Raw genomic sequence first — 72,089 nt, forward strand, 5'->3', positions numbered from 1 at the left:
TACCCACGTCAAATTATCTTGAATTAAATTATACAAATTAATTTTTATAAAAAGTTTGTCCCGTTCATCTTTTTCATTCGGGTGTGTTGGAATCTTCTTGTAAATGTTATCAACAATAAAAACAACTATAAAGATAACCTTCTTGCTTCGGATTTCATAATTTAAATATGTAGGACTCAAAGGTGCTGAAAGTGCGATGGTCACGTTGAAGTGCGATGGTTTACACCGAAGTACGATGGTCCTTTCGCTGAAGTGCGGTGGTTTTGTGCGATGTCGAATATTGTGACGTGTTCCAATATAACGTTTAAAAACATCATGATTTGCAAGCAGGAGGATAGAATTTTGTAGATGAAGATTTCATGCGCACAACGGAAATGAAGAGAGAAAGGAACGATTCAAGTCCCGAAAAGTTTTGAGCATTGCATGTGGAAGTTAGAAAATATGTTTTAATCATGTCAGGCAACAACTTAAGGAAAGCATCGAGGCTTAAATGATCAACTTTGTCAGCAATTGATGGGCGTTACAGTGTTCTGAATTATGCGGCAAACTAATTGCACGATAAATACAACTGAAGTATACCGATATAATTTAAATATTTATGTTCATTTATATCTAAGGAAGCTTCACGTGATTTATGAGGACAATTTGATAGAAAAAATAATAAAATAATAATTGAGAGTATTAGCGATGTGTTTTGTTGTTGACCAAGTTTATAAAGTTGTTCAATCCCGAGATAAATTCTGATCTGTAAGAACATCGTTTTTCTAGTTTAATGTTATTACGATTACAGTGTAAATTGTCTGCAATATTGTTACATGGTAGGTCGAAATTAACATGACTGCTCCCTACGTGTACTTCCTAACATAATAAATAGGAATAATTGTTTTGATAAATTTCTAAATTTTTTCATAACATTTGAATAACTGAAATGAACCCTGCTAAGTTTTATCGTTTTGATATACAACCTTAATATCTTCCTAAATAAAAAATCATTTCGCCTTTGAACACCCTATTTCTGACTCTATACTACTGTGTGCTAATCTGAAAATTGGCAAATTTAAATTACACTGAAAAATATATAAAATTACACTAAAAAAAATCAAAATTTAAAGTTTGACTTGAAGAGATATTACAAGATCTTCCAAACGTGAGGCTAGCAGCTACTTGTGTAAAATCTAAATAATGTGATTTCTTTTTATACAGCTCATGTACATTTTTTTACTCAATGTCACAGGTAGACCATCGCACTACAGCGTAAATACCATCGCACTTCAGCGTAGCTATTAACAAAGCTAACGTCATAATGTCACCATCGCGTGTTAACTATCGCACTTCAGCGTGGTCCACCACTCTTCAGCGTGACTATCGCGGTTCGGAGTACCATCGCGGTTCCGAGTCCTACATATTTATTCATGCTAAATTTTTACTTGGTACTTTTTAAAATGCACATTTTGAAAAGAACTGAAATATGGGTCAAGTGAAATGACAAGAAATGAGGGGTGCATTTGATTACAAATTGCTACCTTACTTGTTCCATTAAAATATTTGTGTCCATAAAAGTTATCAAAATTTGATAACAATAACTTTAAAGATTAAAAAAAGTAGTTGTGGTTGATTTTAACATTGAATCTATATCAGCAAAAACTGCGTGTTCATAGAGCTTCAATGCAATAGGACGAAATACGTTAAGTTGGTTCGGTTATGTCAAGTATTTGAAATCTCTAATAAAACTTTACCTATCATCAAGATATCACAGAGAGCGTTCTTAACTATTTGCGAATGATTTAAGATAGAAGAACTGTACATTGGTTTTCGGAAGTTTGAACTAAAGGTAATGGTAAAAAGAAATCATCAAAATGTTTCTTATTTGTATTGTTTGATATACAACTAGTCTTGTCGTTACATTTGAAACACGGATATAAATCCTTTTTTATGTAACGATATGAATTTGGTTCTTTTCTATCTATCCTTTTTTACAAGGACTTTAAAGGTTATATATGTTTTTAGTTTGACAAAATCAAAGTGGCCCTGATGAAATTATATCAAAACAATCATATTTTCAGTAATACATATAATAAGCTAAAGATTGATATGCAAATGTATGGCTGCCATGTAAAACATACCAAAGATATGAGCAAACTCAATTTTTTTCATTATTAAATATTATAAGAACTCCATGGCCGACAGAAACATCACGATTTGTACAAACTAACTTAAAAGATGTAGAAATCAACATCACGAACGATTTCAAATACATGTCTGAAAGAATATTCATAAAAAAAAAAATTATAATGTTTAGTAGCTGAACAGAAAACCTTATTTTTTTAGGGGGTATATTTTCTTATTCACAATGCGAGATATGATATACACAACTTGCAGGGCCAGTCTATAAAAAGACCAAAGTTTAACGCATAATAAAATATAACTATTCCAGAATTAAATAACCTTAATATGATAGTGGTTATACATTTATGTTGAATTGTCTTGTGAAACGATACTGGTGTCCTCTATTGTAACAAGCTTACGACGTTTTTTCATTTTGTAGAAACGTTAAAAACAGATTTTAGGATAACACTTTTTCAAGTTTCGTTCTTCAAATAAACTTATTGATATATTTTGAAGCACGATTTGCTAGTAACATACCTTGGTTATGATTTTAAAAATGTAATCGTTGAGACTTCCTACAATTGTTACACGTATGACTCTGGTACAAAATGTCATTGTTTCCGTTAATTGAAAACAAAACATTCATATTCTTATAAGACAAATGAAAAGATCGAAAAGATAGCTGATGTAGTTCATCGCACTTCGTAGTTTCAACTAACATTCTTCAAACAATAGAAACAAGAGCGTTGGAAATATAAGGAAACATTTAATATGTGTTATTTGTATCTTTATCAATGATGAACTAGTAGTCAATAAATTAAAGAATGACACATTACCTGTGGATCCTTTCAAACGGAAGTGCTTTAACTTTAGTATTTAAAATTCTTAACCGATTTTATCACACGTCATTGAAAATCATGTGTCTAACGGTAACTTATTGATATTGATTGGTGCATGAAGCACTTTAAAGGTAATTTGTCCTTGACGATCGCGTATTAGCTTTTACTGTTATGCTAAGAGATACTAAAGGTTAAAATTCTCTAAATATAGGTAATGCAATTTCACATAGGACCTCCCTTTGCGGCAAAAAGTGCTCTCATTTTCTAAGATGTTTCGTAAAGAATTAAATCCCAGAATGAAAAGTTGATATGCACAACTATTTTATTTTTAGGTCAAAATATAGGGCTGTGTGTTATATTTTTAACATTTAAATGTCCTGAACTTCTAAGGGGTAAAACATATACTTAAATTCGAAAAAAAAATCTACCTCCCCTTTAGGCCTCATAAGAATTATATTTTAGGCGCTACTATGTTTTTTTTATACTGGTAACATTCCCAAGTTATGTCTATCAGATTAAACACGGATATCATATCTGGGAACCATTACGTCAACAAATTTACATGGATGTCAGCAATCATAGGTAACTGTGTGGCCTTTAACACTGAAGTTTTAGTATAATATAGATCAAATATGAGTCAAATAAGTGAACAGATAATTGTAATGCCCATTAGCGTGTCCGTTCTGGTTAAATATATAAGTTGTTCATTTACAGTGATTACAATCCTGCTAATACTGAGGTTGTTTGTTTTTACACCATATCATTCAGATGACTATTTCTTTTATCTTAATTGACTATGAGTGTAATAAATCCTACCATATGCGTAGAAAAATATAACTTTTGTGGGTCAGAGGAGTGTGTTCGAACTTTCTTAGTGACACAATGTATAACCAAATAAAGACAAAAGTCACGAATCATTTGAGAGGAAACAAATACGGGTTTCAAACTAAAACCGAGGGAAACATATCACTTATAAGAAGAAAAAGAAAAGAACACACCGGAACAATAAAGTGCAACAAAAACAAAAGCCGACATACATAGACGCGAACTTTTTTTATTACAACCGCCAGAATCCTCATGAATACTATCAAAGTCTCCTACCATTTACCCAAAAGGTAAACAACGTCTCGTTCCAAATAATTATTATCATTTTAGTGAAAGCAGTAGTCCAGTTGATTTGTGAAATGTATATAAAATATGAGTTATGACCACTGCATGTTAAAAAGGGAAACTACGTAGGTATTGAAATCACTTCAGCTGAAAAAACTAATAAAATAGTAGACTGGCAAGATGTCCTTATCACCAAGAGAGGACACGTGAGGATTTACAATGCCAAGCAAATACAAAAAGAGCAGACATAAACATTTGAGCTGGTAATCAGTCATTTTTCGTAAGCGTACAACTGTTCCAAGTTGATCAAGGCCATATAATGGGATGATCACAAGGCAAAATGTACTAATCCTATCAAAGCAAATCTTAAGATCAAAATATATTCTGTCTGGAAAAAACAAAAAAGTCTAAGATGAATCACGGATTGAAAATACCAGCAAAATAACCAGCCAGAGTTGTGATGAATAAACAAGAACAATGATTGAAGGGATTTTTTCTGTCTTTGTGATGAGGTATCGGACTATCAACATGAATCATCGACATCAAGATCGATAATAGAGTATGTGACTGTCACTTGAACTACTAACCAGTGTTCATTTAGCAAGACTAAGTGCTGGAGATTAATATTTCAGGAGTGGATATCATGCTAAATGTTTGTTTCAACTTCACAGCAATGCATTTAGACAGACTTCGAGACACAGAAAAGAAAGTCAAGAACCTTTATACATGGAATGGGGCTTGCCAAAATGATAGAAAAAAGTGACGACTCACAGTCTGGAACAAATATTGTTTTTATATTTGAAATTGTTGATTGCGGTAAACTGTACAGTAAACGTTATTAGTAAATATGAGTTGTCATGAAAGGAATGATTAATTCAACACTTTTTTTCAAAATTGAATACTAGCTGTTATAGATGATATGCAAGCACACATGAAAGGTTGCGTCTTTCTCCGAATTCTCAACGAATATGTTTGGGAATTTCGAAACAGGCCATGTCTTTTAGTCGTGATGGTAAGGCCTCTTCATTGTCAAAGTAACTAAAATAGTTTGAAGAGTTAGGCTTGCTACTATAAAAAAAGGTTTACAGGGACATTCAATGTTGGCTTTCAAATTGAATCAGTTCCACAATCTTTGAGACATCTTCCTCTCTATCTGAAGTTGCAATTGTATTCTTTCGACGACGAGTTGCACAATTGAACTATTATCTGAAGTTGCAATTGTATTCTTTCGACGACGAGTTGCACAATTGAACTATTATAGCTGAGAAATGGTAAGTGTTGTCTGCCACTCAACGATATTATTGGACTGATTGTCTCGATGTTTGGCCATCCTGTATCATTCTTACTAAGGAAACTTATGTCTGTTGAACTGATTCGTGTTAACAGGTGTTATCTTATGTCCATGTAAAGCTATTTTTAGTATCAAGCATATTTATTTTGCCTACTATGGCTATGGTGATGCCTTCATTTTTACTCTTTTGTTACGAGGTCTGTTTCAGAGCTTCACGAATACCTTTGTTGAAAATCAAGAGAACTAATTTATCTTGCTCGATGCTTGCAGATATCAAATGGCAGCTACATTCCAATTTTGTAAGATGCGTTGTATCAGTTCTTCCTTCCATGATAATTCAAAGTTGTTCCAGGCGTTTACTGTAAAATTTAGCGTGATCTGCAAGCTTGGAGATTGGTACAATACCTCTTCCAGACCGTGTGCCGTTAATGTATTTTATTTTTTTGGAAAGCACAACTCCAAGGATAAAAGATTTCTGGCTTTCTTTCTGTGTCTTTAATTCTGCCTTTTTGCTATGTTGTCAAGTTTCATCAATCATCAAGCAGAATACTAGTGATTTTACATCTCAAGCTCTTACTTTGGCTAAGGGAATATGTCTTGTAGTGCAGGTGCACAGTCATACACTATTTTTGTTGATGTATCATAGAGATCTTTAAATACATCACCACAGAAAAAATATACTGCAGTCATGATTTTTGGTGATTCAGTACCACTTAACAGTGTCTGGTTACTTATTGTTTTCTTTCAATTTGCAACTTATCTTCAACATCAGAAGTATGTTTTCCCTTTTACTGATGAAATATTAGGTCTGAAAATTTGTTTACAGGATTTGTGCCATTTTGCCTTGTGATTCTGGAGGGCTTTTGCAGTTCCATAGCCCTTATTCAACTGTTTCAATATGAGCGAAAGGAAAACCAATTCAAGACCCAACATCTGCGTATGCTTGCATCAACAGAGTAATTTCCAGCTCAAATGTCTGTGTCAAGTATGTTTGTATCTGCTTCGCACTGCAAAACCTCACATGTCCTTTCATGCCGTTTCACACATTCCTTCCAGTCAATTTGCCCATCATGTTCTTCTGATATCTAGCTCCAGTGTTTTCTAAATCAACAATTTGGATCTATTCTAACAACAACTTTTGGTCGTATATCATATATACGTAATTTCTGTTTCAAAAAAGTTACGTAGGCAAACGTGTAAGTAACAGAAATTATGATACTTATATCTTTATTTTGTAAACATGTGCATGCCTTATCTGACCACTTCGTGAATATCCAATATAAATTAGTAAAAAAAGTAGGAACGCAAACAGTGAATTAATAAGAATAGCAAGTAATGATATGTTGGAAATTCATGTCATTCAAGATGGCTACCAAAAACTCAATATATATATATGAAGTCCTCAGATGACAGCCCTTGTTGTCTGTGATGAATATACCATATGACTATATAATAACTTCCTGCAGCAAGCGCTTAACTAATAAGTGAACACGGTTACAAAGGAAATGCAAATGTGTAAATTTAAGGCAGTCTTAAGTTGTTCTACTGTGTGTAAATGTGGAGGACAATGAGATAGAATATGATAGACAGCGTATGGTTTGACAAAACGTGTACATTTCATTTATTGTGAGATATTTTTATCGTCTATTGAGAACATTCAAGCAGCAACAATTAAAGATTTGTCAAGATGGCCGCCATTCAATATGGGTAATATTTCCAAAGATTTTGTTCAACAAGACAATTGAAATCAGCTCTGTTATTCTATTAATCAGGTTTCATGTCAATATCTTCTCTGATATTATTTTCATGATTTTTTTTTATAGAGATCCATTTTAAAATGGACGCCTCTTCCACCAATTCCCACTTTCAGAGTGGGTCCATAGCTTGAAATGATGTTCATGACATATACTAGTACTATGCCAAAGGAAGTCTGTTCTAGAAATTGACAATGAGGGTCGATTGGAAACAAAACTTTACGACAAAAGAGATGATTTCAGCTTTCAAATTGCGAACTTTCCATTTCTAAGTATCAACATTCAAGCAGAACCGGCATACGGGATATATATCTCCCAATTGATACGATATTCCCTTGCTTGCATTTCCTATCATGATTTCTTGATAGAGGGTTGTTGCTCACAAGAAAGCTATCAAATCAAGAATTCCAAATGGTGAAATTGAAATCATCTCTTCGTAATTTTTACGGACGCCATCACGAGTTGGTTTCATATCGGATATGTTCCTTACGTCGTCACTACAATCCCCTTCCATTTTATAAATGTGACCTACCGAATTAGACTACAGTCGACTCTCGTTATCTCGAAGTCAGCCGGACCAGAGAAATATTTCGAGATACACATAGTTCGACTCAAACGAAAACCGGAAGTTTGACAGAACAAGGGAAACAACTCTTGCTTACTTTGGTAAAGCTAAAATAAATCCGGGTGAATATGGGAAGGGGATCGATATTCTGGTATCAGATCGATGTATTTGTATATTATGGTCTTTCATTATTCAATTGTTTCAGTTTCATTTTTTTCCTATGGCTTTTATCACAGAGAGTAGTTTCCAATCGATAGTTTCGTTATGCAGATCGTTTATAGTTGAAAAAATTGTTTATTCTCGGATACAAGAGATTTTAGAAAATTAAGATTATTCTTCATTTTGTTTTATCTCACTCTTTCTTTTCAAAAGACGCCGATTGAGTAGTTTTTAGGTGATCATCAACGGAAGTCATAATCCTTACTTTATACACACCCAAGCTCATTAGTTTAAATCACAATTAATTGTATTGTAAACATTTTAAATACATTTTCATGAACATTAACAATTTATAAAAATTCTATAAAAGATATTCTTAGGTAAACACTCGTTTAAATAGCATGTCATTAAATCAATACAATGGTCAGTGACTGGAAATTTAATTACACGTATATTGTTAGATTAACTCGTCAATCTATTTAAATGCCGGAGGTCATGTTTTGACATATGTGTATTAGTTCGAGATAAATAATGAATTTTGAATGCTTTTGTTAACATTGAAATCGTAAATTTAGTTCGACTCAACCGAAATTTCGACTCATCCAATTTCGACTCATCAGGAGTCGAATTACATACATTTATATGGAACAAAGTTAGGGACCACGTGAAAATTTCAACACATCCGAAATTTCGAGTCAACCGAGTTCGAGACAACGAGAGTTAACTGTATTTACCGGATTTGTTATCTCATAAGCAACACGACGGGTGCCACATGTGGAGCATGATCTGCACACCCTCCCGGAGCACCCTGAGACCACCCCTAGTTGTTTGTGGGGTTCGTGTTGTTTATTCTTTAGTTTTCTATGCTGTGTCATGTGTACTATTGTTTTTTGGTTTGCCTTTTTTCATTTTTATCCATGGCGTTGTCAGTTTTTTTTTTCAATTTATGAGTTTGACTATCCCTCTGGTATCTTTCGTCCCTGTTTTAGAGACAGATAGATTCCTCCACTGCATTAGGTGTAATATTTCTCAACTCGAGACAGTTTCATTCAAAATGTACAATATGATGGTTGTAGAGATTTTCATTTTTTTGGAATTCTACTGTTGAGAGTGGAGACATATCAGAATACACAAGATATAGACACATCATCAGACATTGTCGCTTTTTTATTACGTCACAACATGAAATTCAGTCGAAATGAAAGCAAGTGAAGTCTGGTCGATATTTTTGCCGATAAAAATAATAACTATTTTTCTCACATCGATCAAGCAATGTGAACATAGCATGAAAATTAGAGAATTCAATAATTTGACGTTGATTTAACAACTTTAAAAAGACGTCGATTAAAGGGGGGTATACCATGTGTAATAAACCGTTAATTTTGAATCGTATTTCATTAAAATTTCTAAATTTTGACGTCAATTTGAGAAACGGACGTTGATTTGAGTCTTACATTTATGAGTCTTAGGGACGCATGTTTGTCGTACCCTGTTAAATATTGATAAACTATATTACCAATTTTTTTCAGACTGTCATTATAGATACCAGGATTTAATTTTTAATTTTACGCCAGACGCGCGTTTCGTCTTTAAAGGTTCCTTAGGGATAATTGTTGTAAATATAAAGGTATTGAAAACAATAATGAAAATGAAAAAAAAAACATATTATCAAAACACAGTCCCTACATTATTTGATAAACGAAACAATAATATCCCCAGTATGTCATATGTATATGAACGTTACAAAACTGATGGTATACATATCTTTTGAATAGTTTTGTGGTGTTTCATAAATTATACCATAGCTTTTGTTGAAACCTCCGGCAATAATCTCGCGAGACGAAAACGAGGTGTTTCAGCAAAAACTATGTTATAATTTACGAAACACCACAAAACTTTCCAAAAAATATGAAATATCTGTTTTAACCTATTGCATTTTTTCGCTGTTAAAAATTGTGTATTTCATATGTTTTTTTTTTTTGTTTCCTTCGAAATTATTTTAATAAGAATCGGTAAAATAAACCTTTTCGGACCTTACACTTAAAGCTCCGCCTACTTTTTAAAAACTAACACGGGCTTCAGTTTGAAAAGATTTTTCGACAGCGATGGATGCAATTTTACATTGCATTTTGGTGACGAAAAACTGTTTTAGATGTTCTGGATAAGGACACAAGAAACTACTCATACAGATTTCTGATATTTTGGAAGATTGCTGCAATCCCAGACTTACGTACAACTGAACTACAAAGGGTAGGTTTTTTATTATTATTATTTGTTATCAACATGTTCAAATTAATGTTTTAATTTTTTTATATTAATAAATGATTTTGTGGAAATTAATTTCACAAAAATCTGTCTGAAAGTTTGTATGAATTATTCCACGTTTTACTTGAAACCAGAATCCCATGGCGCACATCAATTAACGGGATTTCAAAATGTTTACGATTAAATTCATTAAATAGCTCATTTAGAGGTGGGAACAGTATATCTAATATATATATATTCCTGTTTAGAGTAAGCAAACGCTATCTAATTCTAGCGGTCCAACATAGAGTAGCCTCATTTGATTATATAACATTTGAAAAAACTATAACATAGGTTATGTGTTTACCATATTTGAAGTTCTTTTAAAGGGGCGTGCTTCCTATCTCTTCCACCCCTAACAAATTAACCCGCCTTGCCAAACGGTTAGATATGATTCATGTAATTGTAGCTGTACAGTATAGCCTATAGAAAGTTTTCACTTTAATAACCGAAAATCAACATATTTTTAAACTTTATTTGTTTGTTCTAGGAGTAAATCTTGGTTTAATTTAGAATATAGGATGTTGGTGAATGTGGGTTCGATTCCCACCCTAAGCATTCATTTATATCAGCCGGTGCAAAGCGGGCAGTTTAGCATAATGGCCCCACAAACTTATCAAATCTTCAGGCGGCAGCGGCCAAGTCTTGACATTTTTTTTCTTTTGAATACCTTAAGCTTGTACAACAGAACCATGGTACAATTGTGAAAATTATACCATGGATAGCTATAGTATAATTTTCGGTTATTGAGTTTTGTACTCGGGTTGCACTCCCATAGGTTTCATTGTACAGCTATAGGTTAAGTTGGAGGTAATGCAATGTTAAACAGCACAGTTGAGCCCAACCATCTTGACTCTTGTATTCATAAAATGAAATTTTTCAGTGTTGTTTTTTTTTTGCAGTTAATAATTTGACAAGGGTTTCGATCGGTTAACCAACGTTTTCTTTCATTCACTTTCTATTTTACAGCTGTTACACTGAAACCAATTCTTTAATGTGCAATGTCTGTAATTATATCATAAGTTGAAGAGAAATTATACCCGGTTATACTTTCAATATTAGACACACAATAGTTCATTGTGTATGGATAAAGTGAGATTTCTTCTTTCGGATTTTAACCCTATGAAATAGGACGAACTAAAAAAGAGGCGAAAAATACCAGAGACATTTTATCTAATTAGTCGAAAACAAACTGACATCGCCATGGCTGAAAAAGAAATAGACATATAAAACTACAATAGCACACAAAACACAACATAGAAAACTAAAGACCAAGCAACACAAACTCACCAAAAACTGTGATGATCTTATATCCTGTTTACATGTTACAAACGTCGTGTTACTCGTAAGTACAGTACACATGCGGTATAAAGTATAAATCGATGGGGTTAGGATTGTATAACATCATTAGTAATATACCAACTATCATGTGTTAAACGGGTGTTCCATAACGCCAACCAACCCCGTAGTGGCATTTTAAATCCACCTCCGCGTATCAGTTCAGATTAAATACAAAAGTAGGCTGAGGTAGTATGATTGCCAACGAGAAAACTCTTTAACAGATACCTCGTGATATACAAAGCACGACGGATGCAACATGTGGAGCAGAATTTGCTTATCTTACCGGAGCATTTGAGATCACCCGATCAACCGTTTGGTTCGTGTTGGTTAGTCTTTAGTTTTCTATGTTGTGTCATATGTACTATTATGTGTCTGTTTGTATTTTTCTCTTTTAGCCATGACGTTGTCAGTTTATTTTCGATCTATGAGTTTGACTGTCAGTGGCAGATCCAGAACTTTCAGACGGGGGCCCGCTGACTGAATTAAGGGAATGCCCGCTGCCGTCATTCTTAAGTGATTTCCTATACATGTATAATCAACCACAGTTTACCAACGTAGGTGGGAACGCGCCACCAGCCCCTTCATTCGTCTATGATTGTCCTTTTTCAATATTTCGTTCCTCTTTTAGTAAGTTTAACTTAAGGAGGGTGCATTTTCATATCGAATTGATATGATATCGACCTAATATGCATCTCACTTTTCATTGGACTTTAAAATTCTAACAGTTATTCACTGTCATAATCATCAAAAGCTAACTCATTCTAATTCCTAGCAATGCATAATACTCAAGTAATAGTTCTCGCTTACAAAAAGAGAAAAAAAACCTGTTATCTTGCACTGGAATTTGATGTTTGATGTTTTGGTTTTGCCAAAGTATGCAAGCCTTAAGAAATTTTGTAATACATGGTGCAACTTTATAAAAGAAAACCGTGAATTTGGTAACCTCAAACTAATGATGAATCTGTATTAGGTTTATAAATGTTATATAATAACAAAGTAATATTTGCTTTCCATATCTAGGAATTTCAAATTTTTTTCTGTCTATTCGAAATAACATAAAAAATTTGGTGCTCACTTTTTAATAACCTGCTACGCGCATTATTCAGTGTGCACCAAATTTTTTATGTTATTTCTTCATAGACAGAAAAAATATTACAGTCATCCCTTAAATAAATAGTAAATGATTATGTATAAAAAAAGTGTAAAAATAAAATGTTGTATGATTGTCAACAAGACAAATATTGCTAAATTTTAAAAGAAGTGGATTCAAGTCATTATAGGCATTTGTACGAAGTTCAACAATGAGGATACCAAAACCTGAAAAAATTCACATTTACCTGTTCTAAGTAATTGTAACCCTCATTCTTTTGAAGCACAGCTGATGACACTCTACTTGCCAGGGATTGTGAACCACCATAGTGTCTGAAATATAAAAACATGTGTCACTTACATGATATTTTTCATTTACAATTGATGCATGCAATAATACAGCCATTATACTTTTGCTATAGTTTTAGAAATTAAAAGTAAAAAATAGCATTTTTTCCCAATGTTCTATTTGAAGCCTTGTCTGCCATTTTGGTTGGCAGGCAGGGTCATTGGATATATTTAAAAAAATCTAAATACTTTAATGCTATTTGTGGCCAAGTTTTCCTTAAATTTGTCTCAGTTGTTTCAGGAGAAGACATTTGTAAAAGTTTTAAAAAAATTACATGAAATGGTTAAATTTGACCTTAGGGTCAATTGACCATTTTTGTAACAGTGACTTATGTTTAAATCTCAATTTGCTGAACATTATTGCTGTTTACAAATTATCACTATCTATAATAATAAAAAAAATAACCAACAAAAAAAATCCTTAATTTAGTTCTGGCCATAATAACTAGAGGCTCCAAAGAGCCTGTGTCGCTCACCTTGGTCTATGTGAATATTAAACAAAGGACACAGATGGATTTATGACAAAATTGTGTTTTGATGATGGGGATGTGTTTGTAGATCTATCTTACTTTTCTAAACATTCTTGCTGCTTACAATTATCTTTATCTATAATGATCTTGACCCAATAGCTTCAGTGGAAAATGTTTGTGAAAATTTATGAATTTTATGAAAATTGTTAAAATTGATTATAACGGGCAATAACTCCTTAGGGGGTCAATTGACCATTTTGGTCATGTTGACTTATTTTATGGTCTTACTTTGCTGTACATTATTGCTGTTTACAGTTTATCTCTACCTATAATAATATTCAAGATAATAACAAAAAACGCCAAAATTTCATTAAAATTACCAATTCAGGGGCAGCAACCTAACAACCGGCTATCCGATTCATCTGAAAATTTCAGGGTAGATAAATGTTGACCTGATTAACAAATTCACTTCCTGTCAGATTTGCTTTAAATGCTTTGGTTTTGGAGTTATAAGCCAAAAACTGGATTTTACTCCTATGTTCTATTTTTAGCTGTGGCGGCCATTTTTTTTGGTATGCCGGTGTCATATGGTATTTTGAACCCCATGGTAAATTGACCCCGGGGTCAAAATGGATTGTGTGTGTATCTTACCAACCCTATTGTAACACAAATAATCCAATGGGTATGCATCCTCTACTGTTGTTTACATTTGACCGGAAATGGCTTCGTTGTAATGAGCCGCTTACGTCCTCGATCCCGGGAAAAAATTTGAAAATGATCAAATTTTAGAAAAGTCCAACTGTAATGATTTCGTGCACAATAAGTAGTGGGAATGTTCCTCAGGATGATTTTTCAATGTTTTTGATGTTTTCAGAGCTATCTCAAGATGTAAACAGTCTCCGGGACAAGTTTGCAATTCCGCTGAGTGCAAAAGTTGTCACCTTAATTTTTGGAGTTAAGTCAAAACAAAGTTGATAACTTGGTTGGTATTGGTTCTCTGATATTTGTCCTAAAATTTTTTGGATCTAGCACCACTGTTGAAAAAGTTATGCCCCTTTTTTCAACAATTTCCTCAGAGGAAAAGTACTTTTCCTCAAGGGAAATCAAATTTCCCTGAAGGAAAAAGATTTTTCCTCAAGGGAAATTGTTTTTTCCTCAAGGGAAAAAGATTTCCCTTAGGGAATTTGCTGCATAATTATTTCCTTTGAGGAAATTCTATTTCCTTTGAGGAAATTATATTTCCTTAGAGGAAATTCTTTTTCCTTTGAGGAAATTTGCAGCTTCAAATTTTCCTTGGAGGAAATACTTTTTCCTGTGAGGAAATTTGTAGCTTCAAATTTTCCTTGGAGGAAATACTTTTTCCTGTGAGGAAATTTTTGACAAACACTTTTCCTTGGAGGAAAATTCAAGACAACAAATTTCCTCTAAGGAAATCATTGATCTTCAAATTTCCTCTAGGGTTATTCTGAACATCAAATTTCCCTTAAGGAAATGTTTTTCCTCTATGGAAATTTCATAACAGTACAAACAGTATTAATATATTTTCTCCTAGACTGAATTATTGATACAAAAGATAATTAAAACTTTAATACTGTAATACAAATTTTCATGGTGAGTCTTAAACATACAAAAACAAAAGGCTGACTGTTTAGCATGTTTAAGACGATACAATAATAAGCAAAATGCTATGAATATCATACCATTTGTGATGTTATTAATATTGTGCTCATATTTGCATATTACATGTATTAAATAAAATAAACACTTTTCATGTCAAATTAACTTGTCTTCTGTTTCAGCTGCTGTGTATTCGACCCCCTACATAACAGTTCAGTGCATAAATAATTCAATCCACAAGACATCTTCCTTCAATTGGTTGAATAAATTTTGGCAACGTATGTTCTTCAAACATCTTCTTTGTATATTTGATATGATGGAGCCATGTACATGAATTGATAAAGCAGGTGTTTATTTCGACAACAAACATGACAAAGATACTATTTTTTTTCTTAATTTCTCCATAATCCATCAGTTAATATGAATGTAGGTTGTTACATTTTACACAATTGTGTTCTTTGACAGTACTCCATTTTGTTTATAGCAATTTTGTAGGATTTTTTCTATTTCTTTTTCCAGAAAAACACACAGTTGAGTTCATTTCACATTAATAATCCAATAAGCACATTATGTAGAAAAGTATTAACAATTAAGTTTCCTCTTCAGTATAGACCTGCAGGACCTGTTGATGATCATAAAAACCAAGATATCTGACCTATAAATACACAAAATAAAAAAAAAATGTTATAAATGGAGAAAAAAACAGCAATATAAATAAGCTTATTTTATCATGTTTTAATGAACATTTTGAGAAACTTTCATTTGATATTCTTACTTGTCATGCTTATCAGAGTTCTCTTATTTCAGTGCTTTGTGTCCAAGATTTAATATTCGTTGTTTAGTGCCTTGCAGTGATATTTAAAGTTGAGCCACTTGCAATAGTTGTTATAGAATGTTCATATGTTGTGTTAATATTTGAACCACTGTCCTATATTATGGTCAGGTTGAGTGCTCACAGACATGAGGCCTAAATTAATATATTGTTTGTTTCCCTAATCCCTATTCTGACAAGCCAGGTGTGGGTAGGTAGGTAGGTAAATAATTTTATTTTTTCCAAAAGCCTGAATATTATCGGATGATCCGGCAAGCCCGAAAATCAGAAATGAATAAAATAATATTTGGCTTAGTTTTGACAATAAAATTTTATGAGTAGGGCCATTTTTGCAGGGTCGGTCAGGATTGGAGAAACAAAAAATATTTTATATTAGGCATGATTTTTTTTTATTAATTGTTATTGACTTTGAACATGTTGAACTAAATTGGATTGTTTAAATCTTTATATGTTGAGATCTTTAATGGATGACCTATAAAGGAAGTATTTTTTCATTATTGAAGGCAGGCCCATGATTGGCCTTTAATTTCTTGCATCCGCTTCATTGAACTCTGGTGGATAAGTCACTCATTTACCATACCACATTTTCTTATTTTTATATGAGTCATCATTCAAAGGCAATTTCTTTTATTACTGTAATTCAGAAATTATCGAAACTTTTTAGTAATGCGAATAATGTGACTGGGTGAGTATCGCAAAAATAAGAAATCATATATTGATAACAGAAACATATATATATATATATCATGTAACTATATAGATCTTTATGCAGATTTTTTTTGTAATCACAATAAGTTGTCCCTTCCCTGAAAAATCTGTATTTACAGTATATAGAAGTGGTCTTACCATTTAGGCCTTGTTGTATTCTGTTTATCTTGTTTTGCGCTCATTTCTATTGTAACTGTTTATATTTTTCATCATTTTTCTATATTTCTTGTCCTATAAAACATAAAAAGGGTAAAAACTATTATAAAACATCAGTTTGTGTTTTTCTTTATATTCAGTTATATTTAAAAAGAATGGAATATTTGTGCTATTTCATTTCACAAACTTTTTGCCAGTCATGACTTTCAAAGACTTTCACCCTGGTCAATAGTTTAAAAAACAAACATTCCCATACTTTTTCTTTGTGTTCGTACTAATTTTTCATTTGACAACAAAGACATGATTCAACTATTCTTCTAAAATTTGTTTCGCTTGACTACGTTAAACTCTGAAATATTGTTAACAGTATAATCTGTATGTGTCTCACTTGTCAAAATTTCAAATTAATATATAAATCAGATAAAAATGCTATGCATGGCTCAGCTTGATACAAACGTACAGGTTGAACCCAGAACAGTTGGGGCAAGTATGGACACAACATTCAAGCTCAATACAACTCTGAATTTTAAATTTGGATTGTGATTCAATAGTTGATGCAGCATAGGTTTCTGACACAGAATGAATGCGGTCCAAGTACTTAAAAATTTTAAATTGACAATTAACCTCTAAAATGGTCCAATATTCAAAATCTCAATACATGGTTAGATGCAGCATATCAACATGATCAAAGAACCCCAATAATTCATTTTTTGGTGAAATCAAATAAAGTTAAATTTTGGACCTTTTAGAACTCAATGTGGACCAATTTGATAATGGGTCAAAATATCAAAAATCTTAATGAATGGTTAGATTCAGCATATCAAAGAGCCCCATATAATCAATTTTTGTTGAAATCAAACAAAGTAAAATTTTGGACCCCGATTTGGATCAACTTGAATTTGGGCCCATAATAAAAAAATCTAAGTAAATATTTAGATTCAGCATATTAATCTGAACACCAAGGATTCAAATATTGTTAAAATCAAAATAAGTTTAATTTTGGACCCTTTGGACCTTAAGGTAGACCAATTTAAACAGGACCAAAAAACTAGGAATCTAAATACACAGTTAGATTTGGCATATCAAAGAACTCCAATAATTCAATTTTCTATAAAATCAAACAAAGTTTAATATTGGCCCCTATTGGCCCCTAATTCATGTAATTCCTAAACTCTGAACAAAACTCTGGTCACAAACCTTGTGTTTGAATTTCATAGATTTCTATTACTTGTACTAAAGTTATTAAGCGAAAACTAAATGTCCTGGGACAACGACGACTACATGATAAAATTGAGAATGGAAAAAGGGAATGTGTCAAAGAGACAACAACCTGACCATAGATTTGAGGGTTGGAATCCTTTTCTTTTACCGAGCAATGCATTTGAATGGGAGATATAGTTGGAACCCCTCTTTGCTCTTGGTTGGGACCCCCCTTTTAAAATGGCTGGATCCGCCCCTGAGAAGCATTATAGAAAAATCTATAAGCTTTAACTCAAAATAAGGATAATTTTATTTTTAAAGGGCAGGCACAGATCCAGAGGGGGGTTCAAGGGATTGGAACCCCCCTTTTCTTGGATAATCAATGCATTTGAATAGGGACATGTAATTGGACCCCCCCCCTTTCCCCTTTTGTCCTGGGTTAGAATCCCACCCCACCCCTTTTTAAAATGACTGGATCCGCCCCTTAAGGGTCTATAATTAAGTTTGACAACATCAGACGACATACTACTTTATCAAAAAAAAAATGCCACATTTCATCCCATTTAATTTCATCCCTTACTTGCTACATGTATTTCATCCATAATATTTAAAGAAATAAATTTGGGAGGAGTATGATTTTAATTCATTTGTAATTTGCAAGTTATTAACTATCCAAACTAGAGACCTAATAGAGTAGATATACTTGACTAATTTAAATCAAACTTGGGGTGACTGGGAACAAAGATTTAAGGGAATAGATGACAGTTTACCTACCATGACCTAGTTTCATAGCAATAGCATACATTAATAAAAACTACATGGTCATTCTTATGTTTAAACGTGGTTTAAACTTTGGGTGTTCATTTTTTAATGTTTAACATGTTTAAAGCTAACAATTTCAACTACATACATGTATCAAGATTTGATCCTACATTATTTAAATATTGAAAAAAATAGCTTTTTAAATTTGGATCTATATATAATTGTGAATGTCACATGGATGTATTTTAATGTAAAGCATCTGAAAAACCATTAGCCGTCTCATATTTATTTCAGTTCTTCAAAAGGCAAATTTATATGAGCTTATGCTGAAAATAGAGATTTCTTATTAAGGAGAAATCCCTGCCCCCCTTTTTGTGTGAAAAATTTTGTTGATTATATAGGGAATCACAGAAACATGACTGAGGCAAGGATCCCCCATCTGAACCCCCCCCCCCCCCCCCCCCATGAATATGTTTTTTTAGCTTGTGTAGGTGTAAGTCAGTAAGGAGGCAACCATTTGATTTGTAGGCCGGGTGAAAAATGTGATTAATCTTGCTTTGTAAACTTGTGCTATAAATAAAAATTACCAATCCATTAAAAAATCCGTGAGCCCAATCTCATCCAGTGAAATAGATTATAGTCTGTTTTCGAAGTTATTTGGAAGTCCAGATAATTATGACGCATTGCAAGGCATTTTTTCTAAGGAGAAGTGTAGAATGGGGGAATGGAACCAATAAATTGATCGGATCCGAAATGTTCTTCCCAGTAAAGGAGCACCTATTATTTTGTAGGTAATTATTATTAGTGTCGGTGGTCTCACAAGTAAATCAGAGTGAATATTGCATGCACATTAAAATTAGCAGAGAAGAGACAATTATCAACTTGTGTATTATTCATTTTCTCGCAGTATTTACGGTAAATCAGCTATATAGACATAGGAAGATGTGGTGTATGTATATATATATATCCGAAAACAGGTGTTCGGTTCTAGTACTATAGTGGCTATAGTATATGACTTTTAAATAACAATTATCAATTATATCTGTATTCTGTGGCGGGTCGAAGGGGATGGAATCCGGGGTTGGCCTCCCCTAGCATTTTGTGAGCAATCATTGCATAAATGATAATCTCGGGAATCCTCTCAAGTTCCTACATACAAGGTGATAGGACGTTCCGTTGGAATAGGTTACCTGTGCATCAGGAAAAGTTTTAAGGCATAGCGTGAAAAGGTAACCTATTCCAACGGAACCGAACGTCCTATCACCTTGTATATAGGAACCTTAAAAATATGTGAATAGGTCGGGAAAAACTCTCTTTTGACACTTAGGTATTGCACTGTTGCATTACACACCAATCAAAACGCAAACAATATGGGAAAAGATAACATTTTAACCTAGACAATATATGAATAAGGTATACACTTTTGAAATCTTAATTATATGAAAAGGGTGGGGTAACCGTAGAAAACCAGCGGCAACGACACCCCTTATTTAATGGAGACACGTAGTTGGAACCCCCTTTATCATGGCTGGATCCGCCCATGATTTTACATGTAAATCAAGCCCCGGGTATTTGTTGGCATAACGGTAACCACGAAAAAGGGGGGGGGGGGCTAATTAAAAGCACGAGGAATTATAAATATACAATTCAACAGGGGTAGAGTGCATCGAGGAATGGGAATTAAAATTGTCTCTTCACGATGATCGAAAAAAGTATCTTGCACGTTATTTTCATCATCTTGTCTGAAACACTCTGAATAATGAGCTTCAAGGCGAAAACAAGGCATGTGAAATACTAATAACATACACTTCTTTTTTTATACGTTGTATGGACAAACCCATAAATCCCTCAACAAAAATTGCTTGATTCATGTCATATCAAATAAATTACAGCGCGGAAAGGTAACTTTAATTTAATATCAAAACTAAATTTTTGTTATATTTTTCAATAAATTTATAAATCTTAATTAGGCATGCGTTGCGTGAGTTCCATTTCATGAGACCTACACAGATTTCTATAAAACAAATCAAAAATTATAAATACAGTTTTTCAATTCTTTCCGGCATAGATAAAAAAAAAATATGTATATAATCTATATACGATTTGGTTGAATTATTTCACTTCATTTTAAAGATAAATCCTTTAGTTCTTAAATTTTTAATTAAAATGAATTTATCATTTTGATATCTAACGATAAACTTTTTAAATTGAAGTGACATGGTCAGTAACCTAATTAGTTGCATGGCTGATTACCATCTTACAGGTGACCCAGTAATTTTCCATATGACAGTAGCGTGTACCCTCGGGGTTATATCGGGGTGTGTATAACTTATTTTCTGGGGAACATCCTGTCCACGTGTAGTACTTAGCATATATTGCAACAGATGACATTAAACAAATTTTCTTTGTAGCATCGGAGGCAATTTCATGTTCGACCACACAAAATATTTCACAAAAAAGATATGATAAAATCAAAAGAAAAAGATAAAGAAATATTAACAAATAAAGGTGGAATTGAGTAAAAGGGAATTCGTGTTTTTATGAGCTTATTTTCAGTGGACAACAACAAATGGAAGTTTTTAACGACTTTGTGTGACCTATAGTTGTTAATGTTTGTGTCATTTTGGTCTTTTGTGGATAGTTGTCTCATTGGCAATCATACCACATCTTTTTGAATGGCTATATACATGATGTAATATATATATAGCACTTACACGGTCGGTCCAGTGGACATATTTCATACTAGATAACTTATACAGTAATTCTTTTTATATATATGAAAATTATTGTCCGATCTGATACACGTACCTATAATGTACAGAATTTTGAACAGCTTCAAATATATGGGGTCCGTAGAAACACCGCAAAGGACCTCCTTAGTGCACTAAGAACAAAAATGTGCACTAAGGACCTACTCCTTTCATAATTTTAAATTATATTTTTTCTAATGTTTTCTCGACACGTGCCTCAAAAAGTTGATTGTCACCTTTAGTATAATCGATAGCAATTCATGTTCGCTCAACCTTGGCCCGTGAATAATCTACTAGTATACTGATTAAACATGTATATGGTATTTCAAATTGTTCTCTATTTTTTTTTCATTTGTTTGTTTTTGCCGTATTTATTCTGTCTGCTATATTTTTTACTTCTAAATTAATAGCGTATTTTCAACTCTTTTCAGTTTGGGATTTTTCATCCTTTTAATTTTAAAAAGACAAATAATTGTGAACACTTCACGGAAAAGTGAGGATTGATATTTGGTTGCTTAACGTCCAGTTGCCAATACTTCATTCATTTTTCTGATGTTAAGAACTATGCCATTTATCAATATTTCGATTTGAGCGTTACTGATGAGTCTTGTGTAGACGAAACGCGCGTCTGGCGTACTAAATTATAATCCTGGTACTTTTGATAACTATCACAGCAATGTTTTTAAACATGTTTAGGAAAGGAACATATTTCTGATTCGATGTTTATATACAAATGCATTACAAGTATAAATATATATAGGTTGATGTTTAGTCCCTTCGATGTTTTAGACTGTAAATAAATTATGACCAATTTATTTCTGACATCTTCTTCATTTTTAACTTTTGTGGATAGGTGTTTCATTGACAGCCGTACCACATCTCCTTTCGCTTATTTTTGTTGTATATATTTTTTAATTCACTTTCCTTGTCTTTTAAAATATAAAGTAAGTAAGTAAGTAAGTAAATTGTTTATTATAGTGACATGTGTAAATCAGCATAAATTTGTACAAAATATAATTACATATATAATACACCCGGCCCAATGGACCAATAAGTCACCTTTTACTGTTAGTTCAATATAAATGTTCTAATATCACGTGTCAATTGCCAATTTAAATTTAAATACAGATAATTATAGATTAAGAATTAACGATTGTAAAAGTTCATATATTATTCAACTAATGTTTGTGAAAAAGTTTAAGAATGTTAACTAGAGTAAACTGTTTGTTTTCTACGGAAAAGTGACGCTGCTAAGTATTTAGCTATTTTCCTTGGATGGTTCACCATTAGAAATGTTAATTTTCCCTGCTCATCTAGTTGCGTAAAGTCAGGCACCATAAATATCTCGCTAAAAACAGTTTGTCTGATATCATTATAAAATGTGCAGTTTATAAGAAAATGTAGCTCACTTTCAACATTTTGAGAATTACAAAATCGGCATAGTCTGTTTTCTACTGGTTCCCCAATATATCTACCAGTCTCAATTCTGATCGGTAATAATCCGCATCTAAATTGGGCTAGCACAGATCGTTCGTGTTTCGTAAGATTTAGTTTTACATAGTGCTCTAGTTCGAAGTTTGTTTTAAAGTTTAAGTAAGATCGTAGCTTTGGTTTATTTATCAAGGACTCTCTCCATATATCACTGTAATAAGTTCGTACAATTTGTTTAAAAGATTTTAAATCCACCATTGTTCTACTTTCGTAATAATGTAACATATTAAGTTTAGTGAAAATATCTTTAGTGTCACTACACCAATTGTTTGTGCAACGATCATAATCCATATTGAACACCACTTTCGTTAATCGGTCGTCTTCAAACGATAAAAACCTATTCCAGTATCGAATAATGTTCACCCAATGCCGAAACTGACTTGGTATCCATCCAGTATCCCCATACAGTGCTAGAATTGGTGCAAATCTGTGAACGCCTAAGTAATATCGAATTGCTCTGTTCTGTACGTTGTCTATTGATTGGAACTTCCTATATATTTATTCCATTATTTTTATTTGATGCCGAAAATAAGAATACGAAGTTATTTGTTAAATGCTATAAATAAGCGAAGTAAAACAACCGTTAATAATTATGTATATGAGCATTATATCTATTTATAAAATATTTTAAATACAAGCAGACATACCATTTGTGACACCAATTTCATTTATTTCCAAATCTTAAAATCATACATTTCCGTTCTTTAGCGTTTCTTAATAATGGCAGAACGGGCTTAAGAGTCATATGATTAAGTTAACTAAATAATTTAGTTTTCCCACATCATTAGCGGATTTAGGGGGTTAAAGCGAGCCCCCCCCCCCCCACCCCCGGTTGAAAATCTTAAAATATTTTTTGTATTAACCATTTCTTGTTTTAATGTTATCTTTACTATAATTTGAATATCTAGCACTGAATAGGGTGACACGTTGTCGCTACACTTCTTTAAATATACACAAGTCATAATAACATTGGCCAGAGGGTAACTTGATAATTAGAGGACCAAAGGATTTAATTAAGACAATCCAAGGCTGCTATCTCTATATTTTATTATGTATCTCTTTATTAGCCTCCCTTAGAGTGATACAACAATTGCAAAACGGGTAGATACGATCTGTAATCAAATAATTAACCTTATAAAATTAATACTTAGAATTTTATTTAGAGTAACCATATGCCGGATGAACAAAAAGTGTGCCATTTATTGAAAAACATATGGTTTGGTATAACATGAAAACTTCTCTAGTGTTTTAAACATTTCTAACATAACCCCTCCCCAAACCCCCACTTCAAGCTCTGGATCCGCGCCTGCCCATAGTGCTTATTACAGTATAAAATAAAATGGTATTCATCTTCAATTGTTGAAATAAAGATGAATTGTTAAAAAAAAAGCATTGACACCAGTTTAAAGTTATCGTTCATAGAAGACAGTTATGATTTATTCTATAATTCTCTTTTTAAAACGTAATATAATTTTACCTCTTGGAGTTTTTCTATATGTTACTTCTGTAATCGGATTTTGAAGAACCCCATGGACACCACATACTCTCAAATGTCTTTCAAGGAATAATGATAGTATGTAAACTCTTGTGTTGTTAGTAAGGAAATGAAATATCAAAAGCATTTGTTTCTCAATTTTTATCTCAAAATAGGGTTCTTTAAATAAAAAAAAAGCTTGCATAGCAATTTCCTTAAAAACTAAATATATATAACAAAGGCAAAGTTTTAAAACACAAAATTTATTTTTTATTTTTCTTTCATAAACTTGAATTTATACCACGCTAAACCGTTAATTAGGTTAACAACCATTGATTAATCAATAAGTAACGATCAAAAGACAATTGTTTATTGGATTAGGTTGATTGAACATGATGATTCGGGAATCTGCAATAAACCGTTGGTCACGTGGCGAGTGGCAGGCGTTGATAAAAAAGTCATTTAACTTCAAAATTACAAAATCTATTGATACCTAACTTTATAGATTTGAGGTATTTAATCATATCCTCTTATATTCATGTTCGCTGTGATCTTAAAACATCGTTTTAGTGTCCTTAATGCAAAAACTTTCTTCTTAGTGCACTAAGAAGTCTTTTGCGGTATTTCTACACACCGAAATATATGGCCTTATTATTGGTAATATACCATATTAGTGTCACTAATGGCTTAACGTGTTACCAAATTAAAAAGAAGAAATAGGCTCAAAACCGCATTTTTAACTTTAGATTTTTTTTCAATCCCAAAATAGAGAAGAGGTCCGGTATACAGACTTATTAAAAAGTCCAGATGAGAAGTTTAACTTGCTTTTCTATTCCCGGCACTTTTAACTTAACGCATGCAAAAAAAAAATTCAGTACCTGGTTACAGTTGCGCATTGACAAATTATAATCTTTCATTAAATGATCTTAAATCTATACACTCTAAAAATTGTGTTAAGATCCTAAACACTTTCCTAAACACATTTGTGAAACCGATTTTTGACATGTTTTAAATCTAAACATGTTTAATATTTAATGTGCTAACAGCCTAAACGTGTCAAGCTATAACGTGCTTAGACTGTAAACATGTTTAGATGTAAAGTGTTTAAACTAGAAACATGTTTTGTTAAAAAGTGCTTAGACTGTAAACATGTTTAGTTGTAAAGTGTTGTATCTGGAAACATGTTTAGCTCTGAAGTGTTTTGTCAGGAAACATGTTTAAAGCTGTGAAGTGTTTTGAATGTTAACATGTTTAGACCATAAAGGGTCGTGAAGAAACATGTTTATCGTTTTAGTGCGATAAGCCGTTACTTCATTAGACCCCAAATAAACTAATATTCCGGAAGGATAGACTGTAAAACGTATGATAGCTCTCAATACTACATGTTTTCATACCATCACAAAAGGAGCCAAACGCATCAAACTAAGAAACTTGAATTTCCAAATCAAATTGATTGTGACTAATACCTTTTCAATCTGAATGAGTATTTTCTGTAATTCAATTGTCGACATTCGACTATTGCATTTTTTCTTCATTTCAAATATTCATTAAACAGTCTAGAACTTTTGAAATGAAATTATTATTATACTAATTCTAGGATTAAAAACAAAATTACAACATAGGAAACAAAGGAATTTATGTAATTGTTTATTTCCAGTTAATCACTGAACACAATCAAATATAAACTCATAAATTCACAAATTCATATCAACGTACATAAACATAATATTGACCAATCAAAACAATTTGAAAATGTCCTGTTTTCATTTTACAAGTCAATAAGAGGCTTCTCCTTTCTTAGTACCCAACTGCTGGTCACTGGCCTGAAAGATAGAAAAATATTGATAAGCAACTAAGTAGAATTAATCTAAATATATAAGTATACGAACTACAACACCAAAAAGTAAATGCATGATTTAAGATCAAGATAACAACATTAGAACCGTGGTATAAAAGCGTATAAATGTACTGATGAGTCAATTGATATTTTTAATTTAAAACTTCTTTTTATGCTAAATATCATTCATTTGATCAAATATATATTGACATTTTTAAAATCAAATACACTTCGGATTCTTACCTAGCAATATAGTTGCTACTGTGCATTATCTCCTCTTTTAGCATGTCAAGACACATGATTTCCTCTGCACTTCTCTCATCTAGAATAAAACAATACATATCAATAAAAATATAAGAAAGCACAACCGCTTATAACTATTGAAGAAAAACAAGCATCTTTTTATTTATTTTGAGCAAATGTTGATTGTGCATTTAGGAAGTGCTTACTAAAACAATGAACTCGATATGACACTGGTTTGGCGAATGATGCACTCGGCAGATTCCGCTTCCCTTCATGTTCCATTATAATCTGCCGAGGAGTACTTAATGAAAATTGTCCTCACAAACTCCTTTCCAAGAACATATATATATATATATATAAAATAGTAAGACTTAGTGATAGCTTGCATGATAGAACATTAAACAACTCTTATCTTTACACAAGATAGTTTGAACACTAAAAGCTCTTGTAAGCACTTGTTTCGTGGGATGGTTCCCCCTTTTTCTTCTCCTGCATTGACTATACGGTAGTGTACTTGTAAATAATACTTATAACTGTCAATAATCATTTAAAATTGGCAGTACAAAATAAAAATCAGTATAATTATAACTCCTTACCTTTCTGAAACAGATAAGTTATGGTCAGAAGTAAACAGCGTGGCCTATGACTTTGGGTTCTTTGTTTCTTCTTCCCGCTCAAAAATTAGCACGTGGTATGCATGCCGTCTTCAGCCTAAATGTGTTGTAATTCTAAACGTGTTTAGGAAAGTGTCTAAATATTGAAAGTGCTTAGAATTTAAACACGTTTAGCTTCATATACTTGACGATGTAGCTAAACATGTTTAGCTCAACAACATGTTTATTGCAAAGTGCTGAAAGCCAAAACATGTTTAGTGCGAAGTGCTGAGAGCCAAAACATGTTTAGTTTTTAATGCTTAGAAATTAAACACTTTCCTAAGCGCATAAGTCTTGCAACTTGAACACGTTTAAATTCTAAGCACTATTTTTACAGTGTATGGTCTTTATCTTAAAAGTTATAAAATCTAAATGTAAAGTGATCTAAAATGTTCAATATAAATGAGTATTTTCGCTGTGAAATGAATCTAAGGTCGTCTAAAAGTGTATACATGTGTATTTGACCCGACTACTGACTACATAGTAAACTATTCATTATGTACCTATAAGGGGGGTCTGAGCGGGACTCGGGATTGTCGAGGCGTATTTTTTGTAAACGTGACACATGAAAGTCAAGTTATGAGGGAGGGTAGGAGGGGTACTGATCCCGAAATCCCGAGCTTAAAAACACGAAATCCCGAAATCACGGGCTTAAAAAACACGAAATCCAGAGGTCCCGAAATTCGAAAAAAGAATTATCGTATCCCGAAGGCAGTGTCTGCGCGTACCCGCATGCGGGTACGAATAGTCAAATTCCCGGTCTTGGCTGCGCGTACCCACGTCCGATTTTCTATTAAAATGCCGTCGGATTGGGAATGAAACGTGAAATATATACGGAATTTGTTGCAATAAGTGAATAAATTGATTAAAACTACTCAGAATTTTTATAAATATACACATATATATATACAGGTAAGTGAACATTTTTTTCTCAGTTAGTAAATATTCTTAAAATGTACATGGTGGTCCCATTTTGATAAGCCGTAGATTTTTACCACTAAGGTTCACTGTATTTTTGCCCTTTTTGAAGTTGTAGTTTTAGCATTTTAAATACGTTTCCGTTGGCAAAGTTTACGTGCACATGCACTTGTTTTGGGGATTGTCAGCCCACCATCTGTTGAAGTGGTGGACTCTGGGATTGCGTTTAGCTTTCTCCCATGAGTCAAGAATTTTTGCAATGCAAAAGCCTTTTCTTTCTCCGATTTAATCTGCCATAGAGCTTTTGTGCATTGAAAATGGCTTACTGAGGAGCTTAGCTCAAAGTCTCCATGTCCATAAAGTGCGCCATTGACAAGACTTTCTTGCAACTTTATTTCTTTGTGAATTTTATTAATTAACTCTGGAAGTTTCTCAGGCTTCCAATCTTGATTTAGTTTCAAGATGTGATTGATTGATTCGCAATTATTGTTTTTCCATTTGCAGCAATGGATTTCTCGACTCTGTTTTTCAAGAATTGTACACGTAATTTTCTATCAATTTTAACTTTCTTGTCGCTAAAATTATTTTCTTTTGCACATTCTTTTAATATTTATTGCAATAATTAATTTTAATTAAAAAAAATATGTTTTCTTGTCGCTAAATAGTTTCTTGTCGCTTGTTGTCGCTAAAATAATTCTTGTTGTCGCTTGTTGTCGCTAAAATTCTTGCTGTCGTTAATTAGTGAGACCGGTGGGGAAGACATTTCAGACTTCTCATGAATTAGAAAAATTTGTACAGAACTATCAGGCGTTAAATTTTATACAATTGTATAAAAGAAATTCGGAATCTATAGCAACCGCAGAGAAAAGAAGAACCGGGAGCACAAAAATTAAAGAAGATTTAAAGTACAACAGAATAAATTTTTCCTGCATTCATGGTGGGGAAAAAATCCAAACAAATTTGACAGGAAAAAGGCCTAATACAAGGTATTTGTTTTGAATTGTAGTTTTTAATCGAATTTGCCGCGTTTCTATTAAGTTTTTATTTAATGTCGATTACTTCTAGTTTTTGTATTGTAAATCGTTCATGATATTAAGAATATGTCTAATTTCAGTACTTTCCAAATGGAATGTCCTTTCCACATTTAATTTAAACTTGGCGTAACTAAAGATGAACAAAACCTGATTGTGATTTAGTAGTTTTATATATTTTTAAATTTCAGTTTCTGTTTTACATTTTACTAAAAGATTATTTTAAAATATCATATGGGTATATTTTTAAATTATTAAAATTTTATTCTTTATAATAGTATTAATTTCTATCTTGTTTTTCTTTTACAGCAGGGACTGTACAGTTTTATTTTCCCATGTTTCCATCATTGTGCATTATACTTGCAATGTTTATTACTCATGTATCATTATTTAATAAATACAATTTGAAAATATTATTTTTCATACTCTTCACTCGCTCTACACGAAATCCCCATATTATCGATAATTTCCGTATATATATTTCACGTTTCATTCCCGATCCGATGGCATTTTAATAGAAAATCGAATGTGGGTACACGCAGCCAGGACCGGCAATTTGACTATTCGTACCCGCATGAGGGTACGCGCAGACACTGCCTATCCCGAAAGGGTCAATCCCGAAATCCAGAGCTTAAAAACACCCGATCCCGCAGTCCCGATAAAGGTCCTATCCTCCCTCAAATTATTGTGCCGTGAAAACGCGAAATGAAGTTTAGCGGGACATATGAAATTACAAAAATAGCAGAATTGTTCACTTACATAGTGTACGCGGGATGGCATCATGCGAGAATCTAAAAAAATAAGTAGTAACTAAGCGGGATCCGTGAACAGAACCCCCAATGAGACCCCCATTAGTTGTGGCTTATTTTGGTCTTTTTAGTTAGTTTCTTTCCCCTACATTACTTGACCGTTTTTGTAAAACAACAGCACTCGAGGTCTGACAGTATTTTACCAAGAAATGCACAAAATATTCAAAAAGAAGGCCTAGAAAATTTAAATATTGGTATGCACACATACTCCCCTATCAGCACAGACAATTATATTTTTGTGAAGGCGCCAAACTCGTTTCTAATATTTATAATAGAACCGAAAAGAAAATGGAAATGGAAATGGGGAATGTATCAAATAGATAACAACATGACCAAAGAGCAGATAACAGCCATAGGTCACCGATGGGTCTTCATTGCAACGAGAAAATCACGCAACCTGAGACTGGGGTGGATCTAGTCATATAAAGGAGGGGTTCCTAACCCAGGACATTTTTTTTTTTTTTTTTGGGGGGGGGGGATGTCCAACTACATGTCCCCATTCAAATGCATTGACCGTCCAATAAAGAAAGGGGGTTCCAACATGTCCAACTTTCAGCCCCCCCCCCCCTGGATCCGTGCCTGTGAGGCATGCTTTAGCTTGCCATTAAACAAAAATGTATACTAGTTGAGTGATAATGGACGTCATACTAAACTCTTCAATATAAAAAAAAGAAACTAAAATAAAAATCATACAAACGTCACAAAGGCCATAACTTCTGGCTCCTGAATTAGGAAAAGTGCAAAATGCAGTGAGGATAAAAGCCTTTATTGTAAATTCCTGAAATTACAATTATATAAATCATCTCACATCTTTGTGCATTTCTTGAAATTGGTCATATTAATAAATGCATGCAATATTTTCAGAAAATTTCAATATATAGGCTTTTAAAAGTCAATCTTGTGCATGATTATCAATGATTATACTCGCACAATTAACACATGTGGTTCTCAAAACTCAGAGGTGTCTATGCTATTTATGACAACATTTTAATCAAGTATAAATTTACAAAATATGTTTAGAACTATATGATTTTTAGGTTTTTAAGCATAGATATAGTAGGTCAGGATCTGCGAACTCTCACTGACTGACTGAGCACATGAATTCAACACTAGTTTTTTGGTGATGTTGGTGTTGCTTAGTGTTTTGTTTTGTTTTTCTTTTCTGCATCTTATGTTTTGCCTTGGCATTGTCAGTTTCTCTTTCATTGCCTTTGTTTTTTTTTGTTATGTTAAATAACAAGTCACAAGAGAGAAAAAACAAAAAAAATATGTGAAAAAATGGCTTAGTTCAGTATATATTAAGGACAGAGATAACAAATAGCTAAATAAGAAAAAAGAAAATTCCTTTTCTATGTACAGTCAATTGTCTGATAATCTAGAAGATAGCCTGATTTGGTCTAATTCTCCTGAATTCTAGCAGGTACTTTATTCCAACTTTTTTAATTCAAACAAACCATGTCTTAGATAGTCTTGGAATTAGAATACATTAATCATAAAATTTTCATAATACTTTGGTGAATTATCTATTGATATAATCATGATAATTAAGCTCCTTTTTAATTTTTAGGGATTTTAAATTTTTAATTTAAAGTTAGGGATTTTATTCATAAAAGGGGGGATTTTTCCAGTACGTATACTATTAATAATGCTTTGAGCAATTTTCATGAAACTTGGTGAATTATTTTTGTATAACATAAACATGATAATTTTCCTTTTAATTTAAAAAAAATCTGATTTATGTCATTGTACTATCATGACTTGGGATTAGAATAGTCTCAAAAATGCTTTCACAAATTTTTATGAAACTTTGGTGAATTGTTTTTATATCTTGACAAACTCCCTTTTTATTGTTATGACCCAAAGTGGAGGGGGCATAATGTTTAACACTTGTCAGATCGTTTGTCCGTCTGTCCCAAAGTTGTTTTTTGTTCTCTTACAGTACTTTAGTTTGCCTCAACCAAATTCAATTAAACTTTTACAAAAGCTTGTTATCACAATTCTCATATCAAGTTTGAATTTTGGTGATGTCAGTGTTACTGTACTAGAGTATCAGAGTTATGCCCCTTTAGAAATGGGGAAAATATGCTGAATTTTTGGTTTCCTGTTCTCTAAAATTTAGTTTGTCTCAACCAAATGTTATGAAATCAATACACAATGCTTATCATCACAAAATACAGATTAAGTTTGAATTTTGGTAGTGTCTCTTTTACTAAATTCTATAGTTATGTTCTTTAAAAATGGAAAAAAATGTTTCGGCCTTCTAACTTTAGTTTCCCTCAACCAAATTTTATTAAACTTTAAAAAAATACTTTTTATCACAATTTTAATCAGATCAATTTCAAATTTTGGTAGTAAAACTTTTACCGTTCTTCAGTTATGTTCCTTTAAAACTTTGAATAATATGCAAGCTGGAGTATCATTCCCTATTTATCATGTATATTTTTTATAAGATGCAGAGTTAAGGAACTTTAGTTGTTGCAAAGTTATTTTAAAATTGTCCATTTTCAAAAACTTTGAAAGGTTTTAGAAATTTATGGATTTGTTAAAAAAATCACAGCCTTAAACTTATAGTCACTTGAGATATATATCTATAAATGGAGCCAAATTATATACATGTTTTATGTCAATAAATACCACTGTTTGTGCATGTTTTGTTTTTTTTGGAGGGCAGGGGTCTTATTTGCACTGTGCTCATAGTTTTTTAGTCGATCATTAAAATTCATTTAAAGCTTAAAGACCAGCTATAAGGGCAAGAAGCTTATCAAGCACTCATGGTTTAGATTTTTATTAAACACACATTAATATACATAATGTACATTAAACAGAAAAAAATATTGATGCAAGATGTCATTCAACTTTTACTCTTTTATGTATAGGACAAGAACTATAGAAGATACAGAGAAATTATATACAGCAGAAATGATAGGCAATGTAAAATTTGCAGAAGCCAACTAAACCTAAATGGTAAGGCACCTTTTAATTTTAAAAAAGTTATTGAACTTGAAAGATGATTACTAGTATCATGATTACTATTAAAATTAAAAGATGTGGTATATTAGATATGAAAACTATCATGGCTTTGAGAAAGCAATTGTAGGCCTGTTACGACCTTCAATAATGAGAAAATCCATATCCTATACTATAGTCAAAGTAGGCAGCTATAAAAGACCTAAAGATGAAACATTGAAACAATCCAAACTGTAAAACTAATCATGGTAATTGCCTAGTTTATAACAAAATAAATTACAAAAAATAAATATGACCGGTATGAAACAACAACAACAACCACTAAATTTTAGTGTCAGACTAAACTGACAAAAGCTACAGGCTCTGAACTTTGGACAGGCACAATAGGAATATGGCAAGGTTATATAAAAATAAGATGTGGTATGATTGCCAATAAGACAACTCTCCACCAGACAACCAATGATGTAAATTTCCTGCAAACAGGGACTTGACTTCTGTAAATCAACTAATTTTTCGTGAATACTTTATTTGGCATTTTATACTTTCTAGTCTACATCGCAGTTATTTATTTTTCTCGAGTTCAAGTTTACTTAATGTATTTTAATAAGGAAAGATACACATGAAAAACATTTATTGCTGTTTCTCTCTCCATTTATAACATTTTATTTGTTCATTTTGTGTATTTATAGGTGATCAGACATCTTGGTTTTCATGATCAATAGGTCATTACTGAAGAGGAAACTTATAGTTGAAATTTATTTACATAGTGCATAATTGGATTAATTTGAAATGGAATGTGTGCTTTCCTGCAAAAAAGAAATAGGAAATTTCAACATTATCACATGATAATGACCATAAACAAAATGGAGTTCTATCATAGATACACAAAAACACTATTGCATAAAAGCAACAACATATCTTAATCAAAAGAAAGGAGAATGCTGAACAAATACTATTTTGTTGTTGAAAAAAGGAACACCAGTTTTATCCACTCATTTACATCGCTCCCTCATATCAAATATACAGAAGAAGATCATTGAAGAACAATTTGCAAAAATGATTTCTCTTAGAATTGAAGGGAATTGTTTAGTGACTGGAATAATGTATTCACTGAATTCTTACGTAGTGGATTGAATAACTGTACACAAGCTGAAACAGAAGAAATTCTAATTTAAAATAACACGAAAAGTGTTTATTTTATTATTTAATCTGCAAATATATAAACAAATTCTTTAGAACACCACAAAGGGTATGACATTCAAATTGGTTGCTTATTAATGTATCGCATTGAAACAATTACAAAGAAAATAGAAGCATTTGCTCAAAAAAAAATTATAAATCAAAGTTAAATTTATCAAAAAAGTATAAACAATACCTAGATCTAAACAGTCAGACTGTATTATTTTCAATGTCATTAAAATGTTGAGTCAAACATTTATTAAAGTTTTAAATATCATTTGCATCAATTATACAGTCTTGTTATTATTATATTCATACTGTTTGTATACATGGTGTAGTGAAGAAATGTTCAACAAGTAAAAATAAGGGAAAACATTTCCTTAAGGGAAATTTGATCTTCAGAAATTTCCTTAGAGGAAATTTGAAGAACAATGATTTCCCTAGAGGAAATTTGTTGTCTTGAATTTTCCTCCAAGGAAAAGTGTTTGTCAAAAATTTCCTCACAGGAAAAAGTATTTCCTCCAAGGAAAATTTGAAGCTACAAATTTCCTCACAGGAAAAAGTATTTCCTCCAAGGAAAATTTGAAGCTGCAAATTTCCTCAAAGGAAAAAGAATTTCCTCTAAGGAAAAAGAATTTCCTCTAAGGAAATAGAATTTCCTCAAAGGAAATAATTATGCAGCAAATTCCCTAAGGGAAATCTTTTTCCCTTGAGGAAAAAACAATTTCCCTTGAGGAAAAATCTTTTTCCTTCAGGGAAATTTGATTTCCCTTGAGGAAAAGTACTTTTCCTCTGAGGAAATTGTTGAAAAAAGGGGCATAACTTTTTCAACAGTGGTGCTAGATCCAAAAATTTTTAGGACAAATATCAGGGAACCAATACCAACCAAGTTATCAACTTTGTTTTGACTTAACTCCAAAAATTAAGGTGACAACTTTTGCACTCAGCGGAATTGCAAACTTGTCCCGGAGACTGTTTGTAGTTTAACAAAATTTAGAAAAGTATAAGGTAGTCATAGAAAGGCGTCTTGATTTTACGAGCATGCGCAGATCTTTTATAATAGCAGTGTGCAGTCGAGGATGGGAAATACCTGGGAGTCACTATAAACAATGACCTACAGTGGAAGACACATATCAACCAGACGGTAGGCAAAGCATCAAGGACACTAGGCTTTCTGAGAAGGAACCTAGGACGATGTAAACCAGAAGTCAAAGCTAACGTCTACATCACTATGGTCAGACCTACCCTGGAATACGCCTCCACTGTATGGGACCCTTACCAACATACCCTTGAAAAAGACATAGAACAAGTACAGAGAAGGGCAGCTAGGTTCGTGTACAATGAATACCAAGATGTATCCCCAGGTTGTGTCAGCTCCTTAATGGAGAGACTAAAATGGGAGCCTCTTAAAGATCGCCGCTGCAAAGACCAACTCACCATGGCATACAAGATCCGCAATGATTGGTGGATATTGACCCTTCTAATTATTACAAACCCGGAAACAGAGGAGGCCACCGCATACACCAACAGCGCACTCTAAAAGACCAATACAGGTACTCCTTCTTCCCAAGATCAACCAGGGAATGGAACACTCTACCGGAAAAGCCAGCTACACTAGAAGAGTTCAAGGCCAGCCTTACCATCCTGCCAGAGGCCTTGACAGGAGCTTCACACACCTAGATCTCCTTTGACCCCAGATGTACATAGTTTTATTTGTAAATAATTTTCCTGTAAATAGTTTTTACTAAGTGAGGAGGAAAGGCCTCAAGATTTCACGAGCAAGAGTCATTTATACACTCAAGAAGAGTCCGACTCTGTACTGAAAGAAGAAGAAGAAAATACCGCTATGGTAAATTGAACCCCCCCTGTATGGAAAATTGAACCCCCATGGTAAATTGAACCCCCTGTTTTTTTTCATCCTAGATGATTATAAGAACATTATACATTATTGTAAAGCTTATCATAGATAAAAAAATCATTCATACAAGAAGGGGAGGTACATTTTCCATGCTTCACTAAAAGAAATATCTTTGCTTGGTATAAGTGCTCTGAAGTCTTTACCAACAAAATGTCATTCAAAATCCTTATTGACACATTATAACTAGACCATATGTAGCTTGAATGCTTTAATTATTCGTTATTATAACATATTTATATATATATATATGTATTGTTACAAATTATTATATACATGTATATATATAAGGGTAGTTTTGATTTTCCATGGTAAAAAAGGGGGAGGGGGTCAAAATACCATGGCAAAGTTAAATTTTCAAAATATCTTTTCCAGCAAGTTTAATACATAAAAACTACTTATTGGTGTATTCTAACAACATAAAAGAGTTAGAATTGTCAGGATTTTTTTTTATTAAAGGTCTAGAATGGGGGTTCAATATACCGCAGGGGGTCAAAATACCATGGCAAAGTAAAATTTTCAAAATATCTTTTCAAGCAAGTTTAATACATACAAACTACTTTTTGGTGTATTCTTACTACATAAAAGAGTTAGAATTGACAGAATTTTTTTAAGTTAAAGGTCTAAAGTAGGGGGTTCAATATACCGCAGGGGGTCAAAATACCATGGCAAAGTAAAATTTTCAAAATATCTTTTCAAGCAAGTTTAATACATACAAACTACTTTTTGGTGTATTCTTACTACATAAAAGAGTTAAAATTGACAGAATTTTTTTTAAGTTAAAGGTCTAAAGTAGGGGGTTCAATGTACCTCAGGGGGTCAAAATACCATGGCAAAGTAAAATTTTCGAAATATCTTTTCCAGCAAGTTTTAAAATACATACAAACTGCTTATTGGTGTATTCTCACTACATAAAACTGCATTTTACTCCTATGTTCTATTTTTAGCTGTGGCGGCCATCTTGGTTGGTATGCCGGGTCACCGGACACAATTTTAAAGCCAGATACCCCAATGATGATTGTGGTCAAGTTTGGTTTAATTTTGCCCGGTAGATTCAGAGGAGAAGATTTTTCTAAAAGATTACTATGATTTACCAAAAATGGTTAAAAATTGACTATAAAAGGCAATAATTCCTAAAGGGGTCAATTGACCATTTTGGTCATGTTGACTTATTTGTAGATCTTACTTTGCCGAACTTTATCGCTGTTTACAGTTTATCTCTATCTATAATAATATTCAAGATAATAACCAAAAATAGCAAAATCACCTTAAAATTACCAATTCAGGGGCAGCAACCTAACAATGGGTTGTCCGATTCATCTGAAAATTTCAGGGCAGATAGATCTTGACCTGATAAACAATTTTAACTCTGTCAGATTTGCTCTAAATGCTTTGGTTTTTGAGTTATAAGCCAAAAACTGCATTTTACCCATATGTTATATTTTTAGCCGAGGCGGCAATCTTGGTTGGTATGCCGAGTCACCGGACACAATTTTAAAATTAAATACCCCAATGATGATTGTGGTCAAGTTTGGTTAAATTTGGCCCAGTAGTTTCAGAGGAGAAGATTTTTGTAAAAGTTTACAGATGACGGATGACGGACGACAATTATTATAGAATCTTTACTCACTTGGATTTTGGAGCCTTTGTTGCTACAGAATGGTTGAAGCTCTCATTAGCCTGTGTGGATCCTAAATTTCTGAGTGAAGATGCTTTGCTCTTATATTTCTCTATAAGATTCTCTAAATCTCTCCTCAAATCTTCACTAATCAGAGGCTTTCCATTAGGAAGACTTTTATATCTAAATAAACAAAATTTCTTTAAATCTTAAGGTAATTTAATCAAGCTAAACTATTACACAAGTATTACTTATGTGTTAGATATGGTTGGTATTCATGAATGTAAAGTTTGTATTGCATAAGGATATATGCCCTATCGGCTTACAGTTTGTAATAACAGATTAAGATGACATATGTCATTTTAAAGTAAGTTTAAACATTGATAATTGAAGAATACATAAATATGTTTATGTGTTATTGAATAGCTGAATATGAGTATTATGTTTTTACATTTATGACTAGGTAAAAATGTGTATAGGCTCTGTGTCAAAGACCATACTTTGACATATTATTTTTTTCTCTCCAATTTGTGACTTGTATGGAGAGTTGTCTCATTGACACTCATACCACATCTTCTTATATCTTATATACAAGGAATGTTTACATATTTAATAATGTTAGCATTTGTTTGTACACTTGAACTATTGTTATTTTTTTAAAGTTATTTTTATATGAACAATTTTTTTTTTTTATTTTCATAACAATTAAAAATTTGCAAAAATTAAATGTCATCTAACTGCTAGCAGAAAACCTCAAGTACAAGTACAAGGTGAGCAATACAGATAATCTTCTTTTATAGGTCTCAAAAACATTGGCGGATCCAGGGAGGGGGATTGGACCCCCCTTTTTTTTTGGCCGATCAATGCATTTGAATGGAGGCATATACTTGGAACCCCCCTTTACTCTGGGTTGGGAACCCCCCATTTTTAAAATGGCTGAATCCGCGCCTGAAAAAAGAGATGTGGTTAGATGTGAATGAGACAGCAATGTTACAATATAAAAAATCATCATGAGTCATGCATACTTGAAAGATATAGGATCATCTTTAAATGTACACCAGTCTACTGCACCACACAATTCATGATCTCTAAAGACATGGGGAACAATTCTGGAAAAACCCTCATCAATTTGAAGTTCACTACTGCTGTTCTGTGTTATAGGATACATGAAACATCGGTTCAAATAGGGAATTACTGCTCCGGGCTTCAGCTCCTTGTGCCTACAAAATCATATAATTTATCATTTCATCAGTTGTAACTTAAAATCAGGATGTTTAATGAATAATTAAATTAAAGTTAATTTGACTAAAACTGCACAGGGATGAAAAATATCTCTTTTATCTAATATTGATTGATTGAACCTAAATAGAACCCCTTTTTTTTCTGAGAGGAAAAATTTGGTTGATTATATAGGAAATCACTGTTGCATGACCAGAGTGTCCCTTCTAAGGCAGTCAGTGGTCCCCCACCTATGAAAATTTCTGGATCCACCACTGGCCCACTGCAATACCAATCCAGTGAACATTAACATTTATACATGGGGTGCTCAACAATAAATGTTACATATATAATATGAATTGCTCAACATAGGTGAGGGTGTTAGTGAGGGCTTATAGAATAGAAAATTATGGGCCAAAAAATAAAGAATAGAGAGGAATGGACAAAATAATAAAGATTAGGGAATAATGAGGTGCTGAAAAATAAAGATCAGATGATAGAGAAAATTGCATAAAAAAAAAGAATACAGAATTGAAGGATCCCCTTTTAGATCCTCATAGCTAAGACAAGATCCAAAAAAACCAATATGACTGAAAACGTTTCTTCGTAGAAATTTTATTTGTTAGAAATAGACGAAATATTTATTTAAAATATGAATAGAAAATCATTTACGATTAGATCAGTCATCCAGAAAGAATAAAACTCAATAAATCTAAAATAGAGACTTTATACATATAATATACTTAATACTACTATGAAGTATAGAAATTCTCTATAAAAGTAGAAATATTTGTCAATATGAATCAATAGTCTAAATTTGTATATACAAATGTAACATCTAATTCTGTATTAAATATTTTGAACTTGAATCTAAATGCATTTAAGCTAGTAGGTCTACAAATGTTCATTCATAACATTATTTTTAGGTTGACCAGCTGTTCGTACTACTAGTATACTGACATATAAGTGAGAATCTCATACATGAAACATATATATATATTGTATGTCATATAATGTGAAATATTGAATTAACATGTAGTTTGTTGTATACCAATCAGGGGCGGATACAGCCATTTAAAAAAGGGGGTGTTTGGATACGCCAATGTCCATTAATAATTGAAATTTGTATATATACTATAGTATTTGTATTGGTAGTGTGATTACAGGTTTTGATCTTGTTAGACAAATTCACCAATGAAATTGTACCAACAAATATAAATAATGCAAAGTTAAATAAAGTGCAGAACTTTTTTTTATTTAGCCATCATTGTCATGGCGTAGTCAGTTTATCTTTGATCTATGGGTTTAAACGCCCCCCTCCGGTATCTTTCATCCCTCTTTTACAAAGCCAAGTTTACCTGTTAAGCTATTGTAATTAAATCCTGATCCCCGTTTCTGCCAACCTGTATAAAAACTGACCTCAAGCTACAACTCCTAAAATTCATGATTTTTTAAAAATTAGTCATTGCAATATAATAAAAACTTGGAAACTTGAACAAAATAGAAGGACAAGTTTTAAATAGTATCAAAAGAAAACTGGCAGTAATATATTTCAAAAAAAGTTGAAACTGGCACATATTTTTTGGTAAACTTTGAAACTGAAATTCCTTGTAGTAACTCTCTTTCACCTTTTTTCATTTTACATACAACTAGAGTTATGTTATGTTGTTACACAATTTAAACTATAAACTAGCTTACAATACTCATGTATTACAATAAGTATTTATCACAAACACAATTTTTCCTGTCAGGTGGGAAATAGAGTTTTTTTATTCTTTGGTGGGAGGTAGTAATTTTTAGGTGGAAATGTAATGTGATTTTAAACATTTCTCATATTCATAAATAGGGATTATTTTTTTTAACTTTATTATTAATAAATAGGGAGTAAATTCCACAATGGCTTGCCAGTATCTAAAGAAATGTTGACAAAGGAATTTTATTACTTTTTCATTTATGTAAACAATATACTGCACATTAATTACATTCATTGCAATTATTGATTTAAATATAAACTTTGAATAATCATTTTATCTTTTTGAAACTCGAAAATATCTTTTCTTATAGATAAGCTATTATAAAAGACTTTTTTGAAACGAAACAAAATTTGAAGGACAATTTCAAATGGGAAAAAACAGGGGAAGTAACTATACACACAATTTTGTATTTAAAATTTATAGAAGTCAATCTCATCATCTCTAAAATATTACCAACAGATACAATCTGAATATATATGTGTAAGCCTCAAATCTATGTCCGGCCTCAAATCTATGTCCTTTCCGCAAAACTATGTCCTTTTTAATATTGCGTCATAGACGTTCCAAATCTATGTCCTTTATTGTCTCAAATCTATGTCCTGTATTGTCTCACATCTATGTCCTTTATTTACTCAAATCTATGGCCATTTTTGGCTCAAATCTATGTCCTTTCATCGACGTAAAACATAACAAAACGTCATCAAGTAAACAATGAAAAGTTAACAATAACATGATAACAGGTGTAAGTACGGCCTTCAACACGGAGCATTAACTCACACCGAACAAACATAGTACAAGTGGTTTATATGACAAAATCAAGGTTAACATTTTAACTATTACTACACATGATTTGAAATTGCTTTATGATTTGTCTTTAAAACTGGAGGAAAATCTGTTATGAATAGCGGACTGATGGGAAATTTTCAAAAATTTGTCTTAAAACTGGAGGAAAATCTGTTATGAATAGTGGACTGATGGAATATTTTCAAAAACGTCATCTATAGAGATTTATCCTCTTGAAATGTTTTCTGACAATTATCAGGATATCTTTACTCCTACTATTGTGGAATATTTACAATTCAAAACAAATCCAGCCATGAACAAAGGGACTGCGGTGTTGATATCTAGTTTCTGGAGAGAAGGGATATGCCAAAACATAAAGAATGATTCTTCTCGGGGAAATATTTTCGTTATTAAAGACATTATTACAAGTTCTACATTTAAACTAAATAGATATCAGCTAAGACCAAACAATTGAAATATGTTCTTTTGTGATCCACAAATATTTCAATTAAAAATATAAAAAACGTTTTATTTTTAGCAATTTAAAATGATGTTTTGATACAAGTATTCAAGAAAAAACATAGATAAAGTGGTATAAATGTCAACGAAACAGCGATATGAAAAAATTCAAAGACAGAACGAAGTAAGTTGAAGTTGCAAACAAATATTCATTCTTTACTGTCTGTTTGAGTAAAATTAATATGGTTTTTGGTTTCATTCTTAAAGACGGCATACATACCACATCTTCTTTTTTATATACAATAATAACACACACATGAAAAAAGACTTAATAAAACAAAAGCATATACGACTGTTCTTGAAACAATATCATAAATACCAGCTAAATAATTTAGCTGGATTTTCTAAAAACGTATACTATACTTCGTCTCTTGCACATACATGGATACATGTAACACATACCAACTTAATATTGAATTATGGGAAATTACTTAATAAAATAAAAAAACCTAAGCCGAACATATTACACGGGCATAAATTTGCGTATAGTGAAACAAATTGCAAAAAAAATTAAAACATAACACAGATTTGAGACCTTATCTTTCTTATAACAGACACAGATTTGTGAATGACGTCGCGATTAAAAATCGGACACATATTTGAGGTAGAATCATTTTTTACGGACATAGATTAGCGATTGACGTCACGATGGGGCATAGATTTGAAAAACGACACAGATTTGAGGTCGTACACAGATCTGAGGTTTACATATGTATGCAACATTTGTCTACTTTTGTGGGGTGAAATAGGAAATGTACACAATAATGGTAACACTAATAAACAGATAGCGATAAAACGGGAAAAAAGGGTGGATAATATGCTTAGCTCGTAGTACGTTGTTTACATTCATGGGGGGTCCTTTATCTGTACAAAAAATAGAAATAAGTTTTGATTAAATAAGTATTGATATATTTAATTATCTACCTATAACTATCTTGGCAGTGATATTAAATGATCCAGTTGGACCGACTTTTCCAGTTTGCACGTCAGTCACTGTTCGGCATTCTTAGTTGGTGCACATAATGTGGAGATAACTGCCAAATCCTGTTGTTCTTTCATGGATGGTATCATGCAGGTGCAAAGGAACATTGCACCTACAACAGTACATCTTTTCCGCCAGGACACCCAATTCTACGATGCGTCTGCCAACTTGCCAATCACTGTCAATCACCATTCCTTCGATTTAATCCTCCACTTCCTCTTCAGCCCCGATATCGATGTAATTATGTTTCACATAAGTGTGGTCATTAGTGTTTTGTAAGTTTATAGACCTGTTTAAAGTTTAAAAAAAGTTCGACCGCTTGGATTTAATTTTAGATTGGAACAAACCTCTCATTGTTGTTAATAGCGTCTGTCACAGTATCCAAGGTAAACGATCTGTGTACACAGATGCTTGAAATTAGGGGCCGTAATAAGACGCATCAATGACACCATGTATGTGTACGAGTTATTCCCCTTACCCCAGGTCTACAACCTTAAACTCTCCACCATACTCACAAAACAGCTGAGATGCCACTATGCAGTTGACTTTTTTTTTTTTAAATTTCCTTATATAGATGATTAACACAAAACCCCATCATGTTAATGAGGCTCGGATGTTCCAACTGTTCTCTTAATGCTATTTCTTTCATAAACAATAACTCTCTGTAATTATCGCCTACCACTCTCCGTTCAATAGTAGAAATCCTCTTCACTATTACCAGTTGACCTTGAAAGGTTCCGACGTCGACAGTCTTTGACCTTTCACCTCCAACGTTGTATTTGAATAGTTTTATGTTATGAATATTTGTGCAGTTAAAAATATATTTATTATTAGATAAAAGCATATCATTATTCGTTATATCAGACTTCAAATATTGAGAATATGTTTCTGATATTTCTGTAAGATTTTCACTTTTACTTGCGCGCAATACGCCACTCACCTCTCTTCGACTATTCTTCCAGATAAAATGACGAATCTAACACGAACCGCGAAAAGAACGTTAACTGAAATATAGACGTGAAAACAAGTAGTTTTGCCATCATTAAGGTCACTGCTCTTTTATTAATCATTGTACTTTTTTTTTTTTTTTGTAAAAATTTATTCGACTTTTTAAGCGAAACAAAACACCTGTAATTGAAAAGATTAGTACATTAGCCTTTTAAAAAGAAATAAAAGCATTTAAGTTAATAACCTGTTAAAGTATTCATCAATTTTACGCCTTCTATTTAAAAAAATACTATTGTAAATAACCAATGTTTCAAACACTATTGCTAGTCCATAAAGCTCAAATGACGATATTTTAGTGAAAGATAGCAGAGATTACACAGATGTGTCAATAGATATAGGAAGATGTGGTATGCGTGCCAATGAAACAACTTTCCATCCAAGTAACAATTTATAAAAGTAAACCATTATAAGCCAAGGTACGGCCTACCATACGGATCCTTGGCTCACACTGAAAAGCAAGCTATAAAGGGCCCCAAAAATCTCTAGTGTAAAATCATTCAACAGAAAACCAACGGTCTTATCTTATATCAAAACGAGAAGCATGGTTGAGCCGTTAGAGAAAATGGACATGAAGTCCTAATTACATATAGACAAACAAAACCTGGAGAGATTTAATATATTTTATGTGAAAATGATGGTCGTAGTATGAACGTAGTAAGGTCGTAAGAAGAGCGTGATGAGGACGGAAAGGGCGTGCTAGAATCGTACTATGGTCGTGAACAGCGTGGTATAGTCGTATAGTGGAAGCGTAGTTTGGTCGCGGTGAGAACGTGATGATCGTAGCGAAGTCTCTGTGAATAGAACCACGCTTTCGCTACGCTCTCGCTACGATGGTCCAGCGACCTTTGTGATCTTACTACGATCTTAGTGCACTCTCACTATGCTGCTACAACGACCTGATTTCGCAACGACCGCACCACGATTGCTTTGAACATGTTAAAAGTTGGCAACGCTAATCACGATCTTGAATAGCTCATCTAGACCGTGATACGACATTACTGCGATCTACACGATCGTACTACGATCATCAAAATTTGCATTTTTTTCACAAATCGTAGTGCGATCGTGGCCTATTGGGACTGCGGTATTACAAAAATGGTTTGCTTTGAATCTTAATCAATACGAGCACAACTGCATTCACTTTCCAAGATTTAACAAAACGTCACGATATTCATTAAGGTGATGTTGACAAAACTGTCAATATAAAAGTAACGTCTCGAAATGAGATCTCATTATAAGAAAAATTAAACTGAACGAAAAGATCAAACAAGGATGCATTTGAAAATCGCGTGTCCAAAAACAATCTATGAAAATTTATATACCTAAAACAAACATTATGTAGAAAGCTGAGGACTGAGCAACACGAACCAAATAAAAAACAGGGTATCAGCCCATGTCTTATTGAAGTATAAAAACTTCATGTTGCGGCATTCTTCGGGTTGTAAAGCAAGTATAATTCCGACAATAAATCATGTACTGTAATTTCACAATCGAGAGTGATAGAACGCGATTTTGGAGACAATTGGAATATTTTGACTGTCAGATGCGACACAGATATTCTATAATCACAAACTGAATATGATTGCGTTCGTTGAACGTTTGATGAGACAACTTCAACTTGACTAAAAACCCTTGATGCATTTGGCTCTTGTAAGTAGTAATCGTCTAGATGAACGATAAGTCCGTTACTACGTTAGCAAATATTAATGGGAAGTTGTTAATCATGGTTTCAAAGTTCACATTTAGAAATGGGTTGATCCCATTGTCAAATTATAGAGTCTAAGTCAAGATATATCGCAGACTTAACTGTGTTATCCTTCATTTCAAGTTCATTTGAATGAAATGCAGTTAATAAACTCACCAACATTTTATTAATTTAGTGAAAGTGAATTTTACACATTCCGCATTCGATTTGTAAACGTACGAAAATAACATATGAGTTATGTCCGTTTCTTGACGACGCTATTCTTAGCTTTTGACTTTCAAATATGAAGCTGGTTTATTGATATCAATTTGTATACTACGAGATATTGGTGTTTTGCGTCATTTTGTCAATTTAATCATTTGGAATGGTATCAACTAAAACATAGATTTATCAGATCAATGATCATATACCAAGAAACTCATGGAGTAAAAGATCACATGTTGACCTCCTGCTGAATTTTTATTATTTGGTTTGCTGTACTATTGATGTTTTACCACTAAAGTGTCCATGAACAATTTTATTTATTATATAGATTTTTTGTAGTGTATATGTAGAATCTATAAATACCTTATTCATTCTGCTCATCTTCTGTGTAAACTCAGTTATCTCTTCAATTGTAATATCGCATGATTTGATGACTGTGATTTGGTCTGTGATAATTTTCACTAGATATTGATTTGTTAAACAGAGAACAGCTCTTTCCAGGTCGTTCCATATATTTGATAATTGAGCTGTAGACAAACATTTGGCTGACCAAGCATTGCATAAGGTATTTCTCGTTTCCTCGATCAATCTTAAGGCAGCCTGTTCTTGTGTTGATAAAATGCATGTAGTTCGTAAAATGTAATTCAGTGGACATATATCTAAGTTTCGATTTTAATGTTTAAAGCTGCATATTTGTGAATACATTTCTGCTGTTTTCCTTTTCCATGTTTTAAAATGTGACTCGTCTTTCCCATGGTGGTCTCCATTAAGAAAATTTTGAAATGTACATCCATCAGATGAACAATCACAGCAAGGAGATTGTGTTCCTTGCCATTGATAATAGAAGAAATGTTTTTTGTCTTCAAGATATTTTTGGAAACTTCCCTCATAACTTGATAGAAGTTTGTCATGGGTGAATGCACACACGATCCCTGCTGCTGTATCAAGTAAACATTTGAAGAGTCGCAGATATTCTTTAGGTTCAAGGTCACTCATTGTTTACTCTTTTCTAATGGAAATATCTACAGCAGACATCACAAAACTAAACTTCATTAGCTTAAGCTTGTCAGTTTGTATACTCGTAAAGATTTCAAATTCACATAGGTAAAGCGATAATTACTTTATTGACACCTCGAATTTACATATTTTAATTTAGTGAGATTGAACCTAACATTTGAGGTCATGAAGTTGATCCATAATGTCTTCTTAAAAGAGTAACAAATGATCAATGAAAACAAGGGATGTAAAAATTTTCAGACGAAATATCAATAAATCTCTGCAGCAAAATTTAGACCATTAGTGTACAATGTATTAATCAAGTAATAAAAAATATATAATTATTGAATAGTTGAAGTTACTTATAACAAAACAAAAAATGTAAAATCGTCTTTTTTTTTAACTGCAGAAATAAGAAAAACTTCCGGATGTTTTCGTCTGCTAATATTCATTATACTTATACTAGTATTAATACGATCAGGTGATATTTTTACCTACGTCGATTGCATGTCTCGTCACTAAACAATTTGATGTTCGTTCAATGATGGAAAATGCACTTTATGGCTGTGTTAACATTTTGATTAGGGATAAGTTTATTTTCAAAAACAACTATAAAAAAGAGGGAAAAGCTACCAAAAGTAATACAGACACTCAGAAGTCGAAAACAGAGTGAAAACATAAGGGAAAAAACCCATCTGGGACAATATCCCTAATGCGCTTTGAAAAAAAGTCACGTGTAAACAAAAAATCTCTGTGTAGTGATATTTGACACATGTCTATGATAAACAAATGACTGAGCTGAACCATTTGTGTTAATTTAGAAAGTAGGGGAACACAGAATAAATGTGTACAAACTATCATGGAGCTATTAAATGTGTTCAAAGTATTAAATTTTCAAAGAACTTATTGTGTTAAAAATGGGATTTTTTACCAAGAGGAGCCGCATCGCAAAAGGATACTCGGGGTTTGCTAATTTACCCCGAAAATTCAACCACATATGTAAAAATGTATCAGCTTCGAAACAAGCCATCATACATATACAAGTTTACGATATGGGCTGAGCAACAGAAGAAAACGTTACCATTACCGCCTATTGAGTAACAATTACGCATATTGCCCCATCTAACAGTTCAAGACACATACATAGAAAACTTAAGACTGATCAATAAGAACCCCACAAGACACTTAAACAAGCTCATTTGCTGTGAACGGGTGCGGGTAGGCTCATCATGCTCCACACTGATATACTGTTGTATATAACATTATGTACTAGCATTGCGTGTATTAAGAGTGTACACAATAATAATGAAATATATTAAGACATAAAAGTTAGTCATTGATACACAAAAGTAATTCAAATGACAAAACACATAACTCCAAGGAAAATTCAAAACAGAAAGTCCCTTATCGTAATAGGAAAATCAAGCAGCTCAAACACATCATACGAATTGAAAAAAAACCTGTCATATTACTAACTTGGTACATGCATTTCCTATATAGAAAATGGATTATTTAATAACCTGTTCAAAATAATATATATATGTATGTTGTTTAAGATAACCGATTTTATCAATAATATTGGAAACAGTATAAAACAAAGGTAAATTAAATAGGATCTGACCGGCAGACGAATACGCCATACCATGGCATAGTATATAAACATCGATGTACAAAAGTAATATCTATAAAGGTATGCAATAAAACATATGCATTTTATTTGGACAAAACTATAGTAACTCCCTTATGAATTACTGACTACTGGACTGTAAAATATAACATGTATAAATTGATTTAAAGGGATAGTAGCTACGATTTTGACAAAATTATGAACAAGTTTTAAAGCTGCTAAAATCAAAGATATATACTAAATGTAAGCAATAAAATCGCTAGAATGTTTTCATAAACTACAGAAGTGTTAATAATTGATAATTCATATCGTGTTGTGTGCCTTTTCATCTCATTAATTATGCATCGGGTGTACTTCCCGAACTTTGCCGACATAGCGAGTGAGCTAACCAAGATATATATAGATACGAACACGTGCTTTTTGTTTTCTTGTATATTTGATAATTACGCTTTATTAAACGTACATATTTGACGCCATTTATCAAATTATGTAAATAAAAAGTATAACAAATACCGGCATATTATTCCAACCCAAGATTCTCCAACAATGGCGATATTATACACTTGTTATTACATTTGTATGACCAAACGATGCCGATAATGTATACACGTGTTTGTATGTTTGTGTGTTAAATCGGGGCCTCCATGAAGGATACACTTGAAGAATAATACTAAAGTTTAGGAAGTTGATTTCTAATTTCTTATAAGGTGGGGAGATTACTGCCCGTAAATTTGTAAACATATTTTTGACAATTGTGAACACGTTGAGATTTCTTTTTTCATGTGATCTTGAAACTTAAAGAAATGTAAACATTACGCAAACCGTCGGCTACTTCTGTTTGACTTTGCCAGCGTCGCAGGTGTTTTGAGTGATTTTAATGACCGATCTCATCGACGTTTTTTATTTTTAATTTACAATAACTTGTCTGCACCTCTTTTTTGTTTCTTTTCTCGCTGAAACTGTAAATTCGCGTTCCATTTCCGCGATAACATTCCCCTGTTCGACCATTTTCCCTTCGAGGCACAATGTGCGATTGCGCATTGGGAACTGAAGAGTAAAGGTCACATGAATAAGGGTTGGGCTTAACATCGAATTATTATCTATAGATAATAAATAAATGTAGGTGTTAAACGTTAAAAAGCTTCTAAATACTTAATGAAACGTAACCAGTAATTGTTTTAAGCATAATTATTTTACTTTTTGTACAAAATCCGGCATATAGATTAAAAAAGTAATTTTAATGAAAATCGTAGCTACTATCCGTTTAATGTTACGTATATTTAAGTAAAAAGTGTATCACAATCTGTGCGTACTGCACGTTTCCCTAGAACATCTTGATTTGACCAGAATTCCTTTTTGAAAAATTAGATCAATGAGGTTTTACAGTTTTTCAATAAATTCATGTGTTGGATTCCGAAGCATGTTTATATTTTTTTTATATACTAGTATCCATCTTCCAACAACTTCATTAAATTCGATCTAGACATCATAATTACAAATGCCCGACAGTATTGACACCAAATCAAAATAGGCAGAACAAAAGACGTTTCGTTAAGGTATTCTTTGCTCAAGTGAATAGCAGTCTACATTACAGTGCAAATTTCAGGGTTAATCCATCATGTTCTACATGAGAACATGATTTTAGTAGCTAAGAATATGGCATTTTTATCTAAACAAAATCTGTGTTCGAGTTTTTAAATTGTCAATTCATGAAGTACTTTCCGTTTAGAATTTCATTAGGAGTTCGGTATTGTTTTCCACTGTTTTCATACAGTGCAATTTCAAAATAAATATAAGTGAAATTTACAAAATATAATATCATTGAATGTCATGTTATTAGAGTACCGGAACACTGGCCACGGTGATGAATATTTCCTCTGAGAGTGCATCAGCAGCGGCTCGGAAATCACCTTCCTCAATGAAACAAACGAATTCTACATCAGAAGAATGATTTGCTAAACTAACAAGCATTTACATGTTAGCGTGCAACCAGAAAAATATATATTTACTTACCTTTTCGCACTTTCATTGTCATCCTTCACATAATTGTATTAAACAGAGAAACGCCCCTCATATTGCAACATAAAGTATACGTCCTCATTTTAACAAAACACAAGACATTGCATTTTCTTTACTTGATAGTTTTTATCTCTTTATTGACGATCTTATTATAGAATCTTTTAAATTCTTTTTTACGATAAAATCAGGTATCAGTACGTCATGCATTAAACGAGTTATATTATATTTCCTTCCTTACCGACCTATTATCAAACATTTACTACTTATTCAACTTATAACTTGTGAATATATTTATCATTTCATTATAAACAAGCATGTACAACAGAATAGTTATATTAATTATATAAATTTCCAGGATTGATTTTGTGCATTGAAATTACCTTACTTTATTTTGTCACTTTTTTCAAAAATTCGATATAATTTTTTTTCAAGAATACTTTTGACTGAATCGAAAGGACAAAATAAATAGTTACATTATAAATTTCGTTTTAAATAGATAAACGGTACTCATGAAAATGTTGTTACCATTCAAATAACTAAAATGAGATAATGGTAAACTGATACGAATTTTTAATTCAAACGTAATACAATTATACGTTTTTTCTTTCTTTCTGAAAACAGAATGAACATTTTCAGAAAATCATTATATTAATATGTCCTTTTTCCCTATTTAAACAATGTAAACTAAAATAGTCGATAACAAGTCCAAAAATAATAACGTTTGATAATAAATTGATGAAATTTCACAAAATAATTGTCCTATCAATACCTTGTCAATGTCAATGCATAGTAATCAAAAACAAAAACTGTTACAGTTTTGGGTGTTTTGGTGTTGTTTGGTGTTAATATTTCTATATTTTCTCTTGTGTATATAGTTATCAAAGGTACCAGATTTATAATTTAGTACGCCAGACGCGCGTTTCGTCTACACAAGACTCATCAGCGACGCTCATATCAAAATATTTATAAAGTCAAACATGTACAAAGTTGAAGAGCATTGATGATTCAAAATTCCAAAAAGTTATGCAAAAAACGGTTAAGGTAATCTATGCCTGGGATAAGAAAATCCTTAGTTTTTCCAAAAAATCAAAGATTATTATTGTTTTTCTTTTTCTTGTTTAGCATAGCGGTGTTAGTCTATTTTTTTTTTTATCTGTAAGTTTGAATGTACCTCTGTATATTTCGTCCTTCCTTTACAAAATGATAATGTCTTTCACTGAGGATTCATTTATTTCATATAAGTGAGAGGTTTAGCTAGCTATACAACCAGGTTCAATCTACCATTTTCTACATCTGAAAATGCCTGTACCAAGTCAGGAATATGACAGTTTTTGTCCATTCGTTGTTGATGCGTTTTGTTAATTGATTGTGCCATGTGATTATGGACTGTCCGAATTGATTTTCCTCTGAGTTCAGTATTTTTGTGATTTTTACTTTTTCCGTAGGTACCAGTTTTCGTAGATCGAGAAAAATCCTTTGTTTTTATTTCAGTTTAATTTTCTTCATATGCCAAAGTTTCCATGCACGACCGTAGGATACTAAAACTTCGTTGAAAATTTCAATTCGTGGTTTGCAACTTCCAATGGAACCCACCAAAATTGGTATCCAACGAATTAGATGATTTCACTGTAAGCTGAGATATTGTTCTTATTAAACATAATTCTAGTGAAAGATTAAATTTTATAAAAACTAGACAAATTCAATGTAAAACACACCAGGCATTGGCGTTATAAGAATACAGAAAACTTTAGACCAGGTATGTAACGATGGAAAAATATTCAAAAAATGTTTTTATTTTTCTATTTATTGTTTTTTAAAATTGATGCATCTGTATCTGCTGTTTATCAAGTTACGAATCGGGGACCGGATAATATCACCGAGATTTGAAAGTCACAGGAACAATATTAAATGTCATAAAAGTTAGACGTTTGTTTGACGTCATGTCTATATAAGAAAATGAAAGAAAACCTATGAAATTTTTATACACAACAATTTAATAAGTAATCTAATGGATTCGTGGGAAAATAGCATTAATTCAAATGAAAGGTTATGTAAAATTTAAAAAAAAAACTATGTCACGTAAGTATAAAGATTACACAACAGGAAGTTTTTATTTATTATATGAATTATGACTACCAAATTTTTCACTTTGTGTGTGTGTCCTCCTATCTTTAGCAAAAAATGTACAGGTCAAAGTGCTTCTTATTATTATTATGACTTTTGTGATAATGGTTCAATTATCAATATATAACTATAGAACACTGTTCGTAGAAAAATAAGAACATATGATACTGTTTCCAATGAGATAACTCTAAACAAGAGAACAAATGTCATTGATATTAACAACAATATTTTTTCATTGAATTTCAATACCCATCTTTTTGTATTTACCTCTGAAAAGTCATATACATGTTGGTTTCTGCATAGACTTTACTCAACACCATCTGATCGCAAAGTCTTCATCGTTCTTCCAACTAGAGAGGTGTGGATCACTCACGTCTTATTTCAGAAATCCTATGGGACTTATATAGTTATCCTTTGTGAATGATAAAGCAGGGCGAAATATATCAAAGAGATATTCCAATTCATTAGACGAAAAGGTGCTGAGAATGTAAAAAACGAAAAATGCCAATCACAATGAACGTTTTCACAGTTTTCGAATTGTTTTGCGTTTTGTCATCCTTGGACCCTAAATAATCTTAAATTGATATAATGTACTTGTATTACTGTAAATCATACATTTGTGTTATGCAATATGAATGAATATTCAGAATTCATCAGAAACGCTTAAATTTCGATTGAAGCGCATTTGTGCATATTGATTTCTGTATGATTTGCAATACAGAAAGTATCCATTTACAGCTTGCATTATTGTATATATGTATATATATTATATCTATTGTGTATCTTTGCAAGTCTTTCTTGTTGCCTCTCTATCCATTTCTCCGTTATAAAGGTTGATTTTTTTTTCATTCATGTAAAAATATGTTGTCGAATACAAAAATTGTAGAATGAACGTTAACTCATCATACAATACAAATATTCATTCTATCAGTACAGTTGTTTGTATGCAGGTATTTAAAAAACTTTAACACTAAAATAGGACAAGACCAATCATAATCCTATAGACGTATTTACACGTATATGCAAATTTGTCTGCCATTGTTTAAACTCATTGCTAAATTTGTCTCTGAAACAATCATTTTTCCACAGTAAACGACATTTTTAAAAACAAAATAGGTTGCACTTTGTAAAACAGGCCTCTTTTGGGAAGATCTTGAATATTCATAGAAAAGTCATTTTGTTTACATACTGGTTCACAGTTATGCTCTCTGTGTTCCCTATCACAGCGACATAACTGAGGAATGTTACCAGTAAATATACATGTGCATATTTTTTACATTGAAATCTGTAGTAACTTTTCATTCGAGGTAGGGGTAGTTAAGAAAATAAGTGTTAGTTTAAACTATGAGAAGTTCAGGGCATATAAACGTTGAAAATATGCCGCACAGCCCTATATTTTGACCTTTGAAAAAATTGTGGTGTATATGAACTTTGAATTCTAGGATAAGATTTTTTTCAAAACTTCATAGTAAAAGTGGTACAGTTTTAGCCGTAAAAGGAGTTCCTATGGGAAATTGCATTGTCACTATTTACATAGTGCAACCTATACGTTTTCACGCATCCTCACTCTATGTATAAGCCGTGAAATTCACGTGAAATAAAAGAACTAAGGATACAAAACAAGACAGTGCGGCCTATAATGATCCTGTGTTGTACAGTAAGTGCATCATTTTGCTAATTTAAACGTCATTCTCCCTTTATATTTAGAGGCAAAAGTGTCCAAGCATGAAATTGGTGTTAAAAATGTCGGATTGATATTCCCCGTTTTAATTTGGAAACACAGACACTCGACGTCTGAACCCCTCTCCCTTTTTTACGTGTAAAACAGGTACCTGACGACCGCACCCAAATCCTTCCTGTGAATGTCAAACTTCTTACGTTGTCCACCTTCTTTGTTTCACACTTGCCCAATTGTACCGCGAATTAATGGACATCTTCTTATTAGATACAAAATTAAAGATGAAAAGATGTTTGAAAAAAATAATATAAAACAAGAATTCTAAAGTTTTCTTATACATGGGAAGAAAATAAACACCATTTTAAAATATGTTAAAACTACTATCTCCCGAAATATATGTATTTGGTCAAGTTTTTCTAATAAATCGTTCCTTCATAACTGACAGGTGGAAAACTACGAATAATGTTCGTAGAATAAAGAACTTCGTCGTCATCGTAAGATGGTATTTCAATTTCATCGTCAAGAAGACAAGTTTGTCGATGTTCTTCTTGAAACATGTTCTGCAAGAAAAAAATATATTCATTTTCTAATAATCTATGTAATAATATATTTAGTTTGAAATAACTATTATTCGAGGTATTCTATAAGAAACCTGGCAAGACATTGACAGGCCTTTTTAAACGTTTAGAATTGAGCATCAGTATACATTTTTCCTAAATGCGCGTCTAGCGTAAAACAAAATAAGTTCATATTGTTTCTTCTTAAGTTTCAACAACCATATTCCATTCCGCCTAAATTATTTCACTTAAACATATACAATGAAATAACAAGTAATTTAAAAATATCAGTACATGCATCGAACTATATACCAATGAAATAAGAAGTAAGTAATCCAAACAAGTACAGTTATCGAACTGCATTACAATGTCTAGTAGTTTACACTAGTAACCCAAATTTAACTTGATCGGACAAAAACGTGTTAACGCTATTTAAATGAGATTGATCGTTATTTGATAAAGATTGACAAAAATTAAAAATTATATTTAATTCATTTCAATTCATATCAATTCATTTTAACGCCAGTCAAATAGATTTCTCTGCAGTCGATCAATTGAAATCAATTTAGTGGTTAGTTGCGTCAAACTAATAGGCCACGCCCCTGTTAAGCTATTTCAAACATGCATTAATTCGTTTTAAACATGGATGAGACCCGGGCTTTTTACAGGTAAATCACTCAAGCAAAACGACCTCGATGTATCTATCGTCAGTAACGTGTGATCCTTTGCAACTATATAGTAACGAAACTTTATGTATTCCTGTATATTAGCCGTTTCTCTTTTTTTCTGTTTACTATATATATAATATTGTACTCGTAAATCAAATTTAGACACGGAAAACTACACAGAAATTATTTATTGTGTACATAATTTAAATTGATGTGTCTTATATTTCCGGGAAGCAACATATAGTCATTCTCTTGCTGTATATTGATATTTGGAAAAGCTTGTAATGAAAAACAAGATATTGTTGAATAATAAAATTGACGAAGATAATGTTGACGTTGAATATGATAAACAGAAAGGCATGCTCAAAATTCTAAATGAAGTAGCAGCCCACTGAACTTTTAAAACTGTGTTAAATTGTAATACCGGTCACTTGCCAAATCGGGCGTTAACTGTGGAAGAGAAACAAATATCAAACAAAAATATTGTTCTTACGATTCTGTAAAAAGATTATTGTGCTATCATGCACCCTGACGTACTTGTAATAAATGAACATGTATTCTGTATATATGAGATACATTTTAGTCTGCGATAAAGATGGGTAAGTTGATTTAAGTTTAACGACCTTGACAGGCTATTTTTCGGCATACTCTTACGTTTTTTAATGTTTTAAAAGAAAACCTACCTTTACGTTTTGGGCATTTAATATAAGTCTACTTACCAAATTAAAATGAACATAAACATTGTTAAAAAAACAAAAAATGGAAAAGAAACATTCTGCATTGTTGCTTTCATATAATTTTATTTCCTATATATTTGAGCGAAAATTTCTAAGTTAAAACTGATTGTAGTATAGATAAAATATTCCATCTAGGTGCTCTCGTTACATATTAAAATGAATTTCATTGGTCGGAACGTTTGCAAACTTTCAATCCAGGTGTTCTCATCGAGGTCCACGTGCATGTTTCAAATCAATACACAATATGAAGTCCAGTTCGGCAAAAAGAAATCAAAGTAAAACTCTACGATGTCCGATTAAACAAACAGAATTTAGAAAAATAACACTTTTACGATTCTTCCAATCACGACAAAAATATCTATCTTTTTCTCCGATGAAAATCATTACTATTTATATTAGAACAAGTCAAAAGTTGCCGGAGCTTGATTTATGATGCATACGAAACTTTAATAAATAATTATCCGGTTTGTATTTTTCAAAATAACTATTATATCCGATAAAAATCGACAAATAAATTATCGGTAAAAAATACCGATTTTTCTATGAGACAAAAATTATCCTTATTGGAGTCAAATTTGTAATAAAGGAATATGCAGCACTAGTAAGCATAGTTCGTCTGTTCTCGCTTCAAACCAAGCCATCATAAATACACCAGAGATTACTAAAATGAAAGTCTTCTCGCTCATTGAGATTTTTTTGTAGGTATTAAGCTTTAATTCGACCATTGAATTTTTCAGAATTACGAAAAAAATATGTTATAATCCTTGACCTTCCCGAAGCTTATACTTCGTTCAGTCGATTGTATGAAAGATTTTTTTTTAAAGAAACCGGTCTTTTACTGCAAAAAAAAAGAAGATAAAAGCGATCTTTGTTTGAAGTAACGAATGTCATTCTTAAAAAAAAGAAAGTTTTCGTGTTTTAGGTCGTCCTGATGCAAACGTAAAAGTTGAAATAAAAATTACACTCCGAGATTACACTAAAGACATTTCGCTAGCACACATGGGAATAGATTTATTAATCGTTCATTTGCAAGTCAAAAATAATAATTATGCAAAACTAATGTTAAAACTTTCCAATTTAAAATCGAGAAAAATCCGACAGGAAACCAAAGTACAAAGGTACGGCATTTATTTAAAAACAATCTCCATCCAACTTCAAAATGTGAGGTAAATCAATTAGCTTACGCTAGCCAAGCAACCAACAGACAAAATAAATCTTGCCTCCCCGATGAAGACTATCTATAGACACGGAATAAAAAATAAGGAAATAATAGCATGTTAGATTGGTTAAAAACACATTTATGCAAACATGAGTCAGCTGTTTCTTTACTGAACTGGTCAGTGGTAATACAAAACCAGGGTTTCAAAAAGATGAAGAAAAAGAAAAAGACATTTAAACATGTAAAAATTTATTTAAAAGCAAATCAGATATAGTGTTTAACTGAAATTGAAAAAAAAGAATCATAATAGTCTATAATATGTAAAATTTATATCAAAAAGCTAACAGCAAAATGAAAGGAAAATATGTGTTGCTTAAGAACATTGACCTGGGCCGTAACAGCCTCATGTTTGAAATTTTAAAACAAAGTTGAAACAAAGGCTTGTCTTCATATCAAATTGTTTTCACGGCGAATGTCTTGCAAGAAACAAACTTCCATTACTCCGGTGTCGCCCTTGCATAATTTTGCGTGATCCATGAATGTTTCTGATTTACTTGTCTTTTGTGCATTTACTTTCCTACTAAATGGCTATAGTATAAGTATTAATTTTCATTTGTAAATGTCTGGTTTCGCAATGATGCATGTCCACCAATATTCAGACATTGTGCGAAAAAATATAGTTTAGAAGATATGATTCTATGCTGAATACAGAAAACATATAGTCGTTTCTTCATGAAGAATTGGACTCTAACCTTACAGAATACCAAACTGGCTCTCCTTTTTGAGTATTTTCATCTGGTGTCTTACATTTAAGGGTTTAACTTGTATTAAGTCGTGTCAACTTACTGTCAAGACAGACGCATTTATAGAAAATAAAGGAATATGGAGTAAAAGTCCACGGGACCTTATCGAACAGAGCTTAACAAAAATACAAATTATCAATGGTCAGCGTTTTGTTCCTGTTCATCTTTATAGTCGCTAGAGAGTCTTCAACAATGAAAGAATCACTTGTTTACCAGAAGAACAAAACGACAATAGCAAGAAAGGATCTGAGAGTACTTAAGTTTCTGACAGCTAGTTCACACTGTTACGTTTGAAGTCTTCCTGTCCGTCATCCCGCAATCGTTATTTTTGAAGACCATAAGTGAATGAGTAATTGGATTTTCTGTCTCAGGACCTGCGCATATATAAAATACTTGCCACTGAACATTGAACCAAGTAAAATCAATACACATCGTTTCATATATAAAAATCAATCTACAGATGATAAAGCATTTCTTTGCTGGTTAGACTCCCTTTTTTGGGAGTTAAACACTGTGCGGGACAAATTTCTTCTCATGGGAAGATATATTTTCCCATGGGAATATTATATTTTTATTTTATTTTTTTCAGAATTTGTAAAAGTGCTATGAAATATCGATATGGATTGACAATCACTAGTAACCAATGACTGGAAAAATTTAACAGGCATTTCAATAAATTAAAAGTATTTCTATCATACTTTTATACACTCAATAGTCTTTTTTTTTTTATCGTTGAATCATTGATAGAAATTCTACCGTCTAGCGGCTGATTTTACAATTTGAATCTTTCACCTTTGTTTTCGGTCAATATCATCGTGCATTTCATGTAATAGTGTTCGCTGAACTGTCAAGTATCAGAAACATTCCTTTTGAATTTCAAAATTTAATTTAAGAATTAAAATTATAATTCTGTTTTAATCTATAAACATGGGGAATGACGAATCGTGTTTTAGATTGTTTTCTAATTATAACCTTATAATTTCGTGAATTTACATCATAATCATTATGAATGTACTTATTCTTTTTCGTCTACGTAACTCGATATGCGTGTTTTTCGCCACTAAAAGATGTGCACTTACATTTTTTGTTCAAATTTTCTAATCATGCTTATGCAATGTTGTAACTCGTCTACACAAAAATCTTTTACTTCAATTCATTTTTGGCAAACACCTTTTGAAGTCTTTTCTAGATCTTTTATAACCTCTCGGGTAATTATCATAGAAAATCCAGAGTTTTGCATTTACAGGGACGCGTACGGATGATCTTTGTGATATATTCACTTGTACTTTACCCGTAGGCTGTCTTCGTGTACTGTAATTTATGGTTTAAAGGAATACGAATACTTTATTTCTCATAAAACTTCAATTGCTAGTTATCAATAACATTTACGTAAACATAACTATAAGATAAAATTATTACATGCATGTGTAAACGATACAATTAAATAAACTTGGAGGACTGACTTTCACATTTATAACTTTTACATAGTTTTTCTAATATTACAATATTTGATGAGTTTAACTGTTGAACAGCTTTAAAGATATAAGGGTTTGACTAACAGTAGTTCCTTAAACATTTCCTTCTTTTTCTATAGTTTAAATGTTTTACAATTCATAATGTAATGGTACTCGTCATCAATGTTGTTTGAGTCACAGAGACGGCATATTCTCTCTTCTCTGTGTAAATCCTGACACCTTCTAGACTCAATCGGCATCTACCACTTCTATATCTGCGTAATCATGGTAATATATGAATTTAGAAAGGTAAAAAGGAAAAGTAGTTTTCAAATTGATGATTATTTTTGAAAATACGACAACATTATGTTTTATGCGATTCTGCAATAAAAGCAAAGAATTCTTCTTGAAACTGGTTTTTAGGTTTTTGTTTAATACATTTTGACACCCATTTATCACAAACAGTGCAGACGGACGGATAACTAATATACGTCCTTGCTGTGCATTATAATTTAAAATAGTTGTAATTTGCAATTGTTTTAAATTTGTATTTTTTCCTCACTAGATAGGTGAAAGTATGTTTAAAATTTAATATTAATTGCGAAAATGCATTACGAGCATTAATCTATACTTTTAAGTTAGAATTTAGAGTCTCAACTTTTTTCAAAATCTCTGTAATATTACCCATGCATTATTTATGTTTATGTCAAAGGCGTTTGATTGGATAATAGTTTAAGGTAGGCGTGGTTTTTGGTAACTTTCCTCCAATCAACTGGCCTATTCGACAAACCTGTGTGCGCTTATGCGTGTAAACTAGGTATTGTAACGGTACGTGTCTTACATCAGAATCTATCGTGCGTGACCAATGTTTATTGTATAATTTCTTGTCATGTGGTCAAATTATCTGAAAAAGTTACAAAGGTTACAACTTTTTGAAAGATTTTTTTCGGCAGAAACCAACAGCACTATTTGACGAAGACGAAGACGAAATAAAGGATTAAATTTTAACGTCCAGTGACATATATTATAATGATGTTGAAACAGAACTTGAAATTGACAATAGGTTTTCATAGAACCGTCGCTTTTCCAAAGAATTCACGCTTAGTTGCTATTTCACAACTTCGGGTTCGCATTATAGTTATACATGTACAAATAACTAACAATAAACAAATTCTGATGATTTCTGCAACTGTTCTAGGACCTTTTAGTTGTAATATAAATTTGTGATTTTTCTATATTCGTACTTTCGACGAAGCAAAGCAATTTCGATCTAGATATGGACATTTATGCATTAAACATTTACAATATTCAATAGTTGTACAAATTTTTTGTAGAACATGTAGAAAAATCCGTCTTTTCGGATAAAATCTGAATTTACGTACCATTGTAATATAGAGAATGGACATGGGGAATGTGTCAAAGAGATAACAACCCGACCAAAGAAAAAAACCAACATTGAGCAGAAGGTCACCAACAGGTCTTCAATGTAGCGAGAAATTCCCGCACCCGGAGGCGTCCTTCAGCTGGCCCCTAAACAAATATATACTATATATAAATATATATAGTCCAGTGATAATAAACGCCATACTAATTTCCAAATTGTACACAAGAAACCAAAATTAAAATAATACAAGACTAACAAAGGCCAGAGGCTCTTGACTTGTGACTGGCGCGAAAATGCGGCGGGGTTAAACATGTTTATGAGATCTCAACCCCCCCCCCCCCCCTATACATCTAGCCAATGTAGAAACGTGAATGCATAACAAAACGCACATTAAGATTCAGTTCAAGAGAAGTCTGAGTCTGATGTCAGAAGATGCATATACGGACCCTGGATTTAAATCAGATATGATCTGGCGGTTTTTGTCTTTTTTTCAAAATACATATTTTTAATTGTGACTATCTTTAGTTCCGAATCTTTCTATCATTCTATATAATTGATTTAGTTTAAATGAAAATAAGGAACTTGGAATTAAAACACTGTTGAAGAGAAACTACATATTCGGGTTAAATTCACCTCAGTTTGTTAATTCAAGTTTGACATCTAACATCTTAATCCGTAATCCACATTTACCTGACGACCTTACATTGTTTATTGTTTTATATCAATCGAATATCCTCACACAGGAGACTGAGACAAATATGTTATTTGTAATGGTATTTATCAAAACTAAAATGATTGAAAATATCTTTGTAGAATATGAATTTGCCTAATAAGCGTATAATTATAATACATAGATTTCAACATCTTCAATAGAGAGATTACTGATAAGATTTCCAAAATATATGTACATGTATAATGCGATTAGTGCTATATAGTATGTCAATGATATTGAATGCCGCTGAGTGTAAAATATTTGTCAGGTTAAAAAAATATTTTTGACACTGCTGGTTTTAATTTTCTGACTCAAGTATAAATTTAAGAAAAGTGTATAGTTTCTGAATATTTTTAGATTCAATATTTTATCATTATTATTATTTCAAAGTCTCACCACATACAAACATAAAATGAGAATCACAGACTGAACAAAACATTTAAACATTTGTGTTGTATGCATCAATCTTTAAAAGATAAATGAGAGACGTATAAGACACAATATATAAATATAAACAAATTTTTACTCATTTAAATTGAAAATTTACAGTGTCCGTATACTAAATGAAATTAAACATCTTTTTCTTTAAGAACAAGTGAAATAAAATGCCGTTTCTTTTCAATAAAATATTGTTGATGTTTTTGGCACCTATTGCAGCAACATTGTCGTTATTGAATAAATATATAAATTGTTAAATTAAAATGTTAAGCTTAATGTAGCATGATACATTTGTATGTCTATAATGGGCATTTTAAAAGCACAGGAATATGAAAAAGAAGATGTGGTGTGGTATGATTTCCAATTAGACAACAGTCCACAAGAGACCAAAATGACAGAGACATTAACAAATATAGGTCACCGTACGGCCTTCAACAATGAGCAATGCCAAATCCGCATGGTCAGCTATAAAAGGCCCCGATATGACAATGTAAAACAATTCAAACAAGAAAACTAACCGCCTTATTTATATAACAAAAAAAAAATGAACGAAAAATAAATATGTAACACATAAACAAACGACAACTACTGAATTGCAGGCTCATGACTTGGGACAGGCACATACATAAATGATGTGGCGGGGTTAAACATGTTAGCGGGCTCCCTATCCTCTCCCTAGTCTCGGTCAGTAGTATAAAAGTACATGTACAACATTAAAACGAACTATAAGAATCAGTTTAAATAGGCTTAACTCATCAGATGGACAAAAACATGGAGGGGTAGAATGTAATATTTGTAACTGGTCGTTAAGCAACCATGAATCATTTAATCTATTCTTTATATTTTCATCTCTTTATTCTGTAATTAAAAGTGCTTATCCCATTATCATCTTTATTTCTGTAAACTCCATTTATTTACTTTCATAGCCTCATATATATACATGTACATGGTATTTGTTACAGGAACAATTTTGACATAAAAAAATTACAAAGTTAGTGTCCATATTTTCAGGACACGATAAATGACTTGAATTTAGCTAGAAGGTTTTTTTTTCTAAGAAAATCCAGTTTTTAACACACTTATGCTTAATACTCACACTATCAGCCCACTTGTGAACTTTTGCATTTAACCGATTTGAGCTCATGTTAGTCAATCTACACCACAAACGAATAATACTTTTCCACTGTTTATATCAAAAATAGGTGGTATTCCTAAGTCTCTCGTAACTGCAGCATTTGGTGCATATTTTCGTACTCCGAGAAAAAAAATCTACAAGCCCTATTGTGTATAGAGTTAATACAGGAATATGTTTTTTGACCCCATATACCTGCTCCGTATTCTATTATAGGACAAACCAATCTTTCATACAATTTTACAAATACAACGAAACAAACACCACCTAAAACAATCGTTTTACAAAAATCATCAACTTCGAATTACAATGAAGTTTGACTAAAAACCCCCAAAAAAGTATCATAAAGTCAAAATAATTAACCTATAAAAAAATACACACAAAAAAGAACGAAATACAAAGTTTTGTTTTAAATCCTACAAAAACAAACAATTATATAACACGGCAAACAAAAAGGTGGAAGCCGTGTATTTGTTATGTTTCTTTATTTCTGCATGGATCAGTGTTTTTATTACCTGGTTAATTACTGGCACGTGTCGTCCGACAAAACCTTTGATGACAGAAAAAAATCAAAATTACGGCTTAACTACAATTTCTAATGACTAAAAAATCAGATACATTATCTTCATGAAAAACAGCGTCCGATGGTATCTTTTTTACATTCATAGCACCATCCCATCATAGGCTTAGTGCACTTTCTTGAGCTTAGTGCACCAAAGCGGCCTAGGTGGTGTTTAGACGCTCCCCAATATACCGTCGTATATTACAAAATTAAGAATGGAAATGGGGAATGTGAAAAAGAGACAAAAACCCGACTATAGAGCAGACAAAAGAGGACGGCCTATATTACGGGTCTTCAATGTAGCGAGAAACTCATGCGTATACATACATGCATTATTGTATGCACATGCTTGGACTTATAGATGCATATATATACGTGTACAAGTCCAAATTGTGTTATAACGTATTTCTTATAAAAATACAGGAACGTTTTAATGCTAATCCAAACGTACGGGGGTCAATATCTGCAAATCTTCCGGTAATTACAAGTTGTCATTTTAAAAAAAGTGAAACTATAGTGTATTTTAACAAAAAAATAATTATGGATGAATAGATAAATTTATTTTAAAGAATTCCAATCCCTTATAACGAGGCACCATCATATATACTTATAAAACAGCTCAAATTCTAATCACTGAAGAGACATGTATTTTCGAAATGCGCATCTGGTACAAGAAAATTCGTACCGTTAATTGTATTCTATATTAACCAGTGACACGTGTCCTAATTTTTAAGAAAAGGGATAGAAAAAGTATGAAACAAAAATAACCGGTTTTTTAAAACTATATTTTCAAAATGCACTGCATAATTTAAACCGCTTTAATGACGGGTTCACACATTGCCGATTATTGCTCCCGTTTGAGATCAGACAGCAATACGACACGAAAAGTGAAAAAGTCGGATTAGTATCCTCAATTATCTGGAATGTCCTATCATTGTCTGAACACAGTCGTGTTAGTTCGTAACAGATTCTTACGGGTCAGGAAGGGTCCGAATAGTTCGGCAAAGCACCCCGACAGTTAGGTGCGTCCCGTAACATTCGGGACAACTCAGCCGATTTTGTCTAGTCGGATTACAATCGTGGCTATGTCGTGACAGATTCTGCTGTATCGGATCGAATTCCGAACAATGTCTTGTGTATTCTGGACGGTGTCTTGTGGAACGGGAATGATCTGGAGTAATTTTTCATATTTGTTTTTCTGCCGATTGAGTCCAGATTGCATGTAGATCTTGTCGATTGCGAACCGTTTTTTGCCGAAACCGTTCCGAAACAGTCCCGTTATTAATACGAAATTAATCAATGATACCCACGTCAGAGTCCCGATAATTACAGAATACAATACGACTGAAACCAGACAAAGCCGTTTGCAATGCGATAGAGCGGACCGTGATAGGATTACGTTCCGTCAGTACCTGATCATCCCGAATATGCCGAGAGTTTTCTAACGGATATCTTCCGTCAGCGTCGGTTCACTGTCTGATCTCTGTCGGATTACGTTCGGTAGAGTCGGGACGAAGTCGTGACATACTCGGTCGAATTTTACCTGGCGAAAAATACAAATCGGGTTAGAAGCAGATTCAGAACGGGATTGTCGGTACTAATTCGCTTAGAAACGGTTGAATATCGTCGCTTCCTGAACACTATCTGATTGTTGTCGCGATCAAATTATTTTTTTTTACCAATTTTGATTTAAGTTTGAATTTCCATCCACGATTCACAGGATCTTGATCAGACTTTTGATAAATTTTAATCGGGAATGGTCCTGTCGAGGACGGTAGTAAAAATTGTGAATGTGTGACCCCAGCTTAAGGTGTTTCATTTTATTTTATGTTTGTGCGTATACGAAAAAATGATAGCAAGTTAAACTTCAATGTTCATGACTTACAAGTATTATATTTCTTGTAAAATTGATAGATGAGCGGTTTTCACAAATACCGAACATAAGAATATAGCGTAAACGTCAATTAATGGACAAGCAACCCAACGAGAAAAATATAATTTCAGAGGCATCTACATGTACATGTATAACTAGTTTTGAGTTAGAGAAATCATTCAACATGTTCAATGCCATGCTTACGATTCATTTCAGATTTGTGCGTTTTTTTTCGATTTACGAATAAGTCAATAAGATACAAAAAAGTAATTGAAGCAAAAAAAAAGATACATGAAATAACGAATTAACATAAGTGTACAAATACATACCTAGGTGCATTTACTAAAACAACATTTTTTTTTCTTCATATTATTGTAATTTTATGTTTATGTACATGATGTGCCCGATATGGAGCTCTTCTGAAATTAAAATCACTTGAATGGGTATTTCTGGTGTATATACATGTATAACACGTGATATCTACATGTACAATATACGGAAATGACACGGCTGGGTATTGTAAAGTTACTGAAGGTAGACTACTGGCAGGTGTATATCCCCGGGCGAAAAAATTACTGATTTGTGAAAACGGTTAGGTGTAATTTGTCATATTGTAAACGTTTGAATAGCGCTAATCTCTTCTGTTTTATAATATTAATTGCGCCAATAAATGGAACTTGACACATTCCCCATTTCCATTCTCAATTTTATTAATTGTGTCATATTTACCTCGAAACTATTGCCCAAACTATTAACATATTTACACGTACATGTAACATTATAATACTTACTTCAACTGTTAAATATATGCTTTGGGTTACAAATATTTTGGCCACGAGCATCACTGAAGAGACATGTATTGTCGAAATGCGCATCTGGTGCAACAAAATTGGTACCGTTGATTTTATTAAATAACTTTATAATTACTAAAATTCGAAATTATGTACTTCTCCTTCCGTATGCCATGTTTTTTGTGTCAATTCTATCTTTCCACCAGGTCCCTAGTGCACTTTTTTGTCAGTCTAAGTGCACTAAGGAGGCCCTTTCAGTTTGCGAATTCTGAACCTACATGTAAATACCGAAAAGGACCTCCTCAGTGCTCTAAGAAGAAACATTTGAAAACAAGTCTATAATATTTGCACAATTAAATGAGTGTTTTATTGGCGCAAATGAATGTTGCAGTTTTTATGATAAAGTGATAAAAAAAAAATTCGCGTAATTAACTTGTGGCGCAAATTTATTCTTTTTTAGCCAAACTGGATATCGGCCTTCAAAACATTGTGTATACACAAACAAAGCAATATTTATCTTTTACGCAGTCTAGCCGGAGAATAAAATTTTTTGCAATTTGTGTAGGATTTTAATTTTAGAATGCAATGAACAAGTAAGAAGATCGTTAGAAACCTTACGTGAATCGGAAAATGAGATATACACGATGAAAGGGAAAAGGTTGGTGCGTCGATAAAAATTTCATGGATGCACTTGATAATTGTAAAATTTCAAGTCTTTAAATAACATCCATTTGTAGAACTGATTATTTCGATCCTTCAAATATATGTAGAACAAGAATGTGTCCTCAGTACACGAATGCCCCACTCGCACTATCATTTTCTATGTTCAGTGGACCGTGAAATTGGGGTAAAATCTCTAATTTGGCATTAAAACTAGAAAGATCATATCATAGGGAACATGTATACCAAGTTTGAAGTCGATTGGACTTCAACTTCATTGAAAACTACCTCGACCAAAAACTTTAACCTGACGCGGGACAGACGGACGAACGAACGAACGAACGAACGGACGAACGAACGAACGGACGCACAGACCAGAAAACATAATGCCCCTCTACTATCGTAGGTGGGGCATAATAATAATAAAAAAAAATATATTATTAAGTCTCTTTCATATAAATACTGTAGATTTGTATTTGATCATCGATTGCAAACATAACGTTCAGTGAGAAATATTTCATGTATTCGTACAGAGAACAAATCAACTTCTTTCAGAATACAATTGATTGGTTATTGAAGTAAACGATTTGCGACAGAATAAGTGAAACTTGGCCAGCAGCTTACCTCTCAAATAAAGAAATATAAAAAAGGTAGAGTTAATTCTGTATTTCACTCATACTGCACTCAAGCACTTTTTACAGTCAATACCGAAAATAAGAAATACATAGATTTAAATTATGTACACAATAAATTATTTCTGTGTAGTTTTCCGTGTCTACATTTACATATGAGTACAATATAGTAAACTGTATAATTTGTGTATGTATTTGATCCTATGAGCTGGATATTTTCTTACGGAATAAAGAATTATTATAGTAAAACAGAAAAAAGAGAAACGGTAAATATACAGGAATACATAAAGTTTTGTAAATAGTTGCAAAGGACCACACGTAACTTACATGCCACGAGTTTTCATAGAACTTGGCAATTTTTGAAACGCATGTATATATGCGAAAAAGATCTAGTGCATTTGAGCAAATCAAAATCATGTTATATATCTAACTATTTTATTTTCAACAGATTCACAAGTTTTGCATTTTTAAACCGCGTGTGCATATATATTTTAATGTTTTTATTTTAATTCCTTATATATGAACATGTCACGTGTATTATTCGGGCGCCCTATTATTCATTCGCTTGATTAAATTGTGAAACATGCGACTTTACTAAGACTGTACGCATTTAAAGTTTGAAACAAAAAACTGCAATTGGCGCAAATTGATTCTGCCCAAACGATAGATACATCGAGGTCGTTTTGCTTGAGTGATTTACCTGTAAAAAGCCCGGGTCTCATCCATGTTTAAAACGAATTAATGCATGTTTGAAATAGCTTAACAGGGGCGTGGCCTATTAGTTTGACGCAACTAACCACTAAATTGATTTCAATTGATCGACTGCAGAGAAATCTATTTGACTGGCGTTAAAATGAATTGATATGAATTGAAATGAATTAAATATAATTTTTAATTTTTGTCAATCTTTATCAAATAACGATCAATCTCATTTAAATAGCGTTAACACGTTTTTGTCCGATCAAGTTAAATTTGGGTTACTAGTGTTAAGAATCAAGAAATGTGTTATCATTAAATCTCAACCCAATTAAGATTTAAATACCGTGACATCTTTTTTTTGTAGTGTATGTGTTTTTAGTAATAGTATAAATATAGGAGAGCCACGAATTGAATACTTAACAAAGGTTATTATTTAGACAAGGTTGTATTTACATTTGTGTCGAAACCACGAAGTCAAGTATCAGCGTAAACACTTTATTTCTATCTTCACTAAGATGGTAAATAATTCCCCAATACTACACGCGTTTAACAAATTGTTGGAATCTATAGTTTAACACGCATATGTAAAAGTGTAAACTTACTTTGTCTAGCATTGCTAGTATACGTCCAACAATATAAAATAGGACAACAGCACTTGCAATAGAACCGATCAATGCGGCAACAATGATCACTATGATACCTATTAAATGACAAGTATATGAATCTGCAGTTAGTTTAGTAGAAGCTACTCTTAGTTACGTCACGCGCTTCCGTATATTTTCATTGATCATTTGTATTTGGCGAAACCTTTCGGAACTTTGGCTCTTCAAATCTCTTTAACTTTCTATTTGATTCCAAGTTTGGCAAAATAAATATACATGACAAATAAACAAAATGCTGTGTAATAGGCCAATTTTTTATATAAAGAACATGCAATTAATAATGCAATCAGTATAATGAATGGTGACAATTCCCCTTGCTTTATATTTCATTAAGTCAATTCAGGATGCAATTCTGAAAGCTCATGAAAGATGAACAGAAAAATTATACATGTAGTATCCTATAATTTTTGTAAAATTGATATGTAATGTATGCTTAACCACACTGATTCAATTGTTCTAATGGATGGGTGGGTTTTAAATGCACAAATTGTGTCATGCGGCTGATTATCATTTATCTATAACTCCATATGGCGCTTATATCATTAATGTAATGGTTTAACTAAATACCAGATTATAGAAAAATAGAGTGAAAAGTACCATTTTACATTAAACTCGGTATTATCTGATTCCCTTATCTTTATTTGCCTTATCATGAGTCTTTTTGTTAATCATCAATTTGCTAATCAAACTAAAGTATACAGACTTTATAAGTAAACACGTTGGTCCTTGCGATAAATAAATCAATCAATCAATCAATGTAATTTTCAGTCTGAATTCATAATATCGGTTATAACCTTTACAATATATCGAATTGTGTAAATAATGGTATATCTAAGTACAATTAAGATAAAATTACAATGTCATCTAGAATTTACAGCATACTGTTGTATTTATATAAAGGGTCATCGGTGGCCGATATGTCAAAGTAGTTCAACTACTGTATCACTAGCCTGTCAAATTTGAGTCGTGAGTTTTAACTCAGAACGTAGCAGGAGCGCTCTACTACATTCTTAATTGACTAGGATTGTCTGTTTTCCTGCGCAAGGTCGTTGATTCTCTCTTGGCACTTCGGCTTTCTCAACAACAACAAAACAAAAACAATTTACACACGAAATAGCCAAGACATTAAACACCAATCAATCCTTCAAACCTTATTTATATGAAACAAATAGATACATGTATGTACGGTATTTCATTATAGAAAATTACTTGATGTATGAGGCTGTTGTGTTTTGTCAGTTGTTCTACTCGAAAAGTCTGTTGTATGATAAAACGTATCCGTAGTGGTTTCTTCGGAATGTATCAGGGCTTTAAAAGAACAAAAAATGACGATTAAGTAAACTCATACATTATAATGTTACAAATATTTGCAGGAGATATTACATTCATTGATCTTTTTCTTTTTGTTTTAACATGTTTAAATTTTATTCAATGGTTTAATTTCCGCATGTTCAGGATTCAATTTTGACGTTCAACAATACTATTGTTCTTTCTTTGTAATTTTGTTTTTGTGACCACGCAAGAGAAAGGGATTATGCTGACTGACTTACAAAAAAAAACAATGTCTAAAATTAGGAAAGAATATTCTAGAAAGATAATATAGACAATGCTTACATATGAGATTTGATTATTTTTAATAATAATCGCTAAATCGTCGGGTTTTCAAATTTCATCATATATCTGTTGCTTCATATTTCAAATTATAACTGCTGCAAACAGGAAATTATAGCATCAAGTAGGAACGATTATAGATGGGAAAATTTAAGACGAGTTTATCATCGGAATTTGTACTATAAGTCAGAAAACAACAGAGGCATAAAACACCTATAAATCAACCATAACGTGTGTCTATGCAACTAATTAGCTATGTACGGTATTTTTTATACAAAATGCTTAAATGAAATACCTGAAGTATGATGCTGTAGTGTTATGTCAGTTGTTATGCTCGAAAAGTCTGTTGTATAATAAAACGTATCCGTAGTGGTTTCTTCAAAATATATCAGGGCTTTAAAAGGACAAAAATTGAGGATTACAGTATACTCATACATTATAATATTGCATGCTATTGTACGAGATATTAAATTCATTTTTATTAAAAGTTCCTTGATCTTTTTCTTATTGTTTTAAAACTTATTCAATGTTTGAATTTCCGCATTTTTAGAATTCAATTATGACGTTCAACAATACTGTTGTTTTTTGTTTTTTTTCTTTTCTGTGACAACACTAGAGAACGGAAATATGCTTACTGACTTACAAAAATACAACTCTGTCTTAATTAATGAAAGTATACTCAAGTAAGAAAACATAGACAATGCTTACATATGAGATTTAATTATTTCTTTATTATAATCGCTAAATCGTCGTGTTTTCAAATTTCAACATATATCCGTTGCTTCGTATTTCAATTTATAACTGCGGCAAACAGGACATTATAGTATCACGTAGGAACGATTATAGATAGAAACATATAAGACATTTAATCATCGGAATTTTACTAACAGCAGATGTGGGATGTACAAATACACAACCGTATAATTTACATTGTACATTGACCATGACATTTTGACATGGTTGTCATGGCTCTTCCGGTCGTCTATTATACCGATGTAAGATAATAAATCAAAATGTTGTTGTGTATAAGGATAGTGTCAGTCCGTTTTTCCAATATGGATTTGTTTGAATTAATTGTACTCAAGGGTGTCTATCGTATAAGGACATCGACATTTCTATACCATTACTTGTTTGTTCTTCCCGATATTTTGTACATTTGAAATTGATGTTGATAGTAATTTTGAATTTATAGATGTTTTGTAAATGAAATATTTGAGAATGCATAGAAAAAACCTGACAAACAGTTAATGAGAATACACAAAACTGCACCAGTCTTTTTCGCAAAATATTTAGAAGATTGTTATATATTTTGTTAAACATGAATATCTTATTGCAAGTAATTACGTGTGTAAGGCCCTAACCAAACGGTACCAATTATTGTAAGGAAACTATGTTTGTTTAT

General features: G+C 32.3%; 3 long non-coding RNA genes across 3 annotated transcripts; 1 reads left to right on the top strand and 2 right to left on the bottom strand.

The window, feature by feature from the left end:
* Positions 1 to 12,799: 12,799 nt before the first annotated feature.
* LOC143053559 (uncharacterized) lies at positions 12,800 to 38,703 on the bottom strand. Its single transcript, XR_012971403.1, has 3 exons — positions 38,562 to 38,703; positions 37,549 to 37,719; positions 12,800 to 12,891 (listed from the first exon to the last, which is right to left on the bottom strand). It is a non-coding gene; the product is annotated as an uncharacterized LOC143053559 (long non-coding RNA).
* On the bottom strand, positions 14,851 to 19,553 carry LOC143054635 (uncharacterized). The gene is made up of 3 exons (XR_012971760.1): positions 19,239 to 19,553; positions 16,672 to 16,764; positions 14,851 to 15,648 (listed from the first exon to the last, which is right to left on the bottom strand). It is a non-coding gene; the product is annotated as an uncharacterized LOC143054635 (long non-coding RNA).
* On the top strand, positions 29,778 to 34,291 carry LOC143054640 (uncharacterized). The gene is made up of 3 exons (XR_012971762.1): positions 29,778 to 30,051; positions 32,734 to 32,821; positions 33,514 to 34,291. It is a non-coding gene; the product is annotated as an uncharacterized LOC143054640 (long non-coding RNA).
* Positions 38,704 to 72,089: the final 33,386 nt, after the last annotated feature.

This window comes from Mytilus galloprovincialis, chromosome 12 (assembly GCF_965363235.1).
Source record: "Mytilus galloprovincialis chromosome 12, xbMytGall1.hap1.1, whole genome shotgun sequence".
Classification (NCBI taxonomy): domain Eukaryota; kingdom Metazoa; phylum Mollusca; class Bivalvia; order Mytilida; family Mytilidae; genus Mytilus; species Mytilus galloprovincialis.